The sequence below is a fragment of the Setaria italica genome, chromosome I (genome assembly GCF_000263155.2).
Source record: "Setaria italica strain Yugu1 chromosome I, Setaria_italica_v2.0, whole genome shotgun sequence".
Lineage (NCBI taxonomy): Eukaryota > Viridiplantae > Streptophyta > Magnoliopsida > Poales > Poaceae > Setaria > Setaria italica.
Genome location: NC_028450.1, coordinates 16,172,593 through 16,244,681, shown reverse-complemented (window position 1 = coordinate 16,244,681; position 72,089 = coordinate 16,172,593). Strand labels below are relative to the sequence as shown.

General features: G+C 47.4%; 1 protein-coding gene across 1 annotated transcript; it reads right to left on the bottom strand.

Moving 5' to 3' along the window:
* Positions 1 to 28,000: 28,000 nt before the first annotated feature.
* On the bottom strand, positions 28,001 to 34,082 carry LOC101763010 (translation initiation factor IF-2, chloroplastic-like). The gene is made up of 6 exons (XM_004952315.4): positions 33,776 to 34,082; positions 30,411 to 30,424; positions 29,483 to 29,740; positions 29,123 to 29,398; positions 28,591 to 28,779; positions 28,001 to 28,240 (listed from the first exon to the last, which is right to left on the bottom strand). Exons 1-6 carry the CDS (start codon positions 34,080 to 34,082, stop codon positions 28,079 to 28,081), a joined length of 1,206 nt encoding a protein of 401 aa, XP_004952372.3. The 3' UTR covers positions 28,001 to 28,078.
* Between the last annotated feature and the right edge of the window lie 38,007 nt (positions 34,083 to 72,089).

Below are 72,089 nucleotides of genomic sequence, written 5' to 3'. Positions count from 1 at the left end.
GCATGGCGAACCTAATCTCACGACATCCGCGCACCACAAGGGTCGCTTCCCATGTCGGTCGTCCCCATCAATTCCTAGGCGCGTGTCAGGTCCAAACTTCCCTTTGCATGCAATGCTCCACAGTCCCGGTCTCTACCGTACTGTGACCGCACTTGCACCCACATGATGCACCATGGGAACCTCGTTCCAGGAACAGCAGGGGTATAAGCCACGCCCTAGTTCAATCAGGTACTAGGCTTCCCCATCCCGTACTAGGTATGAGATTAGTACTTTCAAACACTTGATCATGAACACCACCACTGTCGGGCCTTAGCAAGTTCCATAGACAGACGGGGCGATCAGCCGACCACCAAAGAGTTACCCAAAACCTTGCCCCATCCATCGTCCTTATAGTTGTAACCGAAGGAGAAACAGCCAACTCCTACAACTCGCGAGTGACAGGAAATCACTCGGCTTTTACCGTTTCCTATTTAAGCACAGCATCTACTCGGTCCAACAGATAGTGTTCAGATCAAAGGGATCTAAGTCATGCATCTACAGTTCCAAATAACTTCTATACGTAAATGCACAAGCATGACAAAGAAGGCATGCGCAAGTTTGGGAAAACATAGGGGTTCATGCATCTGGGGCTTGCCTTCAAGCAGAGGGGAGGGAAACTTGTCCTCAAAGGGCTCTACTAGAGCTCCTGCGGTCGGTGGCTCAGCTACTGCTCCATCTTCTTGCACCGGGTGCAGTTCGTAGACGCCGTCGGCAAGATTCAACTCCACACGAATGCAAAGGCAAGAGTTAGCACTTAGATGGTTATTTCAATAGCCACACTTGCAAGTTTTTAGCCCAGAACTGGTAGCAAAGCTACGGAAAAAGGCGGTGTTGAGCGGAGAGGAGAGTTCCTCAGGAACTTAAGCGGTAGCGCTTTGGGCACGAAATAGAGATCAAGGTGGGAGGGCAGCCATGGCGAAGGGGAACTCCGGTGGGGCTCCGGCATTCCCTTTTATAGCCGCGGGGGAGAGAGAAGGTTGGAGCGGCGCCAAAACCGGGGAAGGAACGATAGAGTGCGCTGCCAGGGCAATGATTGAGCAACGAGGGCGGTGGAGTAGGACTTCGGGGATGACACCAGCGGTCATTTGGCACTAGAGACGGGGCGGCGCAGGCGCGGCTTTGCCGGTGGTTGAGATTTGGCGGAGGCGGGCGTCGTCGTGCGGTGGATCTGATGGAAGTGACCGGGGAAATGGCACTAGAAACGAGGGCGCACAGGTGAGAAGACAGGCGGCTGCGGTCGCGCAGGCGAGCGTGGAGCAACAGATTGTCGGGGGCGGAGCTCTGACAGGGCGGAAAAGGAGCTATCGCGGCCGTGGTCTGGGTTGGTGGAGGAGGAATCGTCGTGTAGCGCGGACCGGGGCGGCGCAACTGTGGAGGAGCGACGGAAAAGACGGGCGGCATCGGGCTCTGCAGCCGGGGGTCTGGCGAGGTGATGATGGGCATGGGCGGCGAGGTGCTACAGCAAGGGTAGCAGAGCAGCTTCCGCTGCAATTGGGGAAGGTGGCATGAGAATCCATCCGGTCGTGGCCGGCGACGAGGCGGAGCGGCGGGTGTCGGAGAAGTTGAGCCACGCGGCAGGGGAACTCTGAATCGGGCATGCAACTCGAGTGCGTCTGTCACGGGAGATTGGGGAGAAAGATCTCGTGGGTCCATCGGTCAGTCTCAGTTGGTCCACTGCTTAGATTGAAGGGAGGCGTTGTGGGAAGACTTAGAAGGATCCGGCGGGTGAGTTGGGGTCGGCGGGGTCGGGACTGGGGGAAAACGGAGAGGGGTCGGATCTCAGGGGTTGGAACCAGGGCTGGAGATTGAGTACTTAAACTCGGGAAAGCTGAGATGGGGATTAGGGACTCGGATTAAGATTAACTTCATGAGATTTGGGGTCGGTCGTCACATAGCCGCCACCAGGAACACTCGGATTTTGTTTAGATGTAAGTTAACCATTGCTACTTCCTTGTAGACGCTTGTGTCGACTAGACCATCCATTCTACTCGATTCAAAACCCCAACTTTGTGGTTTCAAATTTATTTTTATCTCCATATTTGCAATTGAGTTGCTTGTTCTACTTGCTGGTGCTTGTTCCTCGATTGCTTGCAGGAATTATCCTAGTGGTTTGGTTGATCGTGCTCCACAAATTGAGTTATCCATCTTCTCTCATCGAAAGATAGGTATTCAACACCATGGGTATCAAGACGGCAGTCCTCTATAGATTGTCCCTGCTATAAATTCGTCCCACTAATTGGTAGTAGTAACCGCCCAGTTAATTCGGGATCAAGGCATTGACTGCGTAATTATCATATATAATGATCGTTGTCAAAATATCACATGCAAACGGCAAAAAGGTTACACCAAACTTGACTTACCTGCTCGCTGTGTCGTAAGTCACAAGTCACGTGTTTGGTTACGCGAATACGCGCTTGCGTGCATTGTGTAACCCAAGTCCCATTCTCTCCTTCAGGTATTCAGAGAACTGAGAGTGCTCTCCTATCTATGTCGACTTCGACCAACTCAAAGTAGCAGTGTGGAACTATTGAATGCCACTACATTTTTACTTTGGGATTTGCCTCTCCATGGGTCATTTTTACAACAGCCTGTGTATTTCTCGCACGTGCGTAGCTACACAGCCAGCTAGCAGGTGCTGTATCACGAAATCTGCGGGACCTTGCGGGTTTTGCGAGCGTAAAGGAGGGAGACGCACGGGGGATAATCAGATAGTGCGAGGAAGTGGGCGGTATCATCATCCTTCCGAAGGGCTGTATCCAATACCGCGTGAATTGATTACCTCCCTGCCGAATCAAACGGGAAGTAACGTAATCAAGTCCCGCTGTAAACCAATTAGGGGGCAAATCGCCTGAACCAAACACCACCCAAGATGTAAATAAGACTTGAAGCCCAAATAAAATCTCGGCGGTTGAAGTAATTTCCCACTCTCTTGGCTAATTTCTTCTTGTTTCCAAAGTTCTGCACAAAGAACTTTATTCTTTGTAAATGACAAAGGTAACAGTTTTCCACATGGTGAGATCTAGCAGAGAAATGAACTAAGATGAAACAAAGCAGAAATTGAAGAGCACACAGAAAGTCCCAATAAAAGGCAGCGGTTAGATTAAAACACACCTCTGGATGAAGATCTCAAAGAAACCATACACTATGCTCCACAATCGTCATCAGGGACACATAAAAGACATTCAGTGGTAGGGTCAAAAAAATATGTCGCTTTGATAGGTTTCATCAGTCAGAAAAAAGAAAGTTATTCTATTGCTTCCATGTTTCCTCAAATTTCATAGTATGAGCCAACTGGTCTTCCCTGACCTGCAAGACAAATAGCATCAAAACTGATAGATTAGTTTGGCTTACGCAGTATGAGCCAACGGGGAAGAAACTGAGGGTGTGTTTGGTTGGTTGTATCATTTGATTCAATTCATGTATGAAATGATTCAAAATAATAATGATCCTTTTGTTTGGTTGGGTGAATTGGACCAACTCATCCAGGATGAGGCCATCCCACTTAATACCACTAGTAGAGAATTGGCCTTTAGTCCCGGTTGGTAGGGTGTATATCTCTCGAATATCCATCCGGGATAAACCAACCGGGACAAAGGGGGGGTCTTTAGTCCCGGGTCTTTTAACCGGGAGTAAAGGTCCCCCTTTAGTCCCAGTTGGTGTCACCAACTGGGACTAAAGGGCCTGCCACGCCAAAATTTACATGTAGAGATAAACGGACACTTACAGAACCCAAGCGCTGATCAGAGACACGTCCAGGGCATCATGATGGTACACTTCGTATATATCCTTGAAGTCTAGCCACAGCACTTTCTCCCCTTCACCGTGAAAATCTATCAGTTTTACCTTCATACCGAACATCTCCCTCGAGTCGGCGGATGCCATCATGTACCATTGATGGAATGCGTACATCTTTGTTGATAGCTTCCGTACCAATGAAGGCTTTACTAGAGGTTTGCCTAGCTCATAAGGCCATCTCAGCTCAAGAGGCGGTGCAGTTAGCGTCTCAACTTGCCCTATGCATTCATCAAGTTCCAGACCTGTTTCTTCCATGAACTTAAATACATTTTCTTGTTGATCCAAGGGCATTGCTTTTACCCATTGAGCATCTTTTTTTGATAAATGGCTGAGGTTGGGGACTGGACCGCTGGAAGATGACTTTCCTTTCCTTTTATCCTTTTCATCAGCCTTTACTAGAGCCCATTCCTAGTTTGACAAGAGTGGTATCCTTTTCTTGGCTCCTTCTTCCATCCTGATAAAAAAGTTTAAATCTCGCCGACTTACTGACGGTGGCTCCATCTCCCTTGCTTTTTTTTCTTCGGCTTGTTTCTTGAACCACTCACTGGCCTCTCGTTGGATTTCTGCCCACTGTTCCGCATGAGACATTGCCTCCCAGCGTTCCTTACGAGTCACTTCAGGCTCCTTTGTTTTCTTCTTTCTCTGTCTTTGCTTGGGAGGCGGTGCTCATGACTTCTTTAGTGGTGGTGCAGGTTCCTTCAAGGGGGCCGCTCTTGGTGCCGGCGACGGTGATCGGGGAGGGGTGTTGTTATTGTCGTCGTCGCTCCCAGCACCAGGATGTGGTGGAGATGGAGACCTTGATATAGATGGAAGGGACGGTCCTGGAGCAGGAGATGACGGTCTCGAGGTATGAGGAGAAGGTCGCTGCTGGGGATCTACGGGGAGCGGTCTTGAGGTTTGAGGAGATGGCTCCATGCCGGGAATAATGATGTAGCGTTTTTGCCATAGAATGATCCCATGAAGCGCATCTGCCAATGTCTTTTCCCCATCGCCTCCCGGGAAGTCGAGCTCTAGACCTTCATACTGGCTATCAACTATTTGCTCTACGCAGACGCTGGCGTAGCCTGGTGGAATTTCCATGCCATGACTGCTCCGCCCCGCCAGGGTTGCTAACGCACTCCCGTATGCTACCTGTACATATAGCAGAAGTAAACAAGTTGAACTCCGATCTCGAGACCTGGATCAATTGACAAGATTGCATAAATATTATGTATAAGTATACCTTAATAGTGAGGTTGCCGACCGGTGCATGCAGCTCACATGAGGTCCGTTGTGTGATGGCATCCACAGGGAACTGTTGCTCCTCCACGGGTAACCTGGGCGTCTGCGCATCGGGGACCCCTGTAGAAGCACAACTGCTCAAGAGGCGTTGAGAAGGGCTGGCGGTGTTAGGAATCGGCAATGCTCCAGATTGGGCCAACTCCGCAACTGCGTGGGCCACCCGCCAATTGATTTCATCCATCATTCTTTGTTCTTGTGCCTGCACTTTAGATTCTAGCATCTGCCGTCAGCTCTCCTCGATCTGTTCCTTTCTTCGCTTCCGGCTTCTGTACGAGGCGCTGTCGCCTCGAAAAGCAAACTTCCACGGAACCACCCCGAACCCTCGGCGACGTCCTGGGTGCTCTGGATTACCGAGGGCCAATGTAAGCTCATCATTTTCTCGGTCCACCTTCAACCTCCCAGCCTTAGAATCTTCAATGTTCTTCATGAGATGTTCGGCCTTCTCACGTATTGTGTCATTAAAAATCAACGTCCCATCCTCTTGGCTTAGGGAGCCTCCATGAGAGTAGTACCAATTTTTTGATCGTTCGGGCCATTCAATAGTTGCAGGTACGATTCCCCGTTCAATCAGATCTTGTTCCATCTTCCTCCACTTGGGAATTGCTAAGCCATACCCACCTCGCCCCAAATGATGGTGGTAGCCCTTCTGACTAGCATTTGCTGTGTTGGTCGTGATCTTTTTCACACCGTCTTCACTCCTCTTATATTCAACAAATGCATCCCAGTGGTCCCTCAACTTTGGCCACGCGTTGAAGTCTGGAGTTTGGCCCTTCTTAATGTAGTGGGTATCCAGCATCTTCTTGAATGTCTGGAATTGAGTAGCCATCTTCTTAAGCATCCACGCTTTGACATCCTTCTCACTATATCCTTCGGGGAATGTGAAATGTCTCTTCACATCTTCCCACAGCATATTCTTTTCTGTCTCTGGGAGGGCATACGGATTAGTGCTTCTGCCCTTCCATTCTCTGATACTGATAGGCACGTTATCCCGGACGATTGCCCCGATCTGACTCACGTACTTCTTTGCTACTTTCTCGGGAGCAACCGGCCTGCCCTCTTCTGTCACTTCCGTGATGACAAGCCTCCCTTCCATCACCTTTGTACGACCTCGGGTCTTCTGCCCTTGTGTCGATCCGGAGGGCTAACAGTTCAAGATTCGTTAATTAGTACGTAGTAGTAACTGTGGCGTGAAACAATACAAGAATGGTTATATATACCTCGCCGGAACCTTCCGCCACGGCAAGTTGTTGCTGCGGCTGTTGCTCTTCATTCCCATCGGCGGACATGTTGAGGAACATGTCCGCCTGGGTGCCCTCTTCATCCGTGTATGATAGTGGAACGTTGTCGCCACTACCATCACCAGCGATTATCTGCTCCATGATATACCTTGCGGTCTCATCGTCTGCCATTTCAATTATTGATGGAAACATACATGGAATCATACATGACAGTCATAGAAATCGTCTTACTACAAATTTCTACAAAGTCCTACAAAGTCCGGAATCATACATATATATAATGAAATCATAAAATAACATGAATCCTACAAAGTTCGGAATATTTATACAAATTTCTACGAATTTCTACGAATTTCTAGCAATAACCACATGCGGTGCCTAGGTTGTGACGGCGGCGATCAGGGCGGCGGAGGCGGGGACAGTTCCCTGGAACCACGGGCGGTGCCTAGGTTGTGACAGCGGCGGTCAGGGCGGCGGTACAGCGGAGGTGGGGATGGTTCCCCGGAACAACGGGCGGTGCCTACTAGGTTGTGACGGCGGCGGTCACGGCGGCAGGACGGCGGAGGGGACACATATACAAAAATATAACTTTAAAAAAATCTAACTTAAAAAAAATCTAACTTAAAAATCTAACTTAAAAATATAACTTAAAAATCTAACTTAACAATCTAACTAAAAAATCTAACTTAAAAATATAACTTAAAAATCTAACTTAACAATCATACTTAAAAATCTATCATAAAAATATAACTTAATTTTCTAACTTCAAAAAAAGGCCCTCCCGGCGCTGCCGGCCGGCGCGGCGGAGGACCTCTTGCGCGCGGTCGTCGACGGTGGCCGGGGCGACGAGGTGGCCGGGGCGGCGGGACGGCGGCGGCCGGTGCGGCGAGGACGGCGGCCGAGGCGACGACGATGATGGCGGCATAGGCGGGACGGCGATGAGACGGCGACGAGGACGGCGGCCGAGGCGACGACGATGATGGCGGCATAGGCGGGACGGCGATGAGACGGCGACGAGGGGCGACGAGGGGCAACGAGATGGTGACGAGGGGCGACGAGGGGTGACGAGGCGGTGACGAGGATGGAGGCGGCGACGAGGTGGGGGCCGGGCGCGACGGACGAGGAGGATCGAGGCGGGCCGGCCGGGGCGATGGAGGACGACGATGTCTGGGCGCGGTCGGCGGCGGGACGAAGACAGCCGGCGCAATGGGGGACGACGACGGCGGCGGCCGGCGAGGGAGGCGGACGGGCGGCGACGGCGGAGCAGAACGCGCGGGACTTGGCGAAAAATTTGCTAAGTGTAACTGGCGGGGGTTAGAAGGGAGTACAGTACCTTTTAACCCCCCCCTTTTATCCCAGTTCGTAATGGTACCCGGGACTAAAGGGCCTTTTGTCCCGGGTCCCGTCACCAACCGGGATAAAAGGCCCCCCCCTTTTATCCCGGTTGGTGACGGGACCCGAGACAAAAGGGTGCCCCCGCCAGGTGGGGCTGGGAGCGTACCCTTTTATCCCGGGTGCCACCACCAACCTGGATAAAGGGGGGAGGCCTTTTATCCCGGTTGTAGTTGGCAACCGGGATAAAAGGGTACGTCCGGGCGGGAGACGAAAAGTACCATTTTATCCCGGTTGCCGTTTACGGGCCTTTTTTCCTAGTTTCCTTCTCCCGCCTGTTTTTTGGAAATGGATTTTATTTTATCTTTTCACTGCATTTCAGGATGAAAAACAAAACCTTCACAGATTTTGTACATGCAAAAATATATTTAATTAACGAGTAAATTGACAATAAGTATGAATTAATCATTAATTCTATACCAGTTCATTTAGCCTCTAAAATATTTATTTTACTGCATTGCTGTGATCTAGAAATTATTCAATTAAATAATTTCAATGCGCAAAAAAATACATGTTTGTATGTGGTTAACACTGTTCATGTTTATCTAAAAACTCTTCACCTAACAAATTTAAGAACACATGAAATCATACATAGGGTAAATTACAAATTGTATCAATTAATACACAAAGGTCATGTACATTTAACGTATTACAATACAACGTTGTAAAATTTCTTCTTCATGAAAGTTCCTTGATCATGATCGCGGCGTAAGTACGGAGCCTCTTATTTGGATAGCAGGATGCTTGGATCAACTTCAACGGCGAATGGAGGCATGCCATCAAACTGATCACAATCATCTGATTGGTCTGTTTTATCCTCAACTCCCACGATTTTTCTTTTACCTGGAAGAACTATGTGGCACTTTGGCTCCCATGTCTCTTCTGGATTCCTCTTGGGTTTGCTACACATGTCCTTCACATAGAACACCTGATGCACATCATTGGCAAGTATGAATGGGTCATCACTGTATCCAGTCTTGCTCAGATCTACTATTGTCATTCCGTACTGATCTTTGGTGACGACAGTTAGCTTCACCCAATTGCAAAGAAATAGAGGGATGTACAGCGGTCCGTATTCGAGTTCCCATATCTCCTGTATGAAACCATAATACGACTCCTTGCTATTATTTCTGTCCATGGCATCTATGCGGACACCACTATTTTGGTTCGTGCTTTTCTGGTCCTGGGCTCTCATGTAAAATGTGTAACCATTTATCTCATAGCCTTGGAATTTGACAATTGTGGTAGCAGGTCCCCTGGCTAACCAGGCAAGCTGTGGGTGAATCTCAGAGTTACCCATAAGTTGTTGGCGCAACCAGGAGGGAAAAGTTTCCATGTAATGACGGGTAAGCCAAGCATCGGATTTGGTCGGGTTTTTGGAAGCTACCATCTGCCTGTGCTGCTCGATATACGGAGACACAAAGGATGACTGTTGTAGAATCGTGTAGTGTGACTTGTCGAACAAATCAGTATCATTGCTCAAACTTGATTTCCTTCCAAGGGTGCCCATTCCTCGGAGCCTCCCCTCGTTTAAAAACATAGTTTTTTAGGACTGCCATGAACCTCTCGAAAGGCCACATATTGTGCAGGTATACAGGTCCGAGAATACCAATCTCTTTTACTAGGTGAACCAGTAAGTGCGTCATAATATTGAAAAAGGATGGTGGAAATAACAACTCAAAACTGACAAGGCATTGCACCACATCGTTCTGTAGCTTTGATAGCTTGGATGGATCGATTGCCTTCTGCGAAATCACATTGAGAAACACGCATAGCTTTACGAGCGGCAACCGGACATTTTCTGGTAGAACACCCCTCAGTGCAACCGAAAGCAACTAGGTCATCAACATGTGGCAGTCATTAGCCTTGAGATTTGTAAACTTCTTTTGTTTCATATTTATTATTCCCTTTATATTCAAGGAGTACCCAGACGGGACCTTCATACTATTCAAGCATTCAAACATGCTATCCTTCTCTTCCTTGCTGAGAGTGTAACTGGCAGGACGTAAGTAGTGCTGTCCATTATCTCTCTTTTCTGGATGTAGGTCATCTCGTTGCCTCATGGCTTTCAGGTCCTGTCGTGCTTCCAATGTATCTTTTGAGGTTCCATAAACACCCATGAAGCCTAGCACGTTCACGCAAAGATTCTTCGTCAGGTGCATCACGTCTATTGCGTTGCGAACCTCTAGGATTTCCCAATAAGGTAGCTCCCAAAATATTGACTTTTTCTTCCACATGGGTGCATGTCCGTTATCGTCGTTCGGAACAGGTTGGCTACCAAGTCCCTTTCCAAAGACTACATTTACATCCTTCATCATCTCGAACACACGCTTTTCCATTACGGTGTGCAGGTTTTTTACGATGGTCTGGCGCCCCTTTGAAATGCATCCCGCTATTTCTCAGTTGGTGGTGAGCAGGGAGAAATCGACGATGACCCATATAGATGACCTTCTTACAGTGCTTTAAGTACATGCTGTCTGTGTCGTCTAAACAGTGGGTGCATGCCCGATATCCCTTATTTGTCTGTCCTGAAAGGTTACTCAATGCAGGTCAATCGTTGATGGTTACGAACAACAATGCTCATAGATTAAAGATCTCTTGTCTATCCTCATCCCACACACGTACACCTTCTTCCTTCTAGAGCTGTAAAAGGTCATCAACCAACGGCCTTAGGTACACATCAATGTCGTTGCCGGGTTATTTTGGGCCTTGGATAAGCGCCTGCATCATAATGAACTTTCGCTTCATGCACAGCCAAGGAGGAAGGTTGAACATACAAAGGGTCACAGGCCAAGTACTATGGCCACTACTCAACTCACCGAATGGATTGAATCCATCAGTGCTTAAACCAAACCTTATGTTCCTTGCTTCACTTTCAAAGTCTGGGAATGTTCTATCAATTGATCTCCACTGTGCCCCATCTGCGGGGTGTCTCAGCATCTCATCTTCCTTACGGTCTTCTTTGTGCCATCGCATCAACTTAGCATTCGCCTTGTTCCTGAACAAGCACTTCAAGCGTGGTATTATAGGGAAATACCACATCACCTTCGCGGGAACTCTCTTCTTGGGAGACTACCCCTCGACATCACCAGGATCATCTCGCCTGATCTTATACCGCAGGGCTTCGCAGACGGGACAAGCATCCAATTTCTCGTATTCATCACCACGATAGAGGATACAGTCATTAGGGCATGCGTGTATCTTCTGAACATCCAATCCGAGAGGGCAAATAATCTGTTTAGCTTCATATGTTGTGGACGGTAATTCATTATTCTCCGGGAGAATCTTCTTGACAATGTTCAACATCCCCTGAAATGCCTTATCGGACACACCATTTTTTGCCTTCCATTGCACAAATTCTAGTGTCGTACCTAGTTTTTTATGGCCCTGCTGGCAACCTGGGTACAACAATTTTTGGTGATCATCTATCATGCGCTGCAACTTTGCTGCTTCCTTCTCAGTTTCGCAATCTCTGTATGCATCTCGTATCACCTAACCAAGGTCATCAGTAGGGCCATTTTCTGCAAACTCATCTTCATCAGCCTCGCCCATTGTAGTACCTACAAAAGCTTGGCCTGCAACCTAGTCCAGAATGGTGTCATCTTCCTCCTCCTCCTCGCCATCTTCCATTACAACCCCTAGTTCACCGTGCTTGGTCCAAACCAAATAGTTAGGCATGAAATCGTATTTAAACAAGTGGCTGTGAATAGTCCCCCAGGAATCCTTTGAATACTCCTTCCTGTTATTGCATTGGAAGCATGGACAACATACGAACCCATTCTCTGGCTTGTTCGCTTTTGCCACTTCGAGAAAATAATGCAAGCCACCAATAAACGCCTTGCTCCGCCTGTCTACATTATACATCCATTGCCGGTCCATCTGCATCGTATTACGCATGAAAATGGATTACACTTGACAATGGATTACGCGTGAAAATCGATTAAAGATCCAAACAACATGGTACAATACAACAACATGAAGATCCAAATACACATATTTAAATTAAAGTCCCAAACAACATGATACAATATAACAAGCCATCCACTGGTTATTATCAAGGAGGACTTTAAGCATCCTTGGATGGTGAAGACGAAGGTTCCGCTGACCCAACCTCATCCTTAGGTTTATTTGTGCCACCTGAAACGGTAGTACTAAGTGGACGTGAAACACCCGGGACTGAGGGTGGAGCATAACGACCACCAAAAGGAGGTTCCTGACCCGCGGCAACAGCTTCTTCATGATGTTGCTGCAAATAACGAAGCATTGCTTTTTCCAGCGCCCTCTTTTTCTTTGGCTTATGCTGAGGGCCAACTATGATTGGAACCTTGCCATAATAGGAACCACGATCGCCCCCACCATCGCCACTTCCTCCAGTAGCAGAAGCCATCTATGTACAAAAATTATTATCTTAACACTGCATAAGTTGTTCAACTTGAAGACCGTGATCATCTCGCGAGGATGTCCTCAACTGGGCGGCACCGCACTTCGTCATGAAAGAGGTTAGATGCTACGGAAAAGGGGACACGGTCACGATGTCCGTATTCACTCTTTCTCGTAGAATCGAACCTCCTTCTTGACATACGTTGCTGCTCGGCGGAGAACATCCTCGCCGAGGCGAACACGGTATGCAAGTTCAACAAGTAGCAGAAGTCATCTATGTACAAAAATTCTTTCCTTACCACTACAGAAGTTGTTGAACTTGAAGACCGTGATCATTTCGCGAGGATGTCCTCAGCTGGGCGGCACCGCACTTCGTCATGAAAGAGGTTAGATGCTACGGAAAAGGGGACACGGTCACGATGTCCGTATCCACTCTTTCTCGTAGAATCGAACCTCCTTCTTCACATACGTTGCTGCTCCGCGAAGAACATCGTAGCAGAAATGAACACGGTATGCAAGTTCAACAAGTATGGATTTAAAAAACCATATTGAATTTGATAAGATAAACCATCTAGACAAGGTAGCATCATTTTTAAACCACTGCAATAATGCATACTATATATGACACATCAATCTCCCTCACATTCTAGCTCAAAATACCTCTCCATTTTTCTACTTCATCATCACATTCTAGCAAATAATCTTTCCATCTCCAAAGCATAAATCAAAGCATAACACGAGGATGAAGTAGCAAACCTTCGCAACACTTGTGTTGGCCGAGTGAAATTCCCACGAAAATGAGGGAAAAAACTTCGGGCAGCACCTTCCTTGCTTGCTTCGGCACCACCGGAGAGTAGGTGAAGCTCAGCTCTCTCTGTCAATGTGCTGGACTGGCTCGGGCTGGAGGAGGAAGAAAGTCCTCTATCTTGGCCGTATATAATGGGGATGAGGTTTATCCCGGTTAAAAACTCCAACCGAGACAAAAAGGAACACCTTTTGTCCCAGTTGGAAGTTTAGTCCCGGTTGGAGGCTCCAACCAGGATAAAAGGGTGCCTCCAACCGGGATAAAAGGGTTCACCTTTTATCCCGGTTGGAGCCTCCAACCGGGATAAAAGGGTCCCGCCACCGACAGCTCCCCCCTTTAGTCCTGGTTGCAATTACCAACCGGGAGTAAATCTCCCCTCCATTTTTGCCTACCGTGGCGCACCCCCTTTTGTCCCGGGCCAACTTTAAACCGGGACAAAAGGGGGCGGATCGAAAGCCAATTCTCTACTAGTGTACATTATCCTACTAATTAGAGTGAACCATATGGTAGAAGCAAATTGGTTGAACCACCCCATCCAGGATCAACCATGCATGCATCATGTGGTGCATGCAACCAAACACACCCTCAGTTTAGCTTACGCAGTATGAGCCAACTGATCTTCCCCGCGGCAGTTCCGTGCGCTGCACCCGGCTTCGGACGCTGTGCCGCCACGTGGAGTACCGGCGTCCCGCGGCTAGGGGCGAGGGGCTAGGCCACCTCCGCCCAAGCGGCGGTGCTGACGCCGATGCTGCGCTGGATTGGGGAGGAGGTCGCCGTCATGTTCTCATCATTGTCATGGCTCAACGACTAAATGTACAAGGCTGCACGGATAGGGGATGATGGCGCCATGCTCGACGTCACAAATCTGGCTGCCGACGGCTGCGGCACAGCCTCCATGACCCGGTCCGCCGCGGCGAGGTCGAGGATGACCACCATGACGTCGTGGCGTAGCTGGTGTAGAATGGGGGAGCGGAGGACAGGAGGCGCGGGCGTGGTAGGGAGGGAGGTGCGAGGATGGCTAGGGCTGCGCGATGAAGATGGGAATGGAGGCTGCAGAGGAGGTACGGCGTTGAAGGAAATAAATGCGAGTGGGGCACGTGATTGGAGGGGGCACTTCCCACGCGAGAGGGGTGACGATGAAATGTTGGATTGTTTTCTTGCGGTTCCTCGGCAGCGTGCGGGCGGTGGCTTTTTCTGATTGGGCGTGATGATTTTGGACCGGAGAAATTGGATCGGACAGCGAGGATCTGCAGTTGGCATAGTGGAGATGGTCAGTGCGTCCGTCGCACGAGAAAAAAATCCCCTTTCTACGTTTTTTAGTTGTACTAGCAGAAATGCCCATGCGTTGCTACGGGTCATTACTTGCTCACGTGTTGGCGTTGATGGAGGTCATCTCTATGCGTGTTGTTGAGCAGTTTCTCGATGGCGAGGAGGTCCTGGGCTCCTGGCCACAACCCCGCAGCTATTTATACAGGCAAGAACGCAACCTCGATTTCTATCCGAGTCGGCCTCGATTCCGATCCGGTTCGGCAGCGAACTCTCTTGGCAGTCTGGCCCCGAGTCAGCTTCGATTCCGATCCAATTCGGAAGTGAGCTCTCCTGGCAGTCTGGCCTCCACTCCAATCGCTGCCCGCTTCGCTGCTGCCTCGAGGATGCGGTGGCCATTACCTGGTCGACACGGCTGGCGTCGTGCGGGTCCCTGAAGTGGCATAAGAATTGGAGGATGATGGCGTCGACGTCGGAGGACGGCGGGATGTCGTCGGTGGACATGAGGACCTCCTGGAGGTGACGGTCGCGCCGTCGTGGCTGTGGCCATTCTCGATGGGCGGGAGCCTCCTCCTGGAAGTGGAGGACGAGGACACATTCAAAGTCAACCAGTTCGAGTTCGACTACGCGTCAGATTCGACTTCGTCTCGGACTACTCCAACGTTCCGCTCAGGGGTCGGACACTCCCGACCCTAGGACTCAGGGTCGGGCGAGACGAAGCTTCACTCGGGGTTGGGTGAGGCGGAGTTCCACCCTCAAGGGGTCGGGCGCATCCGACCCCGGGAAAAAGGGTCGGGCGAGGCGGAGTTCCACCCTCAAGGGGTCGGGCGCATCCGACCCCGGGACTGCGGGTTGATATCATGAAATGTCAGGGTTTTTTTGAAAAATAGCCCGAGGCAGAAACGTTACTTGCTTTAATAATAGGTAAAGATATAGATATAGATAGATAGATATTTCAAAATTGTTTATGAAAAAGTTATCCTACCACAGTGCCACCTACAAGCTATACTAGTCAATACAAACACAAAAATAAGCAAAATTGATACTCAAGATAAGGGATCTCCTATTACCAAAAACTGATCTCTTAAAAATACATATGAGATGATATCCTATTACTGGTAGTGCACTCTTAAAAATAACTCATCCCTAATACTTAAATGTTAAATGGACCACATGGCGACATCTCAGACCATCTACAGGTTGAGCCCATCTCGTGCCTCGTCCTTGGCGGTTGGATCAGAACGGAAGGTCCAGATGAAATCTCGTCGGTTCACGCAAGCAAAACAGTCAGTGCCCATCCCGCCGCTTAGGGTAGGAGGTTACTTAGCATACTTCTGTAGCTTGTTCGATCCCCAGGCTCGGGGGCTGGACGCCACAAATAACTTGGTGTGCCTCCCATCACCTGGCCGACCTCTCTAGCTCAGGGCGGGAGGTGACTTGATGTGCTTCCGTGACTCGTCCGGCTCCCAGGCTCGAGGGTTGGGCACCGCGGATGACTCAGCGTGCCTCCGTGGCTCCGCCAGTCCTCGCGCTCATGCTCGGGAGCTAGGCGCCTACTTCTGATCGGCATTCCTCCGTGGCTCTGCCAGTCCTCGCGTTCACGCTCAGGGGCTGAGCACCTACTTAAGGTTGGCGTGCCTCCATGGCTCGGCCAGTCTTCATACTCAGGAGCTGGGCACCTACTTCAAGTTAGCGCGCCTCCATGGCTTGGCCTGTCCTTGTACTTGGGGGCTGGGCGCCTATTTCAGGTCGGCGCGCCTCCATAGCTCTGCTAGTCCTCATACTCGCGGGCTAGGCACCTAGTTCAGGTCAGCGTGCCTCCGTGGCTCTGCCAGTCCTCGTACTAAGGGGCTGGACGCTTACTTCTGGTAGGCGTCCCTCCGTGGCTCCATCAGTCCTTGTACTTGGGGGCTGGGCGCTTACTTCTTATCGGTGTGTCTCTGTGGCTTCGCCTATCCTTGTGCTCATGCACTAGGACCTGCTTCTGGGATATGTTTTTTCTTCCTTTTTGACCATTGGACCGATTATACTAATCACCTCAATGCTCGGGGGCTTACCATATGAAGTGTGTTTTGCGACACCCTCCATGTCCTTCGCTTTGACCTGTTGGATGCCCAACATCCATCAACTCGGCACTCGACTTTGCTCTGCACGTATCGCTCTGCGTTCACTTGGATTTTGTTCTTTTTTGAGCACTGCGCAGCCTCTATGTCACTATGACTCCATTGCAGCTTTAGCCGACCACATTCCAATCTTCTCTACGATGACCTCAGGTTCCTATTCGCCTACACATCGCTTGGGGAGGTCGGTCCTGACAAGTGGGCCCACTTGATCAGAACGTGTAGGACAAGGACATGAAGATACTTGGAGATACTAAATCCGAGACTTGACAATGATAGTTTGATTATCATAGTTCATTAGGATAGCCAGTATCGATTTCTCAACCATCGGCGGTCAGTATGTCCAAAGCAACACAATATCTTTTCCACATAATGGGATTGCAGTAATGTAACCCCATCATTACCTCCTCTTAGTAGTGTAATATTCAAAATCACATGAGCCACTCCCATGTCATTCATCTCAATTTACGAAAGAAAAGCTCTTGACATCCTCAATCACATTGAGGTTAGTTTCAAAGATTAATATATCATCAGCATATAAACACAACATATAAACACAGGATCACTCCTCCCCCATCAAGCGGTAGTACACATATACACTTGTAGGCTTCTTTCACAAGAAAGCCTGCAGATGTGAGACTTCTATCAAACTTCTCATGCCATTTCTTAGGCGCTTGTTTGAGGCTATACAAAGATTTTAACAACTTTCAGACCTTTCCTTCCTCACCTTAAACTACATATCCATGAGACTAATGCATGTAAGTTTCCTCATCCAACTCTCTGTTAAGGAAAGTCATCTTAATTTCCATACGAGGAATGAGAAAACCATGTGAGTCAGTTAATGATAGTAGTACTTGAATCGTGGTCAACTTGCAATTGGTGAGTAAGTCTCAAAGAAGTCTTTGCCTTCTTTTTGGGTATAACCCTTAGCCACAAGCCTTGCCTTGTTCTTTTCAATGGTGCTATCAGGTCTAGGCTTCTTCTTGAATACCCACTTGCATCCTACAGGTTTGCACCTGTATGGATGATCAATGACCTCCCAAGTCCTATTAGACATTATGGGCTGTTAGTTACAGATGAATAAATAAATATTATCCATGTCCAAAGAACAAGCACAAGCATATTGTCCACAAGAGGTCACAAACCACTACATATGGTATCTCTCTCACCAAGAACAAAGTTGGCCTAAGCAGCTGGAGGACATGTGCAAGTGCCATAAAAGAAACACATTGACCTTATCCTCTGATGTTTAGCGGTTGATGAAGAAGATACTTAGTTTGTCTTACTGCTTTCTTCAAACTCTCAATATCCTCAGACTGCATTTTCATTGCTACATTTAAAGCTTCTACCTTCATGTTCAAGTCGCTGACTGCATGGCCACATAATCAAGAAAGGGACTTGACTTCAAATATTGAGGACCAGAATTTGGTAGTGCAACCCCAAGAATTACAAGAATTATTTTTATTATTTTAGCCTACAAATTAAAGGAGTAGAAGTGAAACTTCAATCTTGAACAAAGATTTAAATAAAGTCCAACATATCCATGAGCAAGATAATTATCTTTTTAGTTACATACCATGACATGTGATTTAATTTTAGCAGTGTAGAAACTTGAAACTAGGCCCTACACAAAAGTTATTTGGTCAATATTAAAATTTCTAAAGTTGTCTTAATATAAGCAATAGAATGTACCGTGACCATAGAAATGCAGATGCCGGATTTGTAGAGAGATCTAGAGCGGCCAAGCTAAGAGAAAAAGCTGAGATCTAACTCAATACACCATGAAATTTACTGTTCGCTAAAGAAATACTCTAGCGGCATGGGACCGTGACCACCTCTAGCCATAACTTGGCTCCACTCCAGACTAAAATAAACTTGAGCAAAGTTCTCTTTGATCATGAAAAGAACATTTTGAAAATTGGAGGGGGCTACAAAGAAATGAAATGAAATTTTCCTTGGTCGAACTCTAATCAGATGTAGTGGCACATGGTTGGGCGGGGCAGCCGGTGCTTGTGTGACATCCTCACTCAACTGCTCAGCTACGCCAGCATGTCCACAGCTGCTGCAATGTAGCTAAGATTTTCCTTCGGGACTGCCGCGGACCGTCACACACCTTGATGCCCACTGCTCATGGCGCTTGCCACCATCATTGAGGTCAGTTGCCACCACATATCTAGTTGGACATTACATCCAGCAAATGTGAGTGCTAATTTTGGAAATACAAGGTGGGAGTTTGGAGCGGCACTGCGGTAGCCATATTTTATGATTAGAGGGGAGGAGGGAATACAAAATTTAAGATCCCGCTTTCAACTTCCTGGGCACAAAATGAAAATTTTGTTATCTGCACTTTCTCCAGTGTTACTAACAAGATTGTGCATTCTTATCGGGCCCTTTGTTAGCTAATCTGGGTGCTTTTCATCTTGCATACAACAAAGGTGGGAGATGAGTATCTGGAATAGGCCCACACATCAGAGAATCTAGACGTGTTTCATGACGCTGGCCACAAAGAGAAATTGCTACTTTCTCCAACTATAATTTTGGAACTTTTTGGAAATTTGATAGCTGGAGAGGAAAATACGGTGACAATTAAAATCCATATGAATCCAGATTATACAAAATTGATTCTGGTAGATTATACAAAACCAAGTTTAGTATATATGAAGCATCCTTGGCCATGTACTTGTCTTATCGTCGAACTCTTTGGCTTAGCATTTGTTTTTTTAACTCATGCACATGTAAAGATATTCCTACTTTTTATCCTGACCAAAGTGCACATTGTACCCGCCGAATATTCCGCATGCCTACGCGTGAGAGGTGTGTGAAAGAAAGATCGCGTATTCTGCCCTGTACTTGAGGCAACATTCCTGAACCATCATATTCCAAGCATCCCACATATTTTCATGGCTACTGTAATCCCGTGAGTTGCGAGAAGGTGAACTGCGTTGTTGATCGTGCATGGTGCTTCAATATATAGGAGTGGCCACATAAGGCCTTTGCTTATCGCCCTTTCATCTTTCTCAGTGTGACTGGTTGTGGTAGGCGACCTCCTCCATTCTGTGCCATGTGAGAGGTGAGCTCATAGCTTCTACATTCTGTTTACACATTATCATCATTGTTTATGGTCATTGCTTGTAATTTTTATAGTTCTGTTGGTGTTGGTAAGTGTAGGAGGATGGCTGGACATGCAAACAGAGCAAGTAAATTGGATGCTATGCCACCACCATAGCAGCCAGGCTTCTTTGATCCATATGATTAGTATGATATGGAGCAAGTGGACGACGATGAAATGGAGGAGCTGGAGAAATTTGTGTTCCCGTGGCTGCAGGATCATAGTCACACTCGTGTGCATCTCCATGGTCGCTTTGAGCGCCCATTCTGCCACCTTGCTCACCGGTGGTGGGGTATTCGTGACAACCTTCACCACGCCTCTGGAATTGGTCGATCGAGTGCTATTACCGATCTATCACAGGGGACATGAGGGCTAGGCATCGTGTCTTGGATAAGTATCCCCATGGCAATGCTCATTTTGCTACATTCTGTGCTGCCGCAAGTATGCCGGAATAAGGTTATGCCATCTCAGTCTCTATGACTGTGCCCATTGTCTCTTTGTTGCCATATCCATGTCTGATGCATTGTATCTGTGCGTTGTGATACTTTTGTGTAACAGAGATGACTTTATTTGTATTGTCCGGATATCATTGATTTCAACGTGTTAGTGCCCGGTGAAAGTGCACCAATTTAGTAGTTAAAAAAATTATGGTATGTTGTTGTTTTGGTGTGTGCTTGTGCCGCTGTAGGAGTGTGGACCTATGGTGATGTATCATGTATGTGTACTTAAGAATGCGATCTAATAAGGATTATCATGGTTTGTTGAATCTCAGACCCGAGGATGGTTTGATCTGTATGTTATGACATTAGTAGATAGTCCACTATACTCTACTTTCTATTTAAGCCACAAAAGAAATCCCCTGTTGTTCGCCATCTGCGCTCTCTTCCCCGCATCTCTCCATTCTCCACCGCCACTCGACGAGCTACTCAATGCCTAAATGCACTAGCATGGCTCAACGATAGAGCAACTTCAGAAAGTGCACTAACACACTCTTCTCCATGGAAAAACACCTCTTTGTGGAGTTCAGCACCTATTCACTGTCGTCGCATTCTTCCCCACCTACGAGCCCACCGCCAACTCCGTCTTTCACACCTACCTCCCCGAGGTACGTAGCTCACCGTTTCTCACTTGTTCTGAAACAGCGGGGGAGGCTGCCACTAGGGTTGATAGAATGAAGCGAGAGGCGGAGGAGACTGCTTCCCAGGCAGAGGTGGAAAGGGTGTGTTAGCCTGCCACATGCTTGAAGATCATGGTGGCTCAGACAAGTGTGGGAAATGGAATTGCCGGGAGGTGGACATGGAAGCTCTCGGGGCGAACGTGCTGCCAGTGTTTGTCATGGTGTTGGAGGTGCTTAGGATCGACGTCCAACGCCACCTCGATGCAATGGAATTATCCTGAAAAGAGAAGATCTAGCATTAATCCTTTGCTGCTAGTGCTCTCAGTGCAAGATTAATGATGAAGATGTTATGTGAAGTTTTCTGCTACCTTAATCATTTTTGCAATCCATACATGCAAGATTTTTTTGTTTGGCTTATGCATTATATCATCATCAATCTAACATGAGAGGATAGTCCATTAGTATTAGATTTATCATTTTTTTCTTATTATGCATTGTTCCAAATAGAATAACATTAAATAAAACACAAATATTTCTTAAAATTTGTCCCATATTGATTTTCAACTTCTCCAAAAACCAATGCAGTGATCCAACTAAAATCACATTAAATAAAATAAAAAATTTGGCCCATCTTGACCTCTGGGGGCATGTGAGTAGGAGAAACCACCCATTAGGAATTAAACAAGGGAAGAGCAGGAATTGCTTCCTAGTGCAAGTAAAGTAACCATGTCTACGTGAGAAAAGGAAGAGAGAAAGGGTGAGAGAGTACTGTATGGAGAGACAAGGGAAGTGAAGATATCGCCCATTGGAACTTTAGCTTCCATATGACATGAAAAGTATTGAAACTACTTGATTGTGTATGTAGGATAGTCCATTTATACAAGATTTATTGGTTCTACTTATGCTTTAATTTGAGAGCATGTGAGTCGGAGAACCAACCATTGGGAATTAAATGAGGGAAGAGCAAGAATTGGTTTCTAGTGCAAGTAACCATGTCGACGCCCCTTTATAAATCGCCGTTGACAATAGTAACATGAAACCACATAACCAAAATCTCTATGAAGTAGGTACCGTTACCTTTGGGTAGCAAGCAAACCGACGGTCCGGGTTAAGGAAGGTCCAAGAATACTTCACCACAGCTCTCAACCCGTGATCGCATTGTTCTTAGGATCATAATGGGTAGTTTCGCATGAAGATGTCTCCGAGCAGTAGCAACCAATGGAAGAAGATGAAACAATACTTGGATGCTTCAAAAAAGTCACTGCAACTTTAAATCAATGTTTGGTTTTGCACTTCACAAACTATAGCCTATCAAGTTGTAAAAACCAATCGAAATAGGGGACTGAATCAGAATCTACTGCCTTCAACCCAAATCCCCAATTCTAGAAATCTCTTTCCCTCGGATGATAGGGGAAAGCACAGGCATAAAATAAGGGATTGACTTGACCGTAGCTCCCAATCCTCCCTTGCCACTAGGATACGCCACTCCCATCTTCAGCTGTTGCAGATCTGCACACCGATGCCTTGAGGCTCTAGTCTTTGTCCCAACCAACATGAGTGTGCTGGCGAGTCCCATGCTGTGTACGCCATATTGGGAAATGAGAAATAATATACCCATTACTCTCGCATGCAACTGGCAAGTGGATCATACTTGTTGGATATATAATATATATAAAAGGTGTCATTTGTAAGAACCTTACCTAGTTCATGTCTTTGTGGTAGTGCTGACTCATCACATTCAAGAGGTCATAGGTTCAACCCTTGGTATGGACACTCTTTCCTTTTTTTTCATGTCACACTGACATGTGGGACCCTAGCAGAGTTTATGACGAATTGGAATACCTTATTTTTCAACTCATGCTTACATGAGGACCCCTCTTGATTTATGACATTTTTTTGCACACCTTATTTTTTGACACTTGCTTACATGTGGGTCCGTTTATGATATTTTTGTAGACCTTATATCATCACAAAACCACTGTATAACAATGAGTGACATATTCTATTTGGCTTCAGTGGTAACTTTTATCATGTTTTATGACTTTATCACTAAATTTGTTTGGATGTAAAATTTTATAACGTTTTCAGCCAAAAGTTTCATAAATTTACATCATAAATCTGAAGACTTCTTGTAGTTAAATCCATAAGGCTCAACAATGGTTCTTTGAGTGTCATCTACAAGGTAAACAATGAAGTTATCACCCAAAGACTTTGCATACCTTTGTCTCTTGCTCTTTCAAGTCACTTCATTGTCATCCTTCTCATAATTCTCCTCATGTGGTTGTTTAAAGTTTACTATTGTATCATTATTTTCAGGAGTTTTATGATATTCATAACTAGAACTACTAGATGTCTCTTTCATAGGAAAAATGCTGTGAAAGAATGTGAGATATATGGACTCTATGATTATACCAACATGCAACATGCATATTCGGAACTCTAGATTTAATTATAAATAATCTATATCCAACACTATGAAAAGCATATTCTAAAAAGACACAATCAACTATTTTCGGTTCGAGAATGCGTTTCCTATAAACTGGTACATTAGCCTTAGCCAAGCATCCACAAGTATGAAAGTATGAGAGTGTTAATCTTATATTTTTCCATTATCATGGCAAGCAATCATCATGGCTTCACCCCAGCATTCCCAAGAAAGTATCTCTATTTCGAACATGACATTAATTATCTCAGATAGAGTGCGGTTCTTCCTTTCCACCACTCCATTTGTCTCAGGGGAACAAGGTGCGGTTCTCTCACAAAACAAACTGAACTCATTAGAAAAATACTCCCCACCTCAATTTGATCTAACACATTTTATCTCCCTCTCAAGTTGATTTTCAAATTCGACCTTATAGATCTTAAAAGAATAAAATGTGTCATTTTTGTTTTAAGTATGTACACATAGCAGTATCTAGGAGAATCATCTATCAAAGTCATGAAGTATCTCTTTCCACCTTTAGTCAACACACCATTCATTTCACACTAATCCAAATGAACTAGTTCTAACGATGCCAAGTTCCTCGCCTGGACAGCTTGTGAGTCTTGCGGGGTTGCTTAGATTGCACACATACTTGACACTTGGAATATTAAACCAAATTGTATTTCAGAATTAAACTCAAATTAGCTACCCACAGCAGACAACCAAAATTAAGATGACAAAAGCCGTGATGGCCAAGTATTTGACTCATCATCATTACACACATGATTCAAAACTTTATTACAAGAGTCTGATAATGAGAAGCGAAACAAACCATCACAATTATATCCTTTACCAACAAAGGAACCAAATTTATACACAACACATTTGTTCGACTCAAACACCAACTTAAAACCATCCTTACATTGAAGGGATCCGCTAACAAGATTTTTATTTATTGAGAGGACATACTGCACGTTCTTCAGCCGCACGGTCTTTCCAGAAGTAAACTTCAAATCAACCGTACCAACACCAAGAACAACAAACATTTGAACCATTCCCCATCAACATGGATCTAGTGCATGCAACTTGGTAAGAGGGAAACAAAACAAATATCAACACAAACATGAATATGAGCTCCGATGCCAATCTACCAATTTGGTAAATGACAAACTAAAAGAATAGTAGCATGATTACCATTCTCTAATGTTCCCTTCTCAGTCTTGTGCTGAAATTTAGCCTTTTCTTTTGAACCGGTCCTTTTGGGATTGGATCCTTCTTTGCACCACATCAGCACTAGAACCTCCCTCATTGCCATGGGCACATGTGTCCTTTTCTCTTGCCTTCTCTACAATACCAAGAGTGTCGATCAGACCAGCTATAGTGAACTCCTACCTCTTGTGTTTTGTGTTTTAGAGTAGTGCAAAGTTCCTCCATGAAGGAGGTAGTTTGGCAATGATGTCGCCGCCCACAAATATATTTGCCAGCGAGCACTTGAGGTTTTCAAGATCCTTGGGAAGCACATGTAACACATGAGCCTGTTCAACCATAGGATGGTCATCAACCAACTTGTAGTCATAGAACTGCTCCATGATGTACAGTTCATTGCCCACTTCGGATACATCAAAACTTGCCTCAAGTGCATCCCACAACTCCTTTCAAGAGGGATGCTGCATGTACCCTCTCGCCTTCAAATTTAAGCCACGGGTCCTCTAGACTATAAATACCCAAATTCTCCATCGTGCACCACATCCAAGGCAACGTATTCGAGGTGAAGCAGCAGAGAAGCAGAAGGAGCTTGAGGGACACCACTTCGAAGAGCCGAGGGCCATGCAGTTGTCTAGGGATTAGCGTAGGTAAGCCCTAGCTGATGTGGGAACCCTGCGAGAAAGATCCATGTCAATGTTCTGGAGCTAGGATCATCAAGATCAAGGTAGGATCCCGGTGGTGATCTTGTGATGTACAAGCATTCATTCATGGTGGAGCAATAGATATGTTCTTGTTCTTAGCGATCTAAGTATCTCCTTCTATGGTTTTATGCTCTTTCGGGTTTGCTTGCTTTTCAATCTATGATCAATGATAGATTTCATAGGATGTGTATGTGGTCGCGGTGACCAGCTTTGCATGCCTGATCTACCGATGAGTATAACACGTTCTTTTGATCGTGCCCTTAGATTACCTATACTGATAGAGAGGATCGTGACGTGGTCTTTCTTGTGTAATATAGGGGTTTTTGAGAGCCAGACCGAAGGTGTAGATCTAAATATGCTTTTACTAAAGATCATATCTGTGTTACTTTGCTATCCATGCTCAGAATTACAACATATGCATAGTCTAGGTTGCTCTAGATTGGTTACCTTTGCTCTATCTACTATCTGTTTGAGGGAAGAGCTACAACTGATCTGTGCGCTTGCGGTTCACAATTGGCGTGCTAACTACCGTCAACACAAAGTAAAGAGGAAGTCAGATGGGACAATTCACTACAAGAAATCTTCTGACTAGTGACGAACCAAAAAGTGTCATAAACGCATTTTTTGCATCATAAACCATGATTTATGACGCGGGAGTGACGGAAACCCTTTATCATTAGTCGAGCATCATAAACCGTGACTAGTGACATTCCTTATTTTGGTGCATCACTAAGATAATGACAAATGAAAATTCATCCCACATGTTGTCATAAACTGCCTCCTGCGTAGTATGCCACGTCGGACCATAGTCTGATGTGGCATGACGGTTGCGACGAACTATTTCGTTATAGATTGAAATAGGCCCAATTCTTGTTGGACCAAGCCCAATAATTACTGTCTTCATAGATTGATTTCGGCCCAACTTGTCGTGCCGAGCCCAATAATTGTTGTCGTCATAGATTGATTTAGGCCTAATTCTGCTTGAACTGAGCCTAATAAGTGCTAACATCATAACTTGGTTTAGGCCCAATTCTTGTTGGACCAAGCGCAACATAAGCTGACATCATAACTTTGTTAAGGCCAATTCTTAATGGATTTAGCCGAACATTTGTTGGCGTCATAACTTTGTTTAGACCCACGAAATAATGGGATGAGGGGGCAAGCCCACGAAATTGGGCCTAGTTATTTTTGGGTGTAGCTCAGGTAGCGCTTAATTGAAATATAATCTTATTTAATATTACATACAAATCAGTTCGGTAATTGACAACACAAATATTCCTTCCATACCACACATGCAAATAGATGTTTCTCATCACACTTCACACATTATTATTCATGACCAAAGAACAAGCACAAGCATATTGTCCCTAAGAGATCACAAACCACTACACATGATATCTCTCTGACCAAGAACAAAGCTAGCCTAGAAACACATTGAACACAAACCACAATACTCATGGACCAGCACAAGCAGTTGGGAGGACATGAGTAGATGCCTAACAAACACATTGACCTTACCCTCTGAAGTTTTGCAGTTGACGAAGGAGGTACTCAGTTTCCCTTACTGCTTTCTTCAAACTCTCAATCTCCTCAGACTGCATTTTCATTGCTTCATCTAAAGCTTGTGCCTTCAACTTCAAGTCATTAAACAATTGCTCCTATTCAACAACTTGTTGTCTTACTTCTATAGCTTCTTGTAGCCCTCCCAAAGAAACATCAAATCTTGAGCTAGTAGCTACGGCTAGTTGCACGGCCACGTAATCAAGGAAGGGACTTGATTGCAAATCATGACTGCGAAGGATTGTTTTCAATATTTCAGCCTACAAATGAAAGGAGCAAAAGCCAAACTTCAATCTTAAACAAAACAACTGAATAAATTAAATAATATAGGAGTAGGATAATCAGTTGTTTAATTACGTACTGCGACATGTGATTGAATTTCAGCAATGTAGGAACGTGGTACTAGGCCCTACACACTAAGTATTTGGTCAGTTTTCTTAGATACTAGGATCGTGCCCGTGCGTTGCTACGGGCAACAAATGTATTAACACTATTTGCATGGGGATTATTTATGTTCTCAAGACATTGGGCAAAATACAATTCAAGCGATACAAAACATTAGCCACTATTATTTTCTCACTCCCATAAAAATATATTTTTGTTTCTTTCCTCGAAAATCCATGTTATGTATCGTAAACAATATATTTTAGATTTACATTTAAGCATTATACGCCAGTTGGAAGAGAGCACCGTACAAGTTCAATCCATCACTAATTGCAAACTTTCATGTTCTATTTAAAAAATTAGCTGATCTTTCTTGATAAGGACTCATACAATTCCAAAAGACTGCAAACATGAATCACAGGAAGACAAACACAATTGAGACCGACCTTCAAGTAGAGCATCTGGATTAAAATTGTGTGCTGGACTTAAAGATGACCAGCAGAAGCCATTATAGATGTGTCTCTGTGTTACCATTCGAGTTCTTGATCTTACGATCTCCCTCGCCTACAAATCTACCCCCTGGATAACCCCTGCTGGATTGTCGGTCACCAAATCTGACACTTCCAAACTTCTTAGTCAGTCTAACTGTATCTTTTACAATTCTTATACCATGTGGCCAAAACTAAAACTATGTAACTTCACATGATCCATAAAACCACAAACAAGCTAAGTGGGAGAGATCAGACAACAGGGCCCCATAAGATCTAGAATATGAACTGAATCTTTTGTAATAGATTCAAGACAGATTTGTAACACATTAGGAGAGCAGACTCCTTTCCCACTCCTTTTAATTCTTTATTGATATGTTCTCCACAGAATACATCTTTTACCAATTATGAAGTGTATGGATGATGATTGAACAATGATGGCATCACCGTTGCAGGTTACATCTCGTGTCAAAAATCAATAGTCGCAAAATTAGACACATCCATTATCTACTTGTTAGAGGCAAAGCTAAAAAGGGTAGAACAGCTAATCCCATCTTTTCTATGTACACCAATTTTCAGCAGGCAGCTCTCTGGAGGCGCAACATGGTCGAGTTCAGACACCATGAATTGGCCTGCATAACATTGCTTCTGTACAAGCACATGCTTATGATTCTTTAGCAGCTCGACCAATGCGCTCCAGCTTTGTCGCCAAAAAATTGTTGGCCACAGGCTGCTATAGCTGTTAAACCGCTCAGTGCATATGATCATCGCAATTCTACAGCTGGACGCCTGCATCCTTAAGAGCAGCAGTCACGGTTGCAGAGGCTTCCTCAAGGGTTCTTGCCTTTTTTACAGTGTTGAATGCTTCTACAACATCGCCTTCCTCCCATTCATCAAAGTCATCTACCCCAATACCACACTCTAGCCCTGCACCAACCTAGTGGAAAGGAAAAATCCAGTTCACACCATGAGCATTTTTTTTGTTCACATGTAAAAACACATCATGCATGTGAGCAAAACAAAGTAACTCTGAGAAAAAAAAACAGTTCAGACATGAAAAAAAAATTAGATCAACCAAGGAGGAGCTAGGTGATTTTTCATTAAGAAAAAATATGCACCCAAATTCGAGCCAGAGGGGACTTGAACCTAGGTGGTTAGAGTGCACAATCACACCTCCCACCCTAACCAGTTGAGCAAGACATGAAAATAAAGGGTGAAAATTGTTTCTTCAATTAATATTTTAGCCAAGAAGTGAACTGCAGTAGGAATTTTGATGATTTTGAGTACCTCCTTAACAGTTTCTTTCACCCTTCTCAAGGAATCAAGTGAGCCCACATATACTTCTTCCCCTTTACGAAGGACCCGGACATTGCAATCTTGAACAACTTTTCCTGTAGTAATCATGCAACCTGCTACCTTGCCACTCCCACAACTGAAAATAGCTCGAACCTTCGCAGTACCAATTGGTACTTCCTCCTGGAGAAGAAATATGTATTGAGGATGAGTATACAAGTAGTTCAGTAACATAACTTGTCTTTACAAAAAATAGGAAAGCTCCCAGCTAGCATCCTAATCGACAAAGTAAAGAATATTCCTATCAAATAAAATTTTGAGGTCTAGATTGGCCAATTTGATAGTCGAGTAACAAATTTGAACCTGAGATGAAAGTTGAAGGATCAAATCAATTGTTCTGCCTGAAGCAAAGGATATACCTATACTTTGAAAACATGTTGACCTCAATTTGTAATAACACAGCCCATTAACTTTTTAGACTTCATCAAATCAACTGGTTTAAAAGTTATAAAAAGTGTCGGTTTACCTCAGCAGGTTCAAGAAGACCTTCCATGGCATTCCGCAAATCATCAATCAAATCATAGATCACCTTGTACAGCCGAATTTCAACACTTTTCTTCTTAGCATAGTTTTTAACTAATCCTGGAGCTTTGACATTAAAGCCAAATATAATTCCTTCCGAAGCAACAGCCAGATCAACATCGCTAACACTCACATCACCAGGAGCTTGAAGTAGGAACCTCAGAGAGACATTTTCTTGTGGTAGCACCTGGATAGCTTGCCTAATGGCCTCAATCGTACCCTGTTGATCAATTGTTACTTTGTTTAAAAAGAAAGGACAAGATATTAAATAAAGGTCCACATCGCTCGCAAGTGTTGCCACTACCTGAAAATCAACTTTTAGGATGACATTTAGCCCATGTGTATCAATTCCAGCTTGCTTTGCAGATGAAACTGATGCTGCAATTGATGAGAGTGTGACTTTCCCTTCACCAGCTTTTGCAGATATCCTTTCTATATCCAGTGTTCCAGCACGCTCATTCGCCCTTTCACGTGCAACATCAAGGTTGTCAACAACCTCAAATTCATCACCAGCAAGGGGAACATTATTCAGGCCAATAACCTGCCAACATTTTTTGAGAAAAGTTCAGGATGCTTAACACCGCCGTTCCAAGACTGCTCAGTCATTGGTTATAATGCATGTTTGGAACACAGCTATTTTCACTGTCAAACTGCTTAGGAGAATCTATGACCAGCACAAAGCGACTTACTAAAGTTCAGTCACAACTGCTTGAAAATTGTGTAATTTGTCACTAATCTGCATCTAGCCTTTCTCAAATAATTAATCAATTAATGCAGCAAAAATAAAGTGGAATTAGCATGGTGATCTATGTGACTTATCAAGATCCAGCTTTATTGTTCTAATATTTTATTTCAATAAAGGGGAGGGTCTTGATGCATTCTCATAATACAACGTTACGGACACTCGTCACAATAATCGGGGCACAACACTAAAAAATCTGAATCAAAAGCTAATGTCACAATAATCAGTCAAATCTTTCCACAAATCGAGCAAAGGTCAAGTAATCTTCTCCCAGATCTAGCATCCAACGATCATGAATGAATAATGATCTCCATATTGTAAGTCAAGAATCATACAAATGTATGCTACAACTGAAATTTCTTTAAGTCGCACATGTTGTTTTCATTGAAATTTGACATGCAATTCACTTCATTGGTTCCAGAAAGACACATTTCCCCAATATGATCGATAATTACTGAATTTGGCACATCAAATAAAAATGGAATGTTACCTGGGCAATGTTACCTTCACATAAGAATAAACAAATAGAAAACTGCAAATACGTCTCAGGTGTTGAGCATTCTATGATGTACAAAAGCATATCAGGATTAGTCCCTGCGTCAAGAGGCGCCTCCTCCCCAATAAAGGAGCATCAAAGAAAATAAGGTGCCTGAAAAGCACCGCAAAGATTCCTCATCACGTAACCTTCAAGAAATCCAAACTAATATGCAGAAGCTACGTATGCCGCAGATATGAATAAAATCCAAACTAATATGCAGAAAATATAGAAGCTAACCTCTAAGAGCATTTCACGAATCAGGAACCAGCTATTGTCATCAAGCCAAATGTAGAGGTCTGATCAAAACTGCAAATACATAGAATGACAATTGTGTTTTCAGCACTTATAGAACGAATACGGGGTACAGACTTCCATCAAGAAGCGAAAAAAGCAAGGAACATCGGGTACAGTTTGCTGGACCAGATTTTCCAACCCCCTTGTTGAGAAAGCTTATACTCTAGAGAGTAAAATGGAATGAAGAATCAATAGGATCTACAAAATCAGTTCCTGCATACAAACTGGATGGATTTAATACAGATAAGAAAATTATATGTCTTGTAACAAAAAATTTGAGGACAACTTAATTATTTGTAACAATATTTGCATATAGATAAGAGGACACACACATATAGCATAGTGGCAGCTGTTAACCTATTTACTGATTGCAATCATATATTAAAGAATGGGCATTATATATAAACAGCCACTTGGAATTGTTAGGGGAATGAAAATAAGTTTTAGGGAGCTGACCACTAATATCATGGCTGTAATAAAAGAACCAGTACAAACATAATTTGGGGTACATCATGCATGGACGCTTGGTCCTGTCAATAAAAAAAAGCAGGCGTGCAGCTCACAGCCTTGTCCGCGATGGATCTTCAATCTTTACTTTATTCATGAATAGGCTGAGCAGAGCATTGCCGACATTCTGAGTTCCAGCAAAACAATGAATTGGGTAAATTCATTCTTCCTTTAGTTTTCTCTTATGCTCCTCAATTCAGTAGAAAGTTTGATCATGAATTGGGTAAATTCCTACTGGGAAGCAAGTTGTTTCAGTCATTTAGTTGAACGCATAGGAAGTTACGTAGATGAGCAGTGGAAAATTGTGATTTGCGAAGCGGGCAGCCCAGCAGTTGAGAGATCAGACTTTAGCTCAATGTGTGGAGAAGAAAATGTATCAGGCTTTCATTTCTAGTCAGGGCCTATATCTGAACAATCGATGATAGCGGGCTAGCTGAAACAACAGAGACATGATGATTTTTCAATATATCCACACATTGTAAGGACAGATGTTTCCATGAATGAAGGAAACATAATCAATAATTCCTTTTCAACATACATATAAGCACAACCATTTTTTAATAAACAACACGATTGCATTATCATCTGTCCTTTCAATCAACTCATTAAGCAAATTTTTTTTGAAAAACACTCATTAAGAAATCAGCCAGAACAACAAAATGCATACAGTCTCAATGATTGATTCTCAATCCTACACCAACACCATGGATGAAATTGGATCAGCCAGAATGATTTAGGGAGTCAAACCTCAATTCCATCATCTCATGAATGAAATGGCCAGAAACTGCAAGACAAAACACAAGACATATATGAGGCACCATCATCTCAGGAGCAGTAAAAAAATGGATGAAATGGAAGAAATACCTCTCCAGAACTTCTGAGATTTAATTGAGGCTTTTCGTAATTTGATGAATTCCTTTCGCATAAGATGTGTCTTTATACGCCTCTGGATTAGTTGCACAGCATTTGCCAATACTTCTGCTCTTCGAGATGAGGTCTTGCGAAAAAAGTATATGCTGTATAAGATTGTTTTATCTCCTGTATTCACCCATTGACATAGTGTTGGCGCTAGAAATCGACTGGTCGAATCCCCAGCGTCGGACACACGACCCGGGAGAATCTGCTTAGCTCCTGTTCGGGTGATCGCCGTGGTGCGGTTCGCGCGGCGTGCCAGCCAATCTGACCTGTTGATTAGTAGGGAGAGAAACGTGTCAAATCTCAGAGGTAGCGATCGGCTAAAGTTCCGATCTCGAGGAAGCTTATCAGCGAATCGGCCGATTTACTGTAATAAAGAAATCGGCTATGATGCAGCCGATTACCGGGCAGCGTTAATAAAGAAAACTGTTGGAGTAATCTAAACAACGCTACAGTAACAACACTAAGAATAGATCTAAATCGGCTATGCGTGAGATAAATAGATCAAATGAAGAAATACAAGAAAAGCCGAAATTGCCGATTCCTAGCTGGATAACTAGTGATAAAACCAGAACAACAGGTAAAACCTAGAATTCTAGTAAATATCGATAACTGATGAATAAATCTAAACGAAACGACAGCGATGCGCCCGAAATTAAAGCTTAGAAATTATTCGATAAGCAGAACTTACAAGATCGGCCGGAGGTCAAGTTGATGCAGCCCCGCCAACCCGTACGAACTCGTGAAAAGAGAAAAGTATTGGCGAAGTCGCCGGCTTGAAAGTAAGTACGAGGAAATAGTAGTTTGTTGTATTGAGTTGATGATGATTACAGATCTACAAGGGTGGCTATTTATAGCCTGTTACAAGCGACTTCTTATCCGATTAGGACTCTATCCCTAAACTTAAACAGAAAATGAATATTTACAAGTACGATTCGTACTAAGTCGATAACCACGCTCTTCATGGGCTGAATCCCTCTTCATCTTCATAATGCTCTTTAGGCCCACACCGGCCCAACTATTCCAGCCTCCTAATCGGCCGATTTCTATTCACCTCATCGGCAAGGGACGACCGATTAGGACCCACGTGTCGAGAGCTCAGACTACTCCGACCTTGGGACCTAAGGTCGGGCGTGGCGGAGATCCTCTCTTGGAGGGTCGGACGCATCCGATCCCAGACCTCAGGGGTCGGGCGAGACGGAACTCCAACAGTCAATCGGCCGATCCATGACTGTAGCACCAATCGGCCGATTTCCAGTCGTCGCCCCTGTGTCTCGCCGCATCTTCTAATTTCTTCCTCTTCTAAAGCCGATTTTACTCGTGTCAAAATCTGGCGTCAACACATGCCCCCCAATTTCGGAGTAAAACATAGTCTTTACTTCGAAATTCTTTTCAACTTCCCGTCCGAAACAGGCGCAATGAAAATATCCTTCCGTTTCGCGGTCTCCAACCTGATGATTGCAATCTTTTTGAAACGGGCGCCCACGACAACCACTCCTCCCGAAAAACTCGAAACGCTGGTGCGGTAAAAATTCCACTTTTACCCCTTCTCAGACCTCCTTTAAATATCAGCACATCCCGTACTTCCCTTACGAGCTCACGTCTTCCTTCCTCAGCGCACAGGCCTTCTTCTCCCTCCAGCGCTTTCCTTAGTCCTCCAGTTCTCCGGCGCCTCCTTCCATTCACATTCCTTCCTACTTCTCCAATTGCGGCACCTTCAGGCACTTCACCAACGCCCAAAGCTCCGGAGATGGCGCCTTCGGCGGAGGTTCCAGTAGCAACGGCGGCGGCTCCATCGACGGGAGAAGGAACTCCGTCAGTGAAAGTTGGGGCTTCAACCGAGATCCCATTGGCGGCTTCATCATCTGCAGCTGCACCAGCGATCCCGCCGATTACGAGGAGCTTCATCCCGGAGGTCATTACCGAAACTTTCCCTATTAGTAATGCATTTACTTTAGATCTATTTCTTACTCCCGCACCCCCTTTTCCTTTTTTAGGCGGTTAGGCATCACATTACCATTCGCCTCACAGAAACCCCCGGCCTTATCTGCCTTGGTCCCATGGGAAACCCAGATCCAACCGACTTAATCAATTTGGAAACCCATAGGGTCCCTTTCAAGCAATCAACTATGGACCTAGATCATTGGTTGGGTACCTTTAGGTCATGGCCGAATGAAACTCCCGGCTGGAGGGAATGGTACCAGCTGATAGCCGCCTCTAAGAAGGTCCAATGGGACGAGCTCAAAATCGGCCAGTGCATGGATCTATCCTTGTCCCAAATGGAACGGAACGAGCCATTAGTGATGGCAGCTTCTTACTTCTGGTCCGATGCCCTCAATGCATTCCTTTTTGGACACGGACCCATGACCCCCACTCTGGCCGATGTAGTCTTACTGACCGGCCTGGACATTTCCTCCCCGGACACCCCTTTTCGCCTTTTAGCTACGACATCTCATCGGCTGGACACAAGGGGAATCGGCGGATGGAAGGGGTTCATTAGATGCAATAGAAGGGTCGGATCAGTCGAGAACAGAGAGCATACGGCCTTCCTAATGATTTGGTGGAAAAACACTTCTTCTGTGGGAGAGCAGCTGGTCCGTCCACCAACACTCAAGCTCTGGCCGAGGCATTATCGGCAGGGACTTCTGTTCCCCTCGGAAAGCACCTACTGGGAGCAGCCTACCACATGCTTCACCAAATCGGTGTTAAATTATCCCAAGGGGAGCTGATTGGAAACCCTGGTGGACCCTGGTGGTTTATCAACTTATGGCTTAACCTGTACATGAGCAAGATTTCTCAGCAGCGAGTAGAGCACATGATGTTCCCCAACATTGAATCGGCAGAGAATCCCACTGTCCGACGCCGATGTACATCCTTCGGCGAAGCAGCATCGGCCTTCTCCGGTTGCTCGTACTCTGCTACCAAGGTGGCCGAATACTTCCGGTGTTTTTATAATGGCTTCAGTGAAGATGCAACTGTCTGGTTTCCTTATCAGAGGGATGACCCAATCTTTGAGCTCCCTTCTTGCTTTGACTCGACCACTGGCCGATTCGACGAAGACCTCACAGACGAATTAATCAAACCGGGAATCTTACCGGCCAACTTCTTCTCGGGGAAGGATGCTCCTACATATGAGTTCTACAACCCCTCCGTTGCAGCACGGCAATTCGGCATGGGTCAATTGCCGATTCAGGCATACTTCGCCGGCCGAGCAAAGTTCAGAGATGAACTCACCAAGGGTCTTGACTATAATCGGCTGCGAGATCGGATCCCAGACTCCAGTACCATAGACCTGAATGAATGGATAGTAGCCCCCTTTGCCGTCCAACCATTCAAGCTATGGTGGGCCAAATGAAACAGTACCTGTTCTGCACTTCTGCATCGACATACTACAACCTCCTGGATCCAGCCAACATCGATCCGAATGCCGAGGTATTTTTCCCTAGCCGATTTTCATTCCTTACTAATGTTGTTAAACGCATATACTAACTCTTGCTGTTGACTCAGTCTGAAAACCACGTTCCCCCAAAACGCAGCCGGAGTGGCCGGCCGATAGAGGACCGTTATCCATACACCACCTTCCCCCTTATCGGCTATCATGCCCCTTCCATGGACGTTATCGCCAGTTGAGCGAAGAACGTGTAGAAGAAGGTTTCAAGAAGACCAGTCGCCGAGTACGTGCTCGTATAGAATCGGCTGATCCTCCTATGATTACATCGGCAGAGACTTCGGTCGCACCGTCCCTTCCAACTGCTGGAGAAGTAGACATTCAAGTCGTCACGGAAGCTGGGGCAGCTGCTGCATCATTACTGGTGGAGGCCATGCAGGTAAACTTGTTGTCCGATCTTCCCGGTTGCCATCTCTATACTGACTCCTCTTATATTAGACTGCACAAATCACCTCCGTGGACCCCCAGCAATCGGCAGCAACCCAATCGGTCGTCGAAACGCCAACGCTTCCATCTGCCTAGGTATACTACCCTTCAACCCATTCTCCTAGTATTTGAATGATGTTCTTATTCAATTTTTTGACACAGGTCACCGGCACGCTAAGTGCCCCGCCTAATCAACCATTGGTCATCTTTCGAGAAGCTGGCCCGAGCAAAGCGCCAATCATTGTGGAGTCTTCTTCTTCTGACGAACCAATGGTACCAGCCCCTGAATTGAGGGTAACGGTCTCTCAAACGCAGTTTGAAGAAATCCATTTTAAGGAGGTAAGAGATTTCCCACCCTTAATCGGCCGATTTGCTATCACCATCGGCCGATTTGTTTTCTTTTTGATTTACTACTTTCCAGGAACAGGACACCCCCAACAACAGTCTTTTTTCGTTCGCGGTCACACTCTCCGATGATGAGGAAGTCGCCTCTCATCAGGTCACTTTGAGCTCCGTTCCTGATGACGTTCGTGCCAAACTTGCAAGCATACGATCTCTTCTTCAAGAGGACATCGGCCGATTAGTAGAAGATGCCTCGTCGATTCGGCAACTTTTTGGTGACGTCAGCAGGCGAGTACCAGAAGAAGTGGAAGAAGCCTTGGCGCCGGCCGCATATATCGAATCAATGAGGATTCCGGCCTTTAGGGCCCTGCATCACATGGCCGATCGCGCCAAGTTGACCAAGACTCGTGAAGAAGAAGACACGTACAAGCGTCAAGCTCAAGAGGTGCATCAACGGATCCACTTTCTGGAAGACTCTCACCCGGGAATTGTCGGCACGATAGATCACCTCAAACGCCGAAGAGCAGAGCTTGCCAAGGAGATGGAGCAGGTGACCAAAGCAATAACCGCCGAAGAGAAGAGGCTTCAGGAACTTCCTTCCGTCATCGCCGATCTGAAACAGGAGAGGCAGCACCTGGCTCACGAAGCCCTCAAACTCCACCGCCATATGTCAGAAGTCCCTGGATCGGCGGAGGATGATCAACGGGTCCTAGACTCTGCCGATCAGATCCGGCGCCGAGCGATCGCGGCTATCAACGCCCTTCTGGGTGACCTGTAAAAGCACTGGTAGTCTTGTACGAACATTAATACCTCCTTTGACCATCCTTCACGGCGCCCCCTTATTTATTACCCTTTTTACTTCTGATGGGACGCGTCCTACCAAACATCCACGCTTTCTTTGCTTATAAGTACCGGCTTCGGTTCTATTTTGAGAGCACTCGTTTAACTCGGCCTTATCTTCCCTGACTTGTTCCCGTCGGCGCGCTTTGCAGTCATGTCTTCTTCATCCTCTTCCTTTTCCTCTGTCAATCAGGTAAAAGTTTCACCTTCGTTCTCTTTCTCAGTTTAATTCCTCTGAAGAGAATCACATCTTCGGTGGCCATATGTATATTGTTGCTTTTCCCAGCCGCGGCGTCTTAGTCCTGAGCTCGAACGAGTCATCGAACTCGTGTACTCCGACGAACCGTTGTCACAAGAAGACAAGGATTTAATCAAGGTCCATCGTGACGAACTCAAAGAGCACGTCCCTGCTGACATCCGACGGATCTGGGACTTCCTTGATAGCAACGACCACCGGCGACCTCAAGCCGACAGAAGTCACGCGGTTCCTTGTCAAATCATCCTTGAAGATGCAGCAGCAGGAACATCACGTCCGGCAATGGACCAGAGTCATCCTCCTCCCCGTCAAGTTGAAGCGGAGACCGCGATGAAAGAGATAGAAGAACGGCACATCCGCCTTCTGATAGAACTAGGTCGGGTTGAGAGAGAGCTTAAGAAGAGGCGTGGTTAATTATTTTTTGTTCTAAGGGCGACTTGTACCGCGTCGGCCGTGTAACCCATCGTCCGTACCGAATAATATATCGGCCGATTTGGACGATTATGTTTTTTCTCTAGACGATTCCTTTTGTATCGGCTGTGTGCTTGTTCATCGTGGTTGATCCTTATGCTCCGACCCATATACTAGGGTAGTACCTTTTCAAGTACCTTCCGTTCAAAGCCCTAGTAAACTCTTCTCCTTCGATCGTTTCTAGAATATAAGCGTTTCCTGGAGCACATCTGCCGATTTTATATGGCCCTTCCCACGTGGGGGACCACTTACCGAATTTAGGATCTTTCGACCCGATCGGCAGCACTAACTTCCATACCAGGTCTCCTGGAGAGAACTGCTTGACTTTGACCTTCTTATCATACCATCTGGCTACTTTCTTCTTGTTTTCCTCAATACTTATTAGAGCTCTCAATCGTTGGTCAGCCAAGTCGTCGAGTTCCCTTTTCATGAGTGAGGAGTAGTCATCGGCCGCCAACTGATCCTGGAGTGAAGTGCATCTCGATCCTGCCCTCAATTCCCATGGTAGTACCGCCTCGTAACCGTATACCAACTGATAAGGGGACATCTTGGTGGCCCCATGGCAAGCCATCCTGTATGCCCATAGGGCTTCAGTCAAACATAAATGCCATTTTTCGGCTGTTCCTCTATCTTCCTCTTGATAAACTTAATTATCCCTTTGTTGGAAGATTCGGCCTGGCCATTAGCTTGGCCATAGTACGGAGAGGAGTTTAACAATTTGATTCCCATATCGGCCGTGAACTCCTCGAATTCTCCTGATGTAAACATCGTTCCTTGATCGGTCATGATAGTCTGGGGAATGCCGAAACGGTAGACGATATGGTCCCTTACAAAGTCAACCATAGCGGCCGATGTTACGGCCTTTAGCGGAATCGCCTCCACCCATTTGGTGAAATAATCAGTGGCTACCAGAATGAATTTGTGCCCTTTGCTTGACGGAGGATAGATTTGGCCGATGAGGTCTATTCCCCAACCTCTGAACGGCCATGGTTTGATAATGGGATTCATGGCCGATGCGGGCGCACGTTGGACATTCCCGTATTTCTGACAATCCTGGCATCCTTTATAATATTTGAAGCAATCTTCGAGGATCGTCGGCCAGTAGTACCCATTATTCCTAATCATCCATTTCATCTTATGTGCCGACTGGTGGGCTCCACACACTCCTTCGTGGATTTCTCCCATCAGAGTCTTAGCCTCCTCCGTTCCTAGACACTTGAGTAGGACGCCATCAATTGTTCGGTAGAACAAGTCGTCTTCCAGTAACACATATTTGGTAGCATGAAATCGTACCCGCCGATCCACTTTCTTAGATGGATCTTTCAGGTAATCGGCAATCTCCTTTCGCCAGTCATTGGCCGCGAGCTCTAGAGCCATAGCGCCTTGAATCGGCCGATACCCAGATGCATGTTGGGCGAGCTTGTTGGCATCCTCGTTGTGATTCCTTGGGATGTGCTCAATAACTGCAGACTTGAATTCTTTCAGAAGCTGCAGGCAATCTTCGTAATAAATCCTCAACACATCGTCCTTGCATTCGGAGCTCCCTGTTAATTGATCCACAATAAGCATGGAATCCCCAAAAATTTCGAGAGAATTAGCCTTGACTTCCCTTAATAATTGTAACCCCTTCAGTACAGCTCGGTATTCTGCTTGATTGTTAGTGGCGGATGCTTCTATTGGCAGAGAGAAATCATAGCTTGCCTCCCGAGGCGATATGAGGACGATGCCGATTCCTGTTCCGGCCCCGCATGATGATCCATCAAAGTATAAGGTCCAAGGTACTGGTTCCACGAAGGTGGCCTCTGGTCCACAGTGCTGGGCAACAAAATCGGCCATGACCTGACCCTTAACGGCCTTTGCCGATTCATATCAAAGATCAAACTCCGACAAAGCTAAAACCCATTTTCCGATTCGTCCTTTCAAGATCGGCAATGATAGCATGTACTTTACCACATCATCTTTGCATACGACCACACATTCTGCCGATAGCAAATAGTGCCTGAGTTTGGTGCATGAGAAGTAAAGGCATAGGCACAACTGTTCTACTGGAGGATACCTTGTTTCGGCGTCCAGAAGTCTTCTACTGACATAATAAATTACTCGTTCCTTTCCCTCGAACTCCTGGACCAGAGCCGACCCGATAGCTCGTTCATCAGCTGATAAGTATAGTTTAAACGGCTTACCAGTTTGAGGTGGGACCAATACTGGTGGTGAGACCAAGTACTGCTTGATATCTTCTAATGCCTTGCGTTGCTCTTCCCCCCATATGAACTCCTGGTTGGGCTTCAACTTTAATAATTGTGTGAAGGCTTGGATTCGCCCAGACAGATTAGATATGAATCTTTTGATGAAATTCACCTTGCCGATTAGAGATTGCAATTCAGTTTTATTCTACGGGGCCACAACTTTGTTGATGGCCGCTATGGTCTTCTAGTTAATTTCTATTCCTCGCTCATGCACCATGAATCCTAAGAATTGTCCGGCGGATACGCCGAAGGCACACTTATTCGGGTTCATCTTCAGCCCATGTTTCTTAGTGCATTCCAATACCTGTCGTAAATCGGCCAGGTGCTCCTGGTGTCCTTTTGATTTGACTACGACGTTGTTGCTGTAGATTTCTACTAGTATGCCGATAAGTTTGTGAAATATGTAATTCATGGCTCTCTGATACGTAGCGCCGGCGTTTTTCAAACCGAAAGTCATTACCACCAACTCGAATAAACCAAGGTGACCCGAGCATCTGAAGGCCGTTTTGGATATGTCCTCTTCGGCCATTAGTATCTGATTGTACCCAGCGTTTCCATCCATGAAACTAATAACCTTGTGTCCTGCGGCGGCATCTATCAGCACATCGACCGTTGGCATGGGGTATCCATCCATTGGTGTGGCCTGATTGAGGTTCCTGAAATCGACGCATACGCGTAGCTTTCCGTTCTTCTTGTATACTGGTACAATGTTGGAGATCCATTCGGCATAACGGCATTGCCGAATAAATTTTGCTTCGATTAGCCGCGTTATTTCGGCCTTTATGTCTGGTAGGATTTTAGGATTACACCGCCGTGAAGGCTGTTGATACGGCCGATACCCCGACTTTATGGGTAACCGATGCTCAACAATAGATCGGTCTAATTCGGGCATCTCATGGTATTCCCAAGCAAAGCAATCCTTAAATTCTCTTAATAAATTTGTCAATTTACATTTGTATTCCGGATCCAAATTTGCACTAATAAATGTCGGCCTTGGTTTGGTACCATCGCCTAAGTCTATCATTTCTAATGAATCGGCCGACGTGAATCCGTGTCCCAGCTTCCCATCTTCTCGGGCTAACTGATCCATTTAGTCTGAGTCTTCAGAGCCGACTACTCGAATCGGCTGCAGGCCAAAATCGGACACCTTCAAGAAATCAGTGTCCCATATTCTCCCGGATATGCACTTGATGTTCTCGCAGCTCCACTGCTGCGTGTCGGCTGCCGCGACGCTGTATGCGGAATCAGCGGTGACCACCTCGATATTGTCACCGACCCATTGCACGAGGCATTGATGCATTGTGGACGGGATACAGCAATTTGCATGTATCCAGTCTCGGCTGAGTAGCATGTTGTAGGACCCCTTGCCATTAATGATAAAGAAAGTAGTAGGAAGGGTCTTACTGCCGATGGTGAGGTCGACGCAGAGAGTGCCGCGAGCAGGGGATACGTTGCCTTCGAAGTCCTTGAGCATCATATCTATCCTGGTCAGGTCGTCATCATTCTTCCCTAGCTTCCGCAACATGGCGTACGGCATGATGTTAATTGCAGCTCCTCCGTCTACTAGTAATCTGGTGATGGGTCGGCCGTTGACATGCCCTTTAAGAAACAACGCCTTCAGGTGTTCTCGTTTGTCATCTTCGGGCTTCTCGAACGTGGCTGTCATTGGTTCCAAAGCCAATTGTGCCATCTGCTCTTCTATTGCTGACTTGTTTTGTCGGTCGGCAGGAGTCATGAACTCCATCGGCAGTATGAAAACCATGCCGATGTCGGTTGCCAATTCATCGTCTCCCCTGTCGCCTCTTTTGGGGTGCCAGACCTGAGACCTGCCATTTTTCTCATCCGTCGTATGTCATTGTTCTTCTTCCTGCTGTTCCCACTGGCGGAGACGTTGGATTCTTCTTTTTTGAGATTTGGTCAATCCATCAGGGCACCACCTGGGGTTTACTAGTTTGGTCTGTGGCCTGGCGCGTTCCCATTCTGGTGCACGTCCTAAAGGACTCTCGTCTGATACCCATGCATTGGCCATTTCTTCAAGTCGACTGTGGATGCTAACCTTGTTTTCTGGCCGGTTATGTCGATCAAATCTGCCCTCCGGCCTATCATTTCGTTCGCGCCTGCCTTCCGACCGGTCATATCGGTCACTTCTGCTCCCCAGCCGATCACGTACTGGAGGGCGCGGGTCTTCTTGGTCGCGCCAGTTCCTACTGATCGGCTCTGATTTCCCATATCTGGAGCGAGACCTTCTGAACGGCTGATTGTTACGATACGGGCCGTTGCACTCAGGGCAATTATCGGCCGATGGCAACCTGAGGTTGCTTTCCCAACAGTGGATGAAGAACGGACATCGTCAGTGATCTTCATGTCGCCGCAAGGCTGATTTCTGTGTCTTCTTTGGTTTCAACCTCTTCTAACTATGCCACCTTCTTCTGGAAGTTCCTCCGTGGATCGAAAGGGCGTACTTCTTGACCAGACAATCGGTGGACGATTTGGCTTAAGCTCTCAAACTCCTGTGAGGCGTATTTTTCTTTGATATGAGGTAGGAGACCTTGGAAGGCTATATCGGCCAATTGTGCATCAGTCAGGGCCAGGGAGTAGCACTTATTCCTGATCTCCTTGAACCTCTGCACATATGAGGATATCGGCTCGTCGCTTCTCTGCCTGAGGCTGGTTAAATCGGACAGCTTCATCTCATGTATCCCGGCATAGAAATACTTGTGAAACTGCCTTTCCAGATCAGCCCACGTAATTATCGAGTTGGGTGGTAATGTGGTGAACCACTGAAAGGCTGACCCAGACAGGGATGACAAGAAAAGGCGCACCCGTAGAGCATCCTGCACCACTGCTTCCCCGCATTGGATGATGAATCTGTTCACGTGTTCCACAGTTGAGGTGTCGTCCAGTCCCGAAAACTTAGTGAAATCAGGAACTTTATACCGATGGGGAAACGGTAGTGAATCGTATGTAGGCGGGTATGGTGTCCTGTATGTGTAGGTCTGCACCTTCGGTTTTAAGCCGAATTGTTCTTGAATCACCTCTGCTATGCGTGCCGACAAGTCCGGCTGTTGCTGGTGTACCGTAGGCTGGGGAACTGGTACGTGCTGGTATATTGATGGCGGGATGACTTGATGATGAGTGAAAGCGTGCGGCGTCTGATGTGTCATAGCCGGCTGCGTAGTCAGGGTCAGCTGTTTGAATGAGCCGCCTACTTCGTCATATAGTATGAGCGGCGCAACGCCCCGAAGTACTTCCGTTGTTTCTGCCGCCCTGCTCATCTCTGGCGTGACAGGCTGATACTGTGGCATGATTGGCCTAACGGCTGCTTGGAAAGATGCCTGGAGTTGAGGACTTCCATAGCTGGCCGGTTGATCCTGGGCGGCCATCACTGAGGGTGTCCCCCAAGGCGTTGGATTCAAAGGAGAAAACTGTGCAGAGGACAACTGAATAGGACGCGGATGAAGATATTGTGCGCCATTAGACCCCATAAAGGTCAACGATGAGGAGGCGCCAGAACCTCCAACTGGAATTTGGGTCGGCTGAGAAGCCGAATAAGGAGCATTTGAATAACTCTTGTGTGGAGCCGAAATTGGTGGAGCATATGCCGGCCCCTGGTACCCTTGAGATACGCCGCTAGCTAAGGAGCTGATGACGGCGTTTTATACCGTATTAGAAATCACCGGGGATTGATCGATGAAAGCTTGATAGACAGATTGTTGAACCATCTCGGACATCTTGTCCGAGTCCTCGGTGATTGTGATCTGGCGAGGAGCTGGGAACGGAGTCTTTTTGACAGTTTCTCCGCTCCTGGTGCGACTGAAGGATTGCAGACATGCCTTCCGGTAATATGCCCTCTGCTTCTCCAATTCTTCCCTCTGATCGTCCCTCAGGTCTGCTTCTGTCACTTCGATGACGTTATCTTCCGAGACTTCAGCAGCTTTCGACATAGTGGCGGTTGTATTGGTCCCACTGGGCGTGCCAAAAGTGTGTTGGCGCTCGAAATCGACTGGTCGAATCCCCAGCGTCGGACACACGACCCGGGAGAATCTGCTTAGCTCCTGTTCGGGTGATCACCCTAGTGCGGCTCGCACGGCGTGCCAGCCAATCTGACCTGTTGATTGGCAGGGAGAGAAACGTGTCAAATCCCAGAGGTAGCGATCGACTAAAGTTCCGATCTCGAGGAAGCTTATCAGCGAATCGGCCGATTTGCCGTAATAAAGAAATCGGCTATGATGCAGCCGATTACCGGGCAGCGTTAATAAAGAAAACTGTTGGAGTAATCTAAACAACGCTACAGTAACAACACTAAGAATAGATCTAAATCGGCTACGCGTGAGATAAATAGATCAAATGATGAAATACAAGAAAAGCCGAAATTGCCGATTCCTAGCTGAATAACTAGTGATAAAACCAGAACAACAGGTAAAACCTAGAATTCTAGTAAATATCGATAACTGATGAATAAATCTAAACGAAACGACAGCGATGCGCCCGAAGTTAAAGCTTAGAAATTATTCGATAAGCGGAACTTACAAGATCGGCCGGAGGTCAAGTTGATGCAGCCCCGCCAACCCGTACGAACTCGTGAAAAGAGAAAAGTATTGGCGAAGTCGCCGGCTTGAAAGTAAGTACGAGGAAATAGTAGTTTGTTGTATTGAGTTGATGATGATTACAGATCTACAAGGGTGGCTATTTATAGCCTGTTACAAGCGACTTCTTATCCTATCAGGACTCTATCCCTAAACTTAAACAGAAAACGAATATTTACAAGTACGATTCGTACTAAGTCGATAACCACGCTCTTCATGGGCTGAATCCCTCTTCATCTTTGTAATCCTCTTTAGGCCCACATCGGCCCAACTATTCCACCCTCCTAATCGGCCGATTTCTATTCACCTCATCGGCAAGGGATGACTGATTAGGACCCACGTGCCGAGAGCTCAGACTACTCCGACCCTAGGACCTAAGGTCGAGCGAGGCGGAGATCCTCTCTTGGAGGGTCAGACGCATCCGATCCCAGACCTCAGGGGTCGGGCGAGACGGAACTCCAACGGTCAATCGGCCGATCCATGACTGTAGCACCAATCGGCCGATTTCCACTCATCGCCCCTGCGTCTCGCCGCATCTTCTAATTTCTTCCTCTTCTAACGCTGATTTTACTCGTGTCAAAATCTGGCGTCAACACATAGGCTACCTGATATCCTTTCAAACCCATTCTATCACGTATGGCTGCACAAGCGGCCTTCTCATCAGAGCTGCAAAAGCATTGAGCTCAGTTTAATCGTTCAGTTTTTTTTTGAAATGTATAGTTCAGAAAAATCAGAATATATTTCACTGGCATATTTCACTTAGAGCTTCACCCCTATTTATATCGCCTACTTAAATCCCACAGCTAGAGCATTCATACCTGTCCACAAGCTCTGGTGCAAGCATTCCAAACCGATCAATAATAAACTCATCAAATGTCCTCTTTGTTGGATAGCTAGCACAGCTGATCCGGATTGCTTCTAGAACACCCTGTACCATGACCATGTGCAAATGTTGAACCGATTGAGATGTAGAACTTGAAATAATGGAACATATTAGAACAAATTCCACATACATACCCCACATCTCAATTGATGCAAGATGTTGATGTTCTCAAAGATTTGAGATGGGAAGGGGGAGGGGGAGGGGGGAGGAGGGGTGGCTGACCTCGTCGAGTAGCACGCGGAGCGACGTCGCGGGCCGCGAGCGCGGTCGGCTGGTCCTCGTCGGTGATGGATGGCAGCACGGCGGCCTCCCCCACCCGATGGTGCCATTGCGGAGCTCAAAGTGCACGGCAACATTGGAGACAGCGTTGACGCGTGAGGACGCGATGGTGAAGGGCGCAGAGAGGGGCACGGCGAGCATGACTGGCTCGGCCGCCGCGACGTCCATGGGGGCTGCGGGGCAGACCTGGATGGTGACAGCGATGGTGAGATGGCGCGGAGGAGGATAGGGGACGGCGGCGGCTCAGAGGAGGAGGGGCGCCGACACCTTGTAGAGGAGGGAGAAGCAGAGGCGCCACACGACGGGGCAACCGTCGGGGCCATGGACGCGCACGATGGCTCGGTCCTCGACGTCGACCGCGGTGGCGTAGACGGAGGGGGATCTGGCGAGCGCATAGGGGGGTACGGAGATCGAGTGGAGCATCACGGTGGGTACGGAGACGGTGTCGTCAAGCGGCGGGGAGGAGCTGGATCGTGCAAGGTGGGCAGTGGCGGCGGCGAGATAGGGCAACGGTTGTTGCGGAGGAGATGGAGGTAGGCGATGCGGATGGTGCTTGTGCCGCGCAGGCGCGGAACCGGAGCGGAGGAACCGGAGGTACGAGGATTTTTGGATCGGACGGAAGGAAATTGATATACCGCAGGACGAAACCACCGAGCGGAAGACGACGTATGAAAAAATGTCTTGGTTTTGCTTTTTTTAGGAGTAGAGATAATGAATAGAATGTACCATGACCATAGAAATGCAGATGCTAGCCTTGCAGATAGGTCTAGAGTGGCCAACGTAAGAGAAGGATCTTAAATATACCACAATACACCAAGAAATTTACTTTTCGCTAAAGAAATACTCCAGCAGCGTAGGGGTCATGGCCACATCTAGGCGTAACTAGGCTCTGCTCCAGACAGAAATAAACTTGAGCAGAGTGCTCCAGACAGAAAATTGGAGGGGACTATATAGAAAATAAATGAGATTCTCACTTGTGGAGCTCGAAGATGCAGTAGCGCATGATTGAACAGGGCAGTTGGTGCTTATGCAACATCCTCTCTCAACTGCTCAGTTGTGCAAGCATGGGCGCTACTGTTGCAAGGATGCTGAGATGTTCCTCCAAGAGTGCCACCGACCATGCTGCACCTTGATGCTCGCTACTCATGGAGCTTGCCGCCGCCACTGAGGTACCCCGCGGCTGCCGAGGTCAACCACGACCGTTGATCTAGTTAGACTTTACAGCCAGCAGAGAGGAGAGTGCTAATTTTGGAAATACAATGTGGGAATTTGGAGGGGCACTGCGGTAGCCATGTTTTTATTATTTGGGGGGAGGTGAGGGAATACAGAATTTCAAGATCCCACTTTCAAGTTCCTGAGTGCGAGATGAAAATTTGGTAAGCTGCACTTGCTGCGGGGTCATTGATAAGATTGTGCACTCGTATCGGACCCATTTGTCAGCAAAGCTTGGTGCATTTCATCTTGCATACAACATAGGCAGGAGATGAATATCTGGAAGAGGCCCTTGCTTCATTGGACCTGCTTTCTCCAACTATAATGCCTACGCATCTATTTTTTTATGTTAGGATTTTCCTTCTTTTTATCCTAACCAAAGCACACTCGTGTACCCGCTGAATATTTCGCATGCCTACCCATGAACGAAGCCTGCATATTCCGCCCAATACTTGTGGTAGGATTCCTAATTAGTGTAGGCCTGCATAGTCCGAGCAACCCTAGTATTTTCATGCCTACTATTATCCTGTGAGGCCTGCGCTGGGAGAAGGGCATGACATTGTTGATCGGTCATGGTGCTTCAATAAATAGGCGTGCCCCTAAGGCCTTTGCTTATCGGCTCTTCATTTTACACGCATTGCTAGTAGTTGTGCTAGGTGACCTACTTGGTTCTGCACCCTGTGAGAGGAGAGCTCATAGCTTCCGCATCTTGTTTATAGGTTACCATCATTGCTTGTGCTCATTGCTTATCATTTTTAGTTCTGTTGGTAAATGTCTATAGGAGGACGACTGGTCAAGTGAACGGAGCAGGCAACTTCGAAGCTGTGCCACCTCCACAGCAGCTAGGCTTTGTTGATCCATATAATCTGTATGACATGGAAGAAGTGGATGAGGATGAAACAGAGGAGCTGAAGAAATCTGAGTTCGCTTGGCTGCAGGACCACGGTTACACTGGTGTGCTTCGCAATGGTCATTTTGTGTGCCCTTACTGCTTTCTTGCCCATCGGACATGGCATATTCATGACATCTTGCTGCATGCTTGTGGCATTGGTCACTCAGGTCGCGTTACCCTGGACTTGAGGGCTAGGCATTGGAGAACTATGTCCACGGCGACCCTTGTTTTGCTGCATTCTGTGCTGCCGTAGGTATGCTAGAATAAGCTTATGCCATATCCATCTCCATGACCGTGTCCGTTGTCTCCTCGTTGCCATGTCCATGTCCGATGCATTGCATCTTTGTGCTGTGACACTTTTGTGTAACAGAGATGACTTTATTTGTATCGTCTGGATCAGTGGTTTTAGTTTGTCGGTGCCTGGTGATAGTGCACCAGTTTAGTATTTAAAATTTGTATAGTTTCATTGTTGTGTGTGTGCATGCTTGTGCCATAGTATGAGTGTGGATCTATGGGGATGTATCATGTATGTGTACTTAAGAATGCGATCTAATAAGAACGGTCATGGTTTGTTCATTACTATTTTAGAACAGTGGAACTTACATTGTGTATCTTCCTATATAAGCTAATAGTTCTCTATACTCTACTCCCTATTTAAGGCACAAAAGAAATCCCCCGTTGTTCGCTGCATCTGCTCTCTTCCCCGCATCTTTCCAATCTCCACCGCCGCCCAACAAGCTGCTTGTCCTCATGCCCAAATCCATGAGCATGGCTTAAAACCAGACAAGCTTCTCAGAGCGCACTAACACACTCTTCTCCATGGCAAAAGACCTCTCCCAGGAGTTCGGCGCCCACATTGCTGTCGTCGCATTCTCCCCCACTGGTGAGCCCAAAGCCTACGGAGCACCCACCGCCGACTCCATCCTCCGCACCTACCTCCCAAAGATCCAAAGCTCATCGTCTCCAATTTGTTCTGAAACGACGGGAGAGGCCACTGCCAGGGTTGACAAAATGAAGCAGGAGGTGGAGGAGACCGTTTTCCTGGCTGAGGTGAAAAGGGCATGTCAGGTTGTCACATGGTCGAAGATCTTGGCAGCTCAAACGACCACGGGGAAATAGAACTGGTAGGAGGTGGACGTGGAAGCTCTCAGGGTGGATGAGCTGCCGGTATTCATCAGGGCGTTGGAGGGGCTAAGGACCGACATCCAACACCACCTCGACGCAATGGAATCATCCCAAAAGGAAAAGATGCAACCTTAATCCTTTCCTGTTAGTGCTCTCACTGCAAGATAAATCATGAAGATGTTATGTGAACTTTTATGCTACCTTAATCTTTTTGTATGTTCTTCTTATGCATTATATTAGCATCAATTAGACATATGATTCGTTCTCGGAAAATTGATAGGGCGGACTAACATTTGCGATCCTTTATTGGGAAAAAGATACTGGGTTTGAATTTTGGCAAGGTGAGCAAGGATTTCCTTGCTATTGAGAGATAGCCAAATAGGATCAAATTATTTGTTAATAATCATCCCATATTGATTTTCAATCTCTCAAAAATAGGATGCACTATTCCAACTACATTCTCATTAAATGAAACATAAAATTCAATCCATCTTGGTTTCTAGGGGCATGCGAGTAGGAGAACAACCCATTGGGAATTAAATGAGAGAATAACAAAAATTGGTGTTAAGTAACGATGCTGACACGAGAACCAAGGAAGACCGGCCGCGTGGATGTGAAGGATGTGACATTACATGGCGCTAGAACATGGATGGTTGCCACATTAATCCTCGGGTACAATTAGAATTCGTTACAATTTTTGGAAAAAATAGGTACAGACGTATGATCCTGTGGCGGAACCACCTAGGATTAGCTTGATTAAGCAGGGTTAAGCCGCCTAACATGCGACACTCCTGCCTAAACCGAGCTAACACGAAGTGCCGTCGGATTTCATCCGATTTAACCACTTAAACAGGATCGAGTTTAGCAAACCCACACCAAGGTGAGTGGTTACAGAGAATACAACAAGTCCATTGAGTTAAACAAGTTTTACCCATTTTAGTTCAACCATAAAATCCAACATCAGAGTTTTACAAAATTCAAAAGAACAACAGAGAAAACACTAGCGGAAGCCTTCGTCGGGGTCGGATGTCCGGGCGAGGCCAGCCAGAACATCACTGAGTCCTCTCCTCACCATCCGAGGAGGGGTCCCACTCGACCGTCCAGCCTGGCGGGAGCTGGGGCGGCCAAGCACCAACCAGAGAGGGGTCGGACGCAGCAACTTCACCTGAAAACAGAAGCCACAACAAGGCTGAGCTACTAAGCTCAACAAGACTTAACCGATAGGAGTAAGGACTACTCCTCCTTCTAGACATGCAAGGCTTCTTGGCTGAGGGGTTTGTTGGCCAAAAGCACTGAGTAACCCTAATTCAAGTTTTAGCTCCGGTTCTAGGTTCATTTACCAGTCTAGGTTGTGCAACCTATTCTAAGCAATCATAGAGCCAACAAGATGTGTAGATATAACAACAAACATTGCCATCATCATATTCCTCATTTACTCAGGGTGACATAGCGATCAAGCAATCTCAAGCTGTGAGAGGCAGACGAATCGATTCGAGTTCTTTAACCATGCATGGTGAACCTAGCCTCACGACATCCGCGCACCCGGAGGTCGCTTCCTGTGTCGGCCTTCCCCATCAATCCCCTAACCCGTGTCGAGCCCATTTCCTTTGGTGCAAGGTTCCACAGACTCGGCCTCTGCCGTCCTGTGACCACGCTTGCCACCACGTGCGACAACCAGCAGGGGAAACTCCGTTCCAAGAACAATGGGGCTACCGCTCACGTCTAGGTTCAATCCGGTACTAGGCTTCCTCATCCCATACTAAGTATGAGGCTAGTACTTTCAAACACTTGATCACGAACACCACCGCTGTCGGGCCTTAGCAAGATTTCATAGACAGACGGGGCGACCATCTGACCACCAAAAAGTTACCAAAACCCTGCCCCGTCCATCGTCCTTATAGTTATAACAGGAGAGTAAATCATGCAACTCCTACAACTCGCGAGTGACAGGAAATCACTCGACTTTTACCGTCTCCTAGTTAAGCAATGCAGCTACTCGGTCCAACAGCTAGTGCTCAGATCATGGGTTACCTGAGTCATGCATCTAGGGTTTCACACAACTCCTATGCGTAAATGCATAAGCATGCTATACGGAAGGCATGCGCAAGTTTGGCAAAACACGTAGGATTTCATGCAACCGGGGCTTGCCTTTAAGCAAGGAGGACGGGAACTGCTCGGCTTCGGGGGCGACTTCGGCTTCGGAGGGCAGGAGCTCGGCTACAGCTTCTTCTTCTAGCGCCGGGTGAAGCTCGTAGAAACCATCGGTGAGGTGCAGCTCTACACGAATGCAATGCAAGGGTTATCTTAGACAGTTATTTCAATAGCAACACTGGCTCGCCTGAGCCCTAAAACTTGCGACAAAGAGCAGGAGGTTATGGTGGTTCGAGAGAGCTGATGATGATCAAGAGGTAAGGGTAGGAAAGGAACTAGTGGTCTGATCCTTGAACTAGAGGATGTGATAACTGGGATCCTTAGACGCAAGCGCTGAAGGGTTCCCAGGTTTTACACATACACCCTCGAGTTGAAGAAAAAGATCACAGCCAAGCCCTCGGGCGAGGCGGATAAGGGTCGGCGGAACAGACAGGGTCGGGCGAGACGGAACTGGGGTCGGGCGGATAGGAGGGGTCGGGCGAGGCGGACTTAGGGTCGGCAACTCACCTTCTTCCTGAAAGGAAAGCTTGGGGTCGGGAAGAAGCGAACTTGGGCGGAGGGACTAAAGCTTCGAGCAAGGGCTACGACTGGCAATGCTACGGCGGCGGCGCTGCTTCTTGCGGATCACAAGAGAGCTCTTACGCAGCACGGAGGAGCAAGCTGCTGGGTGACTTGGAGGAACTGAGAGGGAACTGGGAGAAGAACTTCTCAAGAACTGGGTGGGTGGCGCTAGGAGCTTGAGCAGGGAGCTAGAGAAAGCTGAAGGCAACAAACGCGGAGGGAACTCCGGCGACGGGGCATTCCTTTTATAGCTGCTGGAGCAGGGAAAAGGAAACGGCGCGGAGAGAGAGAAGGGGAGCGGCGCGAAGGCCGGGGCGAAGCAATGGAGTGCTCTGCCGTGGCGGTGATTGAGCAAGGAGGGCAGTGCTGCAAAACTCCGGGGGTGACGCCAGCGATCATTGCGTTCTGCCGTCAGGGCGGCGTAGGAGTGGGTAGACTGGTGGTTGAGGTTTGGCGGCAAGCGGGCGTCGTCGTGCGGAAGAGGTGATAGAAGCAACCGGTTTAACGGCGCTAGAATCGAGGGCGCACAGGTGAGAAGACAGGCGGACGCAGGCGCGGGGAGAGCGCGGAACAACAGATTGTCGGGCGACTTCTGACAGAGCGGGGAAAGGAACTGTCGCGGCCGCGGTCGGGGTTGGCGGTGGAGGAATCGTCGTGTAGCGACGACCGGGCGGCGCAACTGTGGCTGAAGGGACGGAAAAGACGGGCGACATCGGGCTCTAGGGCCGGGATCTGGTGGCGTGATGATGGGCGCGGGAGGCGAGGCTCTGCAGAAAGGGGTGCAGACGGCTTCCGCTGCCATTGGGGAAAAGGGGCGCGGGAACCCACTCTGTTGCTTGCCAGAGACAAAACTGAGCGGCAGCGTCGGAGAAGACGAGCCACGCGGCAGGAAGACTCCGAGGCGGCCATGCAAACTCGAGTGCGGCTGTCGCGGAGGATCTGGAAAAGATCTCACGGGTCCACCAGTGGATAGATCGGACGGGTGAGGAAGATTAGCAGGATCCGACGGTGGGCTGAGCTCGCCGGGGTCGGAAAAGGAGCGAAGCGGGAAGGGGTCGGATCCAGGGGTCGGGACCTGGCGGAAAACTGAGCACTTAGGTGCGGTCAAGCAAGACAGCTGACTAAGGTTAAGGGCTGCGATCAAGACTAACTGGAAAGGATTAGGGGTCGGTTGTTACAGCCTACCCCTCTTAAAAAGAATCTCGTCCCGAGATTCAAAGATCAAGGGTGTGCTGTTCTTACCTCCTTGATGGGACAGAAAACCTGGGAAACGCTTGTTCAGATATTCGTCTCTTTCCCATGTTGCTTCATCTTCGGTGTGGTTTCTCCAGAGGATCTTGTACATCTTTACCGCTCGGCGTCGGGTGTGCCTTTCCTTTTGGTCAAGAACTCGATCTGGGTACTCGGCGTAGGTCAGGTCAGGCTCTACCTGAAGCTGTTCTTGTTCTAAGATCTCTGCTGGAACTTGGACACATTTTCTTCAGTTGAGACACATGGAAAACATCATGTATGGCTGATAGCTGTTCTGGGAGTTGGATCCGGTAAGCAACGGGTCCACATCTCTCCACAATCTCATAAGGGCCAACATAGCGGGGAGCTAACTTGCCTTTTATTCCAAACCGTTGCACTCCTTTGGTCGGGGAGACTCGAAGGTACACATGATCACCAAGGTCGAACTGCAGGGGTCTTCTCCTCTGGTCGGAGTAGCTCTTCTGTCGGGATTGGGCGGCCTTGAGATTCGCTTGAATTACCTTCACATGCTCTTCGGCTTCTGCCACTAAGTCAGGGCCATAGACCTATCTTTCTCCTGGTTGGGACCAGTTCAAGGGTGTCCTGCATCTCCGGCCATATAGGGCCTCAAACGGTGCCATCTTCAAACTGGCCTAGTAACTGTTATTGTAGGAGAATTCTGCTAAGGGCAGGCACTTGTCCCAGTTTTTATCATAGTGGATAACACAGGCTCTTAGCATGTCTTCAAGGATCTGGTTGACTCTCTCGGTTTGGCCATCGGTTTGGGGATGATACGTTGAGCTTCGGATGAGCTTGGTGCCCATAGATGCTTGTAATTGCTCCCAAAAACAGGCCACAAACTGAACTCCTTGATCAGAGATGATGGTCTTGGGTACACCATGTAGGGAAACGATACGGTCGAGGTATAACTCTGCATATTGCTTGACTGTGTAGGTGGTACGAACAGGAAAGAAATGTGCGGTCTTGGTCAGACGGTCCACTATAACCCAGATGGAATCATACCGTTGAGTTGTAAGTGGTAATCCAACTATGAAATCCATGCTGATGTCTTCCCATTTCCAAGAGGGAATAGGTAGCGGCTGCAAGGTTCCTGCTACCTTCAAGTGACTGGCCTTGACACGTTGACAGGTGTCACATTCTGAAACATAACGAGCTACCTCTGGTTTCATTCCACTCCACCAAAAGGTTTGATGGAGATCATGGTACATCTTATTGCTGCCAGGATGGATCAAGAACTTGGAAAGATGAGCTTCATCTAGGATTTGCTTCCTCAACTCAGGGTCGGCGGGCACTACTAGTCGGTTTCCATAATACACACCCCCCGTTTGGTCCTCACGGAAATGCTTATATCCTTCATCCTTTACTGAGATCTTACTGAGGATCTGTTTTATTTCTTCATCCTTAGCTTGTGCTGACCGAATTTGGTCCTCCAAAACTGAGTCAAGGATGAGGTGATCAAGGGTTCCATGGGGAACAATCTCCAGACTTAGTTTTCCCATCTCGTGACACAGAGTGTTGGTGAAGGCTGTTGACAACAAGCAGTTGCAATGGGGTTTGCGACTGAGGGCATCGGCTACCACATTGGCCTTGCCAGGATGATAGTGCACTTCCAACTCATAATCCTTTATCAACTCCAGCCATCTTCTCTGACGCATGTTGAGGTCGGCTTGAGTGAAGATGTACTTGAGGCTCTTGTGGTCAGTGTAGATGTTGCAGTGAGCTCCCATTAGGTAGTGCCTCCATATCTTCAAGGCATGTATCACCGCTGCCAACTCAAGGTCATGGGTCGGGTAGTTTAGCTCATGAGGTCGTAACGCACGTGAGGCATAGGCAATGACTCGGCTGTCTTGCATAAGAACACATCTGAGTCCAGTACCAGAGGCGTCACAGTATACTTCATACGGCCTAGAGGGGTCGGGTTGAGCCAAAACTGGGGCGGTGGTCAGCAAGTGCTTCAGGGTCTTGAAAGCCTCTTCACACTTGGTGTCCCACACAAATTTGACCTCCTTCTTCAGCAACTCGGTCATCGGCTTAGCTATCTTGGAGAAATCCGGTATGAAACACCGATAGTAACCTGCCAGTCCAAGGAAACTCCTGATCTAGTGTACTGAGGCAGGAGACTTCCATTCCATGACTTCTTGCACCTTACTGGGATCCACGGCGATACCGTCCTTGGAGATAGTGTGTCCCAAAAACTTGACACTATCTAACCAAAACTCACACTTGGAGAACTTTGCATAAAGCTGGTGATCTCTCAGCCGTTGGAGAACTATATGAAGATGGTTGGCATGCTCTTCCTCGTTCTTCGAGTACACTAGGATATCATCAATGAACACCACTACAAACTTGTCCAGCTCGGGCATAAACACCGAGTTCATAAGGTACATGAAATAAGCGGGTGCATTGGTGAGTCCAAAGGACATGACTAGGTACTCGTACAGTCCATATCTGGTAGAGAAAGCTGTCTTGGGTATGTCGCAAGGTCGAATCTTTATTTGGTGATAACCAGAACGAAGATCGATTTTGGAGAACACTTTTGCTCCGGCTAACTGATCGAACAAGACATCAATGCATGGCAGTGGGTACTTGTTCTTAACTGTTATCGCATTGAGGGGTCGGTAATCCACACACATACGTAGACTGCCGTCTTTCTTCTTCACAAACAGGGCGGGGCAACCCCAAGATGATGTACTGGGTCGAATGAAACCCTTTTCCAACAGATCATGCAACTGGGCCTTCAACACGGCTAACTCAGCGGGTGGCATCCGATAGGGTCTCTTAGATATCGGGGCTGTGCCAGGAACCAACTCTATGGAAAACTCAACTTCTCTATCAGGTGGCATACCTGGCAAATCTTCTGGAAACACATCAGGGTACTCATAGATAACAGGGAGGTCTTCTAGACGGGCTCCCAAGAGAGGGTAGGCACAAGGAGTCGGAGACTCAGGATGGGTCAAAGATAGGGTAGAACTGCCATGAAAGGGTGAGCTGATGTAAAGGGATCGGGCTGATGTATCTAGAACAACACGATGTCGGGCCATCCAATCCATGCCAAGGATGACATCTATGCCTTCTAGGTCAAGGATGATAAGGTTTTCCTTGAAGAGGGTGGGACCTAGCTGGAGAGGTACAAGAATAACGACCTGATCCGACGTTATCCTTCCTCCAGGAGTGGCGATCACATAGGGTTCCTTAGTGTGACCGACACTTAGCCCACATCTTTCCCTTGCCTTACTCCCGATAAAGCTATGAGAGGCTCCCGAATCAAACAACACAACAACAGCTTGATTTAAAACAAGGAAAGTACCCGTCATTACTGACGCACCTTTGGGGAGATCGGTCAAGCTGGTGTAGTTGAGTCGGCCTTGTCGGACTTGCACCTTGGGCCTTCTTCCTCGGGCTGACATGGGGTTCTGGCCTTGCTGCTGATTCTTGTTCCTGGGGCAGTCCTTTGCAAAATGTCCTTCATTGCCGCAGGTAAAACATCGATTACTGGCTGCCGGGCGAGGTGGCGTTGGCAGGGTCGGCCGGGGCACTTGCGGCTGGAAGCCTGGAAAACGAGGCGTTGTTGCCGGCGGGGGTCGGGCGATCCATTTCCCTGACTGCTGCGGTCGGCCAGGGGCTTGTGGAGGGATCATCCGGAACCTTCGAGTCGGCGGACTCGGAAATGCCACAGAGGCTTTCCTCTTCTGGTCGGCCTTGAGAGCCTGCATGCAGTCCTCCTGAGAGATGGCCAGGTTGACCAACTCGTTATAGGTGTCCACCCTGATGGGGTTCAGCCTTTCCCTGAGCTCCAAGCTCAGTCCTCGGCGGAATCTGTCCCGCTTCTTCTCGTCGGTGTCCGCATGATAGCCAGCATAACGGCATAGGTCATTGAACGCTTGGGCGTAATGCAGCACATCCCGAGTTCCTTGGGTGAGAGCAAGAAACTCGTTGAGCTTGCGCTCCAGGAGACCTTTGGGAATGTGATGCGCCTTAAACGCCGTCTTAAACTCGTTCCAACTGACCTCGTGGCCAGCAGGTAGCATGGCATGGTAGTGGTCCCACCAAAGTCGTGCGGAGCCACGCAGCTGCTGAGCTGCGAACCGCGCCTTGTTGTTATCGGGGCATGGAGCGGTGAGGAGCTCGAACTTGGATTCAATCGTATGAACCCATGCGTCAGCATCGAGCGGTTCTTGTGTCTTCTGGAACAACGGGGGCTGTGTCCCTAGAAAGTCCTCATATCGTGCGACATGCGGCTGTGGCTGTGCTCTTCCACCATGTGGCTGTTGTTGTTGTCCTTGCACCAGATGCCTTAGCAGCTCGGTTTGAGTTGCTAAGATTGCCTCCAATGGCGATGGGGGCGGGGGCGGGGGAAGATCCTGTCGCTGATCACTACCACTGGGCACAGATCCAGACCTAGTGCGGTGCGCCATCTGCAAGAGTCAACGCCCCATTAATTTCATAACCTCAGGTGTACTCCAACAAATGGAATGTATGAATTAAATCCCTTAATGCGACCCTTGCCAATGGTGCATCACACGTCCTCATAGAGGAAGCACATTCCTCCCATTCTCAGCATAGATAACCTCTACTTGTCCTGGTACTCCACTTCAGGCACACATGCCACATACAGACTCCTAGGATCTGATCCTCTCAAACCAAGGGGTCGGACACGGTCCGTACTCGAAAAGGGTCGGACGAGGTGGAAACTGCCTCAAAGGTCAGCGCACTCGGTTTCACAAGCCGGGGTCGGCCCAAGAACAGGTCCTCCGAACACATCATAAGGTCACGGCGCAACTTACTCAGCCCAGCATCCACACCATACAAAAATGAAAAAGCTATGCACCAGGGTTAACTTTATACAACGGTGTGTCAACACAGGGAGTACTCAACTCGAGGCTAACCTATTACAACTTTTCCAAAATCTAGGCTGCCGAGGAGTACAACAAAAAGAAAGAAGGTTCCCTGAGAACCCTTAAGCTACCATTGGACACTATGAGTCGGAGAAGGGGTGCCATCTTCCTCTATATCCATGCTGGACGCTCCCTCGTCTTCCTCAGGGTCCTCCTGAGCTTCGAGCTGCATGTTGAGGGCATGCATATCCTCGAGCTCAGCTTGGTGCTCCTCCAGGTGGGCATTGGCGACTGCCAACTCCATTTCCACCTCCATCTTTTCCTCCGAGAGCTCTATCATGCCGTCCACGAGGTCGGCGACTTCTCCTTCTAGCTCGGAGATCCGATCTTGCATATCGTGGATCTGGATACCACGCTGGATCAGCTGGTAGGTTTGGCCTACCAGGTCTCTTCTTGCTGCCTGGAGGTAACCGTGGGTATCTGCAGCCGTCCGGGCGAAGAGAGTCATGGCTCTTCCTTGAAGCTCTATCAACCGGTAGAGAGTGGCCATGCACCGGACGTTGGTGGAGATGGTGACCATGGCGCAGGTGGTGGCCAACACCTCGATGTTCCCGACGCGGTCAAGCTAGGCCGGGTCCAGCCGACTCCTGACGGGGAAGAGACCGATCGGGTCTAGCGTGATCTCCACAGGATGCAACTGACAGAACTGGGTGAGCAACTGAAGGGCGGCGGATTCCCATGTATCTTCTGGAGCGAGACCATAGGCTATTATGCCAGGAGAGGGCCAGTCGGGCCGTGCAAGGGAGGTGGTACCAACGCTTGCACTTGGCACGTCTGAATGCCCTGTTCCATATATAACCGCCCGGCATACAGGGGCGGGGACTGATACCCAAACCACTTCAGCGTATCCCACAAAATCGCGGGAAACCCCTCGAAATGCAGGCACGTTGACTGGAAGGTACCGTCCGCTCCAAAAACAACATGTTCAGGAACAGCCATCTGGAACCAAGAAAACCGAAAACCACGTGAGATAACTCCAAGGATCAGGGGTCGGATAGAGAAGCATACGGGTTTAACCGAGGGTAACTAAGAGAAACTAGAAATCCTTAGATCCAAAAGAACTCCTTTGAACAGGGTTGCTGTTGAGAAAGGAAACCGTACAACCTTTTGGATATGACGCATGCACGGCCTACCGTACTCTTAACCAAAAACAACTGCCCGAACTTCGGGTCTTACGCGGTCAGCGCCGGTGACAAGGCAACAATACGTCTCTCCCTATAATAACTAGTCGGTGCTAGTAACGTCTCCTAACGAACGCGGTTAGCAACCTGCAGAAAAACACCACACACGAACCTTTCATGCCAGCACCCACGAAAGCGTTCCCAAACATTACCGCTCACTATAGGAACGGCACCCATGCGTTTAAGGCTGCATGGACAGCACTCAACCGTGGAAATAGGTTCCTGTCGAATAGAACCATATAACCCTTCGCATACTCGTGATGCGGAATCGGCACACGTATGACAAACGTGGCGAAGCAACCTTGCCGATAGGTTCGTTGGAATCGAACCGTACCAACCTTCGTATGGAACACACATACGGAACCTTCGCACGTATAATAGACGTGGGCGAAAATAACCGCGAAGATAGGGTCCTTTGAATGGAGATCCCTATCAACCCTCGCATGCTCGCGATGCGGAACTCGGCACACGTATGATAGACGTGGCGAAGTGATGGAAGAGTTAGCAAAATAACCAAATACTTATTAGCCACCTAAAACAACCCCGAAATCCCCTAGGGCCTCTCGCACTAAGTCATCCTTAACGATCGTACGAGATTTTCAAAAGTTCCTTGCAACTTTTATCTTTTCAAAGAAGTGTTTAGGGCTCATTGGGTTCTCTGAAATGCTAAACATGGCTCTGATACCAGCTGTGGCGGAACCACCTCGGATTAGCTTGATTAAGCAGGGTTAAGCTGCCTAACATGCGACACTCCTACCTAAACCGAGCTAACACGAAGTGCCATCGGATTTCATCCGATTTAACTACTTAAACAGGATCGAGTTTAGCAAACCCACACGAAGGTGAGTGGTTACAGAGAATACAACAAGTCCATTGAGTTAAACAAGTTTTACCCATTTTAGTTCAACCATAAAATCCAACATCAGAGTTTTACAAAATTCAAAAGAACAACAGAGAAAACACTAGCGGAAGACTTTGTCGGGGTCGGATGTTCGGGCGAGGCCAGCCAGAACATCACTGAGTCCTCTCCTCACCGTCCGAGGAGGGGTCCCACTCGACCGTCCAGCCTGGCGGGAGCTGGGGCGGCCAAGCACCAACCAGAGAGGGGTCGGACGCAGCAACTTCACCTGAAAACAGAAGCCACAACAAGGCTGAGCTACTAAGCTCAACAAGACTTAACCGATAGGAGTAAGGACTACTCCTCCTTCTAGACATGCAAGGCTTCTTGGCTGAGGGGTTTGTTGGCCAAAAGCACTGAGTAACCCTAATTCAAGTTTTAGCTCCGGTTCTAGGTTCATTTACCAGTCTAGGTTGTGCAACCTATTCTAAGCAATCATAGAGCCAACAAGATGTGTAGATATAACAACAAACATTGCCATCATCAGATTCCTCATTTACTCAGGGTGACATAGCGATCAAGCAATCTCAAGCTGTGAGAGGCAGACGAATCGATTCGAGTTCTTTAACCATGCATGGTGAACCTAGCCTCACGACATCCGCGCACCCGGAGGTCGCTTCCTGTGTCGGCCTTCCCCATCAATCCCCTAACCCGTGTCGGGCCCATTTCCTTTAGTGCAAGGTTCCACAGACTCGGCCTCTGCCGTCCTGTGACCACGCTTGCCACCACGTGCGACAACCAGCAGGGGAAACTCCGTTCCAAGAACAATGGGGTGACCACTCACGTCTAGGTTCAATCCGGTACTAGGCTTCCTCATCCCATACTAAGTATGAGGCTAGTACTTTCAAACACTTGATCACGAACACCACCGCTGTCGGGCCTTAGCAAGATTTCATAGACAGACGGGGCGACCATCCGACCACCAAAAAGTTACCAAAACCCCGCCCCATCCATCATCCTTATAGTTATAACAGGAGAGTAAATCATGCAACTCCTACAACTCGCGAGTGACAGGAAATCACTCGACTTTTACCATCTCCTAGTTAAGCAATGCAGCTACTCGGTCCAACTGCTAGTGCTCAGATCATGGGTTAACTGAGTCATGCATCTAGGGTTTCACACAACTCCTATGCGTAAATGCACAAGCATGCTATACGGAAGGCATGCGCAAGTTTGGCAAAACACGTAGGATTTCATGCAACCGGGGCTTGCCTTCAAGCAAGGAGGACGGGAACTGCTCGGCTTCGGGGGCGACTTTTGCTTCGGAGGGCAGGAGCTTGGCTACAGCTTCTTCTTCTGGCGCCGGGTGAAGCTCGTAGAAACCGTCGGCGAGGTGCAGCTCTACACGAATGCAATGCAAGGGTTATCTTAGACAGTTATTTCAACAGCAACATTGGCTCGCCTGAGCCCAGAAACTTGCGACAAAGAGCAGGAGGTTATGGTGGTTCGAGAGAGCTGATGATGATTAAGAGGTAAGGGTAGGAAAGGAACTAGTGGTCTGATCCTTGAACTAGAGGATGTGATAACTGGGATCCTTAGACGCAAGCGCTGAAGGGTTCCCAGGTTTTACACATACACCCTCGAGTTGAAGAAAAAGATCACAGCCAAGCCCTCGGGCGAGGCGGATAAGGGTCGGCGGAACAGACAGGGTCGGGCGAGACGGAACTGGGGTCGGGCGGATAGGAGGGGTCGGGCGAGGCGGACTTAGGGTCGGCAACTCACCTTCTTCCTGAAAGGAAAGCTTGGGGTCGGGAAGAAGCGAACTTGGGCGGAGGGACTAAAGCTTCGAGCAAGGGCTACGACTGGCAATGCTACGGCGGCGGCGCTGCTTCTTGCGGATCACAAGAGAGCTCTTACGCAGCACGGAGGAGCAAGCTGCTGGGTGACTTGGAGGAACTGAGAGGGAACTGGGAGAAGAACTTCTCAAGAACTGGGTGGGTGGCGCTAGGAGCTTGAGCAGGGAGCTAGAGAAAGCTGAAGGCAACAAAGGTGGAGGGAACTCCGGCGACGGGGCATTCCTTTTATAGCTGCTGGAGCAGGGAAAAGGAAACAGCGCGGAGAGAGAGAAGGGGAGCGGCGCGAAGGCCGGGGAGAAGCAATGGAGTGCTCTGCCGTGGCGGTGATTGAGCAAGGAGGACGGTGCTGCAGAACTCCGGGGGTGACGCCAGCGATCATTGCGTTCTGCCGTCAGGGCGGCGTAGGAGCGAGTAGACTGGTGGTTGAGGTTTGGCAGCAAGCGGGCGTCGTCGTGCGGAAGAGGTGATAGAAGCGACCGGTTTAACGGTGCTAGAATCGAGGGCGCACAGGTGAGAAGACAGGCGGACGCGGGCGCGGGGAGAGCGCGGAACAACAGATTGTCGGGCGGCTTCTGACAGAGCGGGGAAAGGAACTGTCGCGGCCGCGGTCGGGGTTGGCGGTGGAGGAATCGTCGTGTAGCGACGACCGGGCGGCGCAACTGTGGCTGAAGGGACGGAAAAGACGGGCGACATCGGGCTCTGGGGTCGGGATCTGGTGGCGTGATGATGGGCGTGGGAGGCGAGGCTCTGCAGAAAGGGGTGCAGAGGGCTTCCGCTGCCATTGGGGAAAAGGGCCGCGGGAACCCACTCTGTTGCTTGCCAGAGACAAAACTGAGCGGCAGCGTCGGAGAAGACGAGCCACGCGGCAGGAAGACTCCGAGGCGGCCATGCAAACTCGTGTGCGGCTGTCGCGGAGGATCTGAAAAGATCTCACGGGTCCACCGGTGGATAGATCGGACGGGTGAGGAAGATCAGCAGGATCCGACGGTGGGCTGAGCTCGCCGGGGTCGGAAAAGGAGCGAAGCGGGAAGGGGTTGGATCCAGGGGTCGGGACCTGGTGGAAAACTGAGCACTTAGGTGCGGTCAAGCATGACAGCTGACTAAGGTTGAGGGCTGCGATCAAGACTAACTGGAAAGGATTAGGGGTCGGTTGTTACAGATCCGTTAGAGGAAAAGTGAATAGGATGGACCAAAATGTTCGATCCTTTGTTGGAAAAATGGTTTGAATTGGTTTGAATTTTGGTAAGGTAAGCAAGGATTTCCTTGGTTTTGAGAGAGAGCCAAATAGGATTACATTATTTGTTAATGTTCATCTCATATTAATTTTCAACCTTCAAAAAAACTGATGCACTATTCTAACTACAATCACATTAAATGAAACATAAAATTTGATCCATCTTGTCCTCTCGAGCTATGTGAGTTGGAGAACAACATAGCTAAGATAAATGATTTAATTAATCTCCCTAGGAAAAGCTTGGAACTCTTGGAAAAATCATGCAATTCGGTTGGTAAAGTGACAATACATCATCGGCACAATGATCAAAAATAGTGATTCTTGGCGAAGTAGAAACGTAAGATCCGTTGTCGAAAAAGTAAATAGGACGGACTAAACTTTTCGTCATAGATTGATTTTCAACCACTCAAAAAACCAATTACGGAAGATAGTCATTTGTTTCTAAATACACAAGACAAGATAGCCATTGTTGCTAGTACTTGGTACGAGAGAGTCCGTTCATGCACATTCAACGGGAAACATTGACTTTTTTGCTGTAGTGCGGTGCGGTGGGATAAGAATAGAAAAATCACTTGACAAGACATGGAAAGGCAGGCTATGATGCAGCATCATGACCAAGGAAAACCAAAGCACCAAGGAAGATGAATAGATTCTTGCTGATGTCCCATCACAAAGCAAACATAGTAGGAAAACAGGGGATTGATCTTCGCACTAGAAAATTGAGGATTTTCCTACTAGATTCACAGAGCTCCTATGTACATGCAAAAGAAAACTGTCCATTGATCTTTCCATCTAAAAGAACACCTATGTACATGCAAAAGAAAACCCCAAATCGGAGTAATCTAGGATGACCCCTCTGAGGAGTTCCCCGATGACTCTGGCATGGGGCCGACAATGGTGGGTGCCGCGGGAGTGACATTTCCAGGACCGGCATTGGAGGGACCAGAGTCAACATTGAAGTCCACCCACCTCCTCTTCCTAGCCATCTCCGAGTCCACCTCCACCTCCTCCCTTCTCTTCTTGGCAGCTTTCTTCTTGGCCCTCTCTTCCTCCCTTCTCTTCTTAGCAGCCCGCTTCTTGGCCCTCTCCTCCACCACAATCTCCGCCAATGCCACTTCCACCACCTGCACCGCAGCCGCCTCCGCTCGCTTCCACTTCTTGGTAGGTCACTGTCATCGCTTCCTCCTCTACCACCTCCATCATCGCTTCCTCATCCTCCTCGTCCAAGTTCTCTTCAACGTAGGTCTCATCGTTGTCCTCCTCCTCCTCCTTCTTCTCGTACTCGGTCTCCTCATCGTAGGAGTACCTGGGAGACTCAGGTACAATGGAGAGCTCATATGAGGGGTCGGACTCATCATACGGTGGCCCACGATCCTTGATAGGGCCAACATCCTCGTCGGAGGAGTAGTTGGAACAAGGAGAAGAAGCAATCGGAGAAGAAGCCATGGTAGTTTTCTAGAGGAAGAGAGTGGAGGCAAGGCAATGGAGGGGTTGGTTAGCATAGGAGAAGGGTACCAATACATTAATGGCTCTTAGTTGCCAAGGGAAAGCCGAAGGGTTGCATCGGGAGTTGGGGGATGAAAAATGGTAAGAGGTTAATCGATCTCTAATAATGTAACAGCCTTTTGCAAGTGAATAACATTGAAATCTCAGCGAATTCTGGTAGAGAAATAAAGAACTAAACTTAATTTGCAAGTACTAGAACATGGAGAGATAAACGATTGACAGCATTGCAAAGATAAACGATCTACATAATCTCCCTAGGGTTGCCCAGGGACTCACAGTCACCCTCGAAGATGTTGAAGCGACTGATGTGGTGGAAGATGATGACCTCTTTCCACCACTGCCAGGTGTGATCGTGAAGGCAGTCAACATCCTGGGAGGATGGAAGTACAACAAAGACAAGCTTGGAGGTAGTGTCGTGTGCCATCTTGAAGTTGTGATGGCCTAACGAAGCGCTGATGTAGACTGACGTGGTGAGCCAAGGAGCCTGGTGGTGCTACTTGGTGACATAAGCTGCCACCACCCGATCAACAACAACATTCCAGACACCAAGGTGGAGCAGCATAGCCTGGGTGATGGTGAGTTCCAGTAGCGGAGTTGGAGTATCCATGTCTACGATCCTGAAATGCACATAGAAATTAGTTTGATCAAAGAGGGGTCAGGGTTGAATGTACATACAAATTGATACAGAGATAAGGAAGGGAGCACTGTAGTTGCGCCGAGAGGAGGAGATGCAGAAGAGTTTTCTTGCACCAATAGGAGGAGATGCAGAAGGGTTTTCTTGTGCTTGAGGCTAGCTGAAGAAGAAGTGGAGGGCTATCACATTTATAACAAAACCACCGCTACTTCACCAGGCAAGTCTCCCAAAACAACCGTCACTAGAACAACTTTTGGTTGCCACGTTGATTTTAGGGTCAAAATAAGATTTTGTTAAGAAACTAGATTTTCTGCGAATATATTTTGTATGAGACCGGACATTTTCGGTCACGTCTTACTGGAGTAGCAGAGACACTTGCGTTTCTTGGCAAGGTGAGGACGTATTTTACGGTTTAGGAAAAGTGAATAGGCCGGACTAACATTTTCAATCCTTTGTTGGCAAAAATATGTTTGGCTTGAATTTGGGCAAGGTGAGCAAGGATTTCTTAGCTTTTGAGAGAGAGCCAAATAGGATCACATTATTTGTTAATAATCGTCCCATATTGACTTTCAACCTTGCCAAATAGGGTTTTCTTGCACCGAGAGGAGATGCCCAAGGGTTTTCTTGCGCTTGAGGCCGGTTGAAGAAGAACAAGTGGAGGTGTATTGCATTTATAATAAAACCACCGCTCCTTCATCAGCTAGCATCCCAAAATAACCAGCTGCATGGATATGGAACGTGGACGATGTGACATTACACGTTGTTAGAACGTGGATGGTTGCCATGTTAATAATCAGGTAAAAGAAAGAATTTGATACTTGGCGATGTGCAGATGTATGATCCATTATTGGAAAATTGAATAGGTTGGACTAACATGTGCAATCCTTTATTAGGAAAAAGTTGCTTGGTCTAAATTTTGGCAAGGTGAGCAAGGATTTCCTTGCTTTTCAGAGAGAGCTAAATAGGATCACATTATTTGTTAATAATCATCCCATATTGATTTACATCCTCTCTAAAATTCGATGCACTATTCAAACTACAATCAATGGGAAATTGTGGCATCTATAGGTTGCAACCATTGTGGTACATGCTTTGCTAACAAAACATCCAATCCATATTTCAAAATACGATGTTACAAACATTAGAGGTGCATGGCAGTTTTGTTTAGGACACACGGACGAAAACATAAGTTATTACTCAGAAATCTTAAACGATTACGGAGGCGAAGATACTGGAGGAGGAATGTTGCGGCTGGCCATCCAGTAAGGCTCGTCGACGATCATGGGCGGCGTCGCCCGTCGAGAAGGAAAGGGTCCAGCACCTCCCACACTGGGTGAGAAACTATGCTTGGCCCACTTTGCATTGCTGGTCGAGTGGCTATGGTCTGCAGCGACGTGCAGCCGGTCGTGCTTCGCTCACACTGCACCCACTAGAGGCCACCTTTCGGTGCCGACGGCGGCTGATTGGAGACGGTGGTCATGGTCTTCAGCCGATGACGTCGGGGCTTTCCCCGCCGCTCCCCGCGGCCCTACGACGACCCCCCAGGTGCTACAGAGCAATCAGGGCCCTGTCAAGCCCATCCCCCACTGCGATGCCTTAGTGGCGCCGCAGCCACCGCACCTCGGCACTGTCGTGGTGCTCCACAGTAGCAGTGTGATGTGGAGCGTCAAGGACCTCCCTTTTGACCCCTCAGCTCGGACGTGAGTGATACGAGGAACGGCGGCATCCATTGGAGGAGATGATGGTGGAGAGAACGAACAAGCTAGGTGAGCAAAGATTCCTTGCTTTTGAGAGAGAGACAAATAAAATCACATTCGTATTTGTTAATAATCGTCCCATATTGATATTCAACCCCTCACAAAATTGATGCACTATTCCAACTACATTCTCATTAAATGAAACATAAAATTCGATCCATCTTGGGAATTAAATGAGGGAAGACCAAAAATTTGTTTCAAGTAACCATGCCTACACGAGAACTAAGGATGACCGACTGCGTGGACGTGGAGGATGTGACATTACACGACACTGGAACATGGACAGTTGCCACATTAATCCTCAGGTAAAAATCCACATTAATCACATTAAGGGTGAGGGATAGTTAACAAACCAAACAGAACTGGAAAATAGAGCAAACAGAGCAGGAAAACAGGTTCATTGATCTTGCAAACAAAAAATAACAACATATCAAAGATGGCTAAGGTTCCAAAAAAATCTAAAGTTACTAATTAATAGCATAGCAAAGATAACAGCATTGATCTTCCAACGACATGGCTCGCTCCCACCATCCACCCCTCGTTCCGAGCCACGACGAGGTGGCAGCTCCACTTCTTGTTCTCACCCCTCAGGGGCAAGGACTTTGCCATCCCCAGGATGTGGTCCTTGACCTCATTCAGGATCCTCCACTGATGCCTCGTGCTGGGGCAGATGGGGCACGCGAAGGTGTTGTTAGCGCGGCGGAAGACACGCAGAGTGCCGCCCCAGAGGAAGAGTGTGCGGTAGCCGCGGCGACGGTCGTCAAACGAGTCCATCTTAGTCTGGGAGTTGGAGTCAAAGTTGAACGCATCAGCTAGAAGGGTCACCGTCAAGGTCAACTTTCAATGCGGTGATGAGGGCGCGGGGGTGGAGGAAGCCACCCCCACTGCCAGAGGAAGTTGGAAACGCGCCGGGGAGCCCCCAACGGTTCCACGGCGACCATCCGCGAGCAACGGTGGGTTGAGGTCAGCAGCGTCGGAGTGCAATCCGATGACAAGCGCAATGGCCACCCGAGGTCACCAGCGTTGGAGCAGGATCCCAACACGGAAGTGCCGCTATCGCGAGATGACCCCACCGTGTGGACGTAGTGCCGTAGCGCTGCCGTGAAGTTGCGAGCGATGGTGCGGCGGAAGCGCGGTGACAACCCGCGATGATGACAAGGAGGCGCCGGAGGACCGCTCGATGCATGAGGGGGAGCCGGTGGGGGAGAGGTGGCGTGATGGGGAGCTGGAGGAGGCGGTGGTGAGGGGGGACAGATCACTTCATGGCGTTGGTCGAGGTGCTGGATTGAGGTACGCGTAGGGGACGAGATGGTAGTGGAACTGGTGACGACGCTGATGGTGGGGGAAATGGTGATTAAATAAGGAGTTCCTCACCTTCCATGGAAAGTTGCACCAGCTTCCCTGGGAAGCTTGGCAACCGACGCCTCTCAAGGATGGCAACTAGCTCCTCGAAGAACGTGCGGGAACACTGGTATGGCAACCGTCAGAGGCCGTGGCGTCAAATAGTCGATCTGAATCATCGATGTGCAGATGAACGGCTACGAGGAGTAGGCAACGCCCACCTCGGTGGCACATTTTCATTTCCATAAAGAACAATAAAAGCCAATTCCTATGCAAGTGTGCAGTTGGTTTGGTGGTATGGATTGCCCACCACAAACATGTGGTCTCATGTTCGACTCCTAAGGAGTCATTTCTTTCTTGTTATATTTTTATTAATTTTTCACTAGAGTATTCCTGGAGTAAAAACACTAACAACTTCACAAACAACTTTTTTTTGAAGTGCCTCAGGACAATCACAAATTGACAAATTCAAACAAAATCCAGATGGTTGACCATAGATAGGAACATCACAAATACAGACAAAGGAAACTACATTAAGATTGTTCACCATAGCTAAGAACTTCACCATCTACTTAATAACCCTTGCCACCAAGCATCAATCCCGTGAGAACAACAAATAAAGCAAGCAGTAGGTGTGCGAGTTTGACATTGTGCCTATAATTCCCAATGAACTTCAGCTCGGCAGTAGCCTTCTGAAGTTGTTGCCGCACCATCTCACTGTTAGCTTTTGCCAGTTCTTCTTCCCACTTTCTTTGCATCCTCCTTAGCTTGCATCTTCTTTTTCATGAGCTTCACGAGAACACCAAAGGCCCTATCATTCCATTCTTAATCAACCCAGATCATGTAACCGTATTGCTTCTTTTCATCCTACAAATTAAACACCCCTTTACAAATTGTCATTAACAACAATAACATGAAACTACAGCACCAATATCTTTGTGAGGTAGGTAGCCATTACTTTGGGCAGCAAGCAAACCGATGGCCAGGGTTGAGAACGGTCCAAGAATACTTCACCACTGCTCTCAATCCGTTATCGCACTTGCTTTTAGGATGTTAACGGGTAGTGTCGCAGGAAGATGTCTCCGAGCAGTAGCTACCAATGGAAGAAGATGATGGAATACTCAGAATATTCAAAAAAGTCACTGTAATTTAAAATCAAAGTTTAGTTTTCCACTTCATAAACTATAGCCTATCAACTTCTAATACCAATCGGATGCAGACCTAAGTGTAGGATGAAATCAGAATCTACTTTCTTCAACCCCAATCCCCAATTCCAGAAAATCTCCTTCCCTCTAACGAAAGGGGAAATTAGCGGCACAAAATAGGGGATTGACCTGACTGTAACTCCTACTCCCCTTCACTGCTAGGATGCGCCATTCACGCCGCCCGATGCAGATCTACGCACCAACACGTCTAAGCTTAAGTCTTTGCCACAGCTAACAAGAGCGTGCCGGTGAGTCCCTTGCAGTTGATGCCATTGCAGATATACCCGTTGCTCTAGTCTGCAATTGGGAACTGTAATATAAAGAAGCTGCCTTGTTCAAAAATCATAAACTGCATTATGTCTCAGTGGTTGTGCTGATTTGTCAGAATTAAGAGGTCACAGGTTCGAACCCTGCTCTTGACACTCTTACCTTTTTATTTTTCTCCCTTTTTTATCACAGACTGACTTGTGGAACCCTGTTAGATTTTACGACGAATTGGAACTCTTTATTTCTTAACTCATGCTTGCATGGGGGATCCCTCTCGGTTTATGACTTTTTTGCATACCTTATTTTTCAACAAATGCTTACATGTGGGACCCTGGTCAGTTTATGACATTTTCGCCGACCTTATATTGTCACAAAACCACTATGTAAGAGCGAGTGATGATTTCTTTTTTGCTACAGTGGTAACTTTTATGATGTTTCGTAACTTTGTCACTAATTAAATTTGCTCAGATGTGAAAGTTTATGATGTTTTCAGCCAGAAATATCATAGATCTATGACGAGAACAAATGTGTCATAAAATTTTCATCATAGATCAACACATTTCTTGTAGTGCTAGTTGGTACTCTTCAGTATCTCACACTGACTCGCCCAGATCCGGCATATGCTATTTGCTTATTCATGCATGATCACAGAGAGCCTCACCTTGCGCTGATCAAGCGCATGCTGCGCTGGGTGAAGGGGACTTTATCTGCTAGTCTTCACATTGGCACTAGTTCAGTTGACACACTCACAACCTACTCTGACGCTGACTGAGCAGGCAGTCCAGACTATTGACACTGCAGTTCATGCTACTGCGTCTACCTCAGTGATAATCTGGTATCATGGTCATCCAAACGCTAGACCACGGTTTTCCATTCCAGTGCTGAAGCAGAATACCGAGTTGTTGCTCATGCTATGGCCGAATGCTGCTGGCTCCGGCAGCTTGTCCAAGAACTTCACATCCCTCTTGCTTTAGCGATGGTGGTATACTGTGACAATGTGAGTGCTGTCTATATGACCGCTAACCCCGTCCACCACCGTCATATGAAACATATTGAGATCGATATTCACTTCGTCCGCGAGAAGGTCACTCTTGGTGAAGTTGGGGTTCTTCATGTGTCATCAGCCCACCAGTATGCAAATATCACGACAAAAGGACTGCATGTATAGTTGTTTACTGATTTTAGGTTCAGTCTTTGCGTCAATCTAGCTCTCGCTACAACTGCAGACGGTGTTAGGATCTATATGTATAATCATATTGTGTTGTACCTGTTTCTTGTACACCAAGCCTCCTTGGCTATATATATGAAAGGTTACCGCCCTCCTTGGGTGGGTGTTGTTTTTCCCATCTCCTATCTCTCTACGGTACGGTATCATACACCATTCTATCCTATACATTCGTCTAAATAATTTAGGAATAAAGGACCTATAGTTTTAGGTCCTATGCGTTTTGGGGTACAAAAACAAACTTGTTGCATATCTACAAGAAATACACCACGAAAACACCGTGTCACCCTTCCAGAAATTATGTCGCAGCTCCCATCAAGACTCCCATCTGTCTCTGAGGTTTGCAGCAGAGACTGGTCCCCTTAAGGCATCATCCATTGATTATTTTAGAAATATTGCCTGATTGGTTATCTGGTCGTCATTGATGTCGGGAAAATTAGTTTCATGGCACAGTATCCGAAAAATACTATCAAAATTTCGCCATTCCGTAAAATACTATTAAAAGAACAATTGTCAACTGAGAATAGCATTCTGTCATATCTAGAGTATAAACGCTGTCAACGCCGTGTACCTTGTCCCTTCTCCTTCCCAAATTCAGTCCCAGGCCGCAGGTTCAGGCTACCGTCCGTGACTGCTCCAGGCAGCCGCTGCCCCTTCCGCAGTTCCACTCTAGGTCAGCGCCCGTCCTGCGGCCCAAACAGGCGCCCCTTGCCGTACAGCCATACCCGTCCAGGTAGGTGCTAGGCGCTGCCCCAAAGTCCTCGCTCGGCCGCCACGACGGGCCGAGTGGCGGCACGCCCAATATCCAGACCAACGAGCAGCATGACGGCCCACAGGCATGCCTTGCAGCCCTGGCCTCCGGTGCCCATCGATTTGATGGTGTTGAAGGTTTCTGTGGTGGATTTAGTACTTGCCCACGTGAAAAATTGAAGCAGGCAGGTGCTTCTGATCCTATAGAGAACAGGGAGAAATCAAGTATAGAGAAAAGGGAGGCATGCTGCTTGCTT

What these genes read in the sequence shown, in the direction of transcription:
- LOC101763010 (XM_004952315.4), bottom strand. Translation starts at nt 34,082, where the DNA reads ATGAAGCTCCTCGTAATCGGCGGGATCGCTGGTGCAGCTGCAGATGAT. An exon ending in GTCTTCTTGAACCTGCTGAG is followed by an intron (nt 28,780 to 29,122) that starts GTAAACCGACAC and finishes TTTCTTCTCCAG; the next exon opens with GAGGAAGTACCAATTGGTAC. An exon ending in TGAAAGAAACTGTTAAGGAG is followed by an intron (nt 28,241 to 28,590) that starts GTACTCAAAATC and finishes CCTTTCCACTAG; the next exon opens with GTTGGTGCAGGGCTAGAGTG.